The following is a 72,089-nucleotide window of genomic DNA, read 5'->3' as shown; positions in this document are numbered from 1 at the left end:
GGAAGACGGTAGAAACATTTTTGTGTTTTTACTTTTTTTGTTTTTTTATTAAATTTTGAGTTATGGTTTTTTTTTTTTTTTTTTCTTAAGAGTTTTTTTTGTGTTGGTATAAATCATTCTTATCCTTCTCATTTTTGTCTCCCTTTGACTTTGTAAAATAACTTGAACCCTATAAATAAGCCTAACCTTTTGTATAAGATTGTGTTTCTTTTACAAGATCATAAAAGTTTATTATTGTACACAAATTGATTTTTAATAAATCAAAAAATAACATAGTTTAAAAGAAATGACAAACTATATAAGGTCTTAGTGGCATATGCTAATGCTAATACTAATACTAATTGACCACCGCACCAAAGGTAAAAAAAAATTGATAGGCGACAGTCAATAAGGAACGAGCACAAGGACGCTTTAGAAAGAGCCGTGAGCCTCAGCATATCACATGCTGCCAACCCCATACATAGAACATGAAGAGGAAAACATACATCCACATCAACTTCTGATAATGAAGACCAATAGCCAGTCGGACCATAGACCCGAGGGCGAAAGTGGAAACACCTCAAATACAAATTCGAAACGGGGGTCACCAAATTGGAATGATTTGGTCAAGAGAGTGTTTTGAGAAGACTGTTGCAGGTAACGCTTAGAGTGAGGACAAAGTCTCATGATGCCAATGTTCTTGTTGACTTGGAGCTTGTGCTTGAGCTTGTATATGATCCAGTTTGTTTGCGGGTAATATATCGTTATTTCTGTTTGCCCTGTCGAAAGCGAGTGCTTGTATAACCTGCCTTTAATCCTTTCAAAATCTAATATTTTCCAGTTTTCTTTGTTTAGTGAAATTTTTGTGACTGTTTAACTTTATGTTAAGTGCAGATTTATGCATAAGTTTCAAGTTTGTGTCAGGTTCAACTCAAAACCTCTTCTAGCAAGCAGCCAACAGAAAACTAACAACCAAGATTCAACAATAAAAATAACACGAAACGGCGACAATTTGCAAGCACAAAATACAAATACCATTGCAAGATAACAAAAACTTCACTCTTGCAAACTCAGCAACCAAACTTGAAACAAATCAAACTTAAAAACCACAGAAAGCTTTTTCTACAACTCATACTACTGAAAACCACAGAGCTTTTTCTCTACGTAAAAATATTTAACTCTGCATAGCATGATAGTTCTCCAGCTCCTTGTCAAGTTCGTCAATGGATTTATCAACCGCTGGCTTCCTCCCTCGACCCCTCCCACGACCACCACCTTGGCCTTGCCCACGACCACGGCCCCACCCAACACTGCCACCACGCCCGCTTAATTTGGTGCCACCACGGCTGTTAGTTATGCCACCCCGAGTCCTCCGACTACAAAACATAATGCAACAAGAAATTGTTTCAAACAAGATTTATGATTAAAATAAAGGAGAATGAGAATAACAAAAAATATATGAAAGCAATAAGCTTCCACGATTTAAAATGCGTACCTAGATGTACGATTAAATGCACCGGCTCCTCTTCCACGAACCGCTCCAGGCCTAAAAGAACATAGAAGCCGTTATTAGAATAGAAAACCGACCACACATGTGACAAGAAACACATGACCATGTGTGCGGGTATGTAAACTAAGACATTTGTTGCCAACTTAATGTAGTTACTATTGTAGCAGGTACACATGTCAATGCGTATCTGTGGTATGTAACATTGACTGTGTTGATGCATGTGATAACACTTAATAAATAACATGTATGCAGTATATGAAATGTGCAACTGTGGTATGCAACATGTGCCCTTGTATGTTGTATATGTAATATGTGTATGTGTGGTACGTAAAATTTACACATGTACAGGTATGTGGTATATGTAACATGAATGTATGAGTGATATATAACAAATGTCCATGAAAGTTGTATTATATGTTCACACGGTTTAGAACACATGTCCATGTGTGTGTGTGGTATGTAAAACAAACGCATTCGGTATGCATAATATGTGTGAGTCATGTAACGATTGTCCGTGCATGTTGTATATGTATTTATGTGTACGTGTGTATGTTCATGCAGTTTAACTTTAACACATCTCCATGTGGTATGTAACACGTATGTGGGTACGTGCATGTGTATGTGTAAAGAGAGACGAGAAAGATGGTTGATAAAGCTAAAGTTCACGTATGATAATTAGTAGTATAGCGAGGATAGTGCTTGCTGTAGCGTGCATCATAACGAAGCGGTACTTTCCCGCTATATGATGTATAGCACCTCAATAGCTGATACATCGATAATTACGGTTTTTTTGTAAATACATCAAAAACTGAATTTTTAGGCATTATAATCAATTAAACAGCACCAACTCAACCAGTTCCACTGAAAAAACTCAATTTTGTGAATGAAACCCCTATTGAAAAAAAAATCCAATACCTTATCACTAAACATCAAATAGTCTCCGCTATTTCATCACTATCACCTCGTAGCTATAGGTAGGTTGTCATTATTGACTGCTATTCGCTAGTGACAACTATGTGATAAAGTAAATCTTTTGAAAAGCCATTTAAAAATTAAAAAGCTAAATGTTCAAAAATATCGAAAAGTTAATAAAGCGGACACTTACATCATGCCAACTGTCCTCTGCCAATTTACACCACCAACCACATTCACCCGAGGCGAAAGATGGACATCCGACTTGGAGCCCACCATCTCAATCTTCATAGGTTTCCCATCCAATTGTACATTATGATACCGTTTAAACGCTTGAAATGCATCGCTCCTTCGAGCAAACATTACTTCAGCTGTTCCCTGAAACACAAGAATGGTAACATCGAAAAATCACACTACAATATCCATAATTCAAACCTCTATTCATATGCTATTACAGTACAACTATTTAAATTCCAAAATGCAACAAGTACGAAATTATTCTTTTTATACCACACACAACTCCTCTTAATTCTAAACAAAAAATGTTGGGTAATGCTTACACTCGGTCGACCACTTTTATCATAATGAATTGCATATCTTTTCAGCTCCCCGATCTCAGAAAACAACTCCTGAATTCAAACAATCAATACCAAAATAACTTCATTAAAAAAAAGCTCAACATGACGTTACACATTAAGTCCAACTAAAAGCGCATTGCAAATCTTACCCTTATATCTTCATTAGTCACACCAATATCCAGGTTAGAAACATACAACTTAGCACCATTATCGAATCCATTTACACCGACAGCTTTTAGGCTCTCTACCAACAAGTCACGCTGCCATGGCAAATTCACCGGTCTGCGAAAAGACTGGTGCCAGCACACAAAAAATATTGTACCCAAATGCATGTCAGCACAATAGCATAAAGACATAAAATACAAAAAATTCACCATTTTTTTAATAATTAATACACTATAATGGTATCAAGAATATATCCGAAGTGTTTTCAAGTTAAGGAGCGAATCTTAAGGTTAAAATACTAAAAAGATTGCGTATCTTAAACCGACAGGAATACACCCACTGATAAAATGTGTGCATATTGTACCAGAAGAGAGCTCCACTTGTTAAATTCAGTGAAAGAATCTCCTTTTTATAAACTCCATGAAAGATTCCAAATTATAGCAATAAGATGCATCACGAACTCCAAAACTAACTACTTTCAACAGCTTTATAACAGGAAGTAGTGAAGCCCTTCGAATAATATGCTAAAACTTAGTGAAGCCACTATAGAGCCTCTGAATTCATTAAACAAATAGTCGCGAAATCCTCGACAATCATGAAAGTTAAAAGATGAACTTCTTGATGAACATCATCATGCTGTCAAGTACCCCTCGTGTTTAATATTGAAAACAAGATACGTGATCTTGGAAGTTTGTTTTTTAAATCAGATTCTCAAATCAAATGCAAAAGATGTCCATAATTGTGAGCTTGCCTTGGCAATGGTATAGACTGATGGCCGAGCATTGACCCTGAGTGGACCTTTGCGGGCCGGACGGCGGGCCCTGCCTCGACCTCTCTCTGCCGTGCGCCGGCTTTTAATCATATCATCAAGTGACATATCCAACGATGCCATTGTCAAGCAAACTCTGCAATCTTACTTTCAGATATATAAATAAATTCCTGTAATAGATAATAAAAAACTGGTCAGCCACCGAGGTCTGTTCTGTTAATCTAACATAATAAAATATATTATCATTTTGGTGCATCTGTTCTGTAACAGATGCTGAGATGAGCCAGAGCGTGCTGGAGCTTGCTCGAGCTCGGCTCATTTTAATTTTATTTATTATACGAATTTGATATATAGAAAGACAAAATTATAACTTTAGCATACATTTTATATAATAAAATTTATAAAGTAGAGAACTTATATCGTTATATGCTTAATTTTCTTTCTTTGTTTTATAATAGTGATATTATTATTATTGATATTATAGATATTAAATTATTGGGTTAAATCTGTACCAGCCAAGGCAGGTCGTCTAGAATCGAAAACAAAACAAAACAAGCCTACCCAAACCCGAAAAACGAGATCCCTAACTTGTGGATTATTAGGAGATACCGTAATTGGCTCACAAAATAATAATAATAATAAAAAAAAAACGAACCTGAATGAGGAAACAATAGGTTTGAAATTAGGGTATGGATTGAGGATTGCAGAGAGGGATTAGAATAATAAGGATAATTGAGATAGACTTGAGAGATCTGATTGAGGTAGTAGTAGTAGTAGAATCAATCAATCAATCAATTAGGGTTTGATATGATAGATAGACGATTTCGATTTGGGGAAAGAATGTAAGAAAGAAAGAAAAATTAAAAGTGGTGGGTAACGTAACGGCATTGCATAGGAACGCTTTTGGGCCTTGATAACAAACGAGGCTTCCTTCACATATCGTTTTCTACAGCCACCCCCTAATGAAAGCACTAAGCAAACGTGTTAATATCAACATCAACACCCAACTTAAATCCATGTCAGCAAACCTGTTAACCGGTTCAGGTAAGTCTGAACTAATATCTCAATCTGGTACTCATTATGTTGGAGCAATGACCGAATTTCCATTTCACTGTTCAAATTATGAACTCCGTTATTGCTACCGTTAGCGGATACCACGGATCCGAGAGATTCAAACTCATCAAACTAATATCTCAATCTGGTGCTGGTTATGTTGGAGCAATGAATTCTTATACAGCACATCTACTACACAAGAATATTAAAGCACCATTGTTAGTATAAGAGTTATATGAGTTATATATATATATATATATAGGAGACAGATCTTTTGAAAACCATGTTAAGTTGTAAGAACTTAAGAACTCCATTCTAGGCCACACATTTAATTAGGTGGATGGGAATATGTGGTTGAGATGAAATCTGACAAAAAAGTCAAAGTAGGAGAGAGAATAAAGATGTAAGTGGTTACACTAACTTTTACGTCCGTTACACATGTGTAAAAAGTCGGCTCGGTGCGTAAAAAAATCTATAATTTTTTTACGTGTATGTAACTTACATATATTACGCATGTGCAAAAAAATTCGAAAAAAAAATCGTTACACTGAGTTCTTTCGAGTTCTTAAAACTCAAAGGGGTTATCATTTGAAATCTCCCATATATATATATATACTAGTGAGAAACCCGCACAATGCCGCGGGTGTGACAAAGCAATGCATTCTATAAGTTGATTGAAAACCTGCTTCATTAATATGGAAATAAATTGTAGATGTGGCAAGACGGGTGGGTCAATTGAATTGCGTAACATCCAGTTTAACCACAAACTTGACTCAATGCCAAAGATTAATTTTGGTCATCAAAAAGTCAAACATTTCTATAAAAATTCAAAGTTGACCGGAGTAATTTCTTTCTGTGTATCATCAATGATGCCCAAAAAACCCTTATTCAAGTAAAAAGTCCAATAGCCATTTCAAAGCTACCATAATTCAACTTTGACTATGTGAAAGCCAATGATGTCCTCAACAATATTCGGGATACATTTATTTATTTATTTATTTTTTTTTTTTTTGAAAATTGACTTTCATTAAAAACAAACACAACCAACGACTCTCCCCAAGACGGAGAAAAACGCCGAAATCCAAAAACCAAAAACAACAATCACGTTACATCAAATAAACACCATCTTTTCCAATCCACTACCCCTATCTTAGATCTATTTTTGTACCAAAGAAAACCCAAAGATTTTATATCCGCAACCATTTCTACCACCTTAGTGTTCTTGCCCGAAAAAATCTTTTCATTCCTAGCTCGCCAAATCCTCCAACAAGTAATGATGACAATGCCATGAATAATCAATCTCTTGTTCCCCGTCGCACCACAAACCTTATGCACTTCCACCAAATCATTGACATGGAAAACAAAAGATCTAGGGATGTTGCACCATGAACAATCGCATTCCAAACGGCCATAGAAATGAAACACCCGGTTAACAAGTGCTCGAGCGATTCCTCATTACTCTCACATAAAGAGCAACTATGATCATCACAATGCAAATAACGTCTAGCTAAAGCCTCCTTGGTTGGAAGACTATCCAGAACGGCCCTCCACATAAAAATATTACATTTTTTCGGAACCCAATCGCTCCATTGAAAACCGAAACTCCCAGCATCCACAACGGACCGCACCATCCATCTTTTAATCGACGAAACCTCGAACTCTTTGCAGCTACCAACCGCCCAAGACTATGAATCTTCACAGTCAACCATCACCACCCCTTGAAGGAGATCTTCCAACTCTTGCTTCTCGATCACCTCCTGTTGGGAGCAAGGAGCTCTAAGCCAATCCCACACAATGCGACGAGAGGATCCAGTGACCACCAACCGATCTGCTAACAAGACATTTTTATGTTTTTCTACCGCATATAAGGACGGATACTTGTCCATAATCGGCGCCGAACCCAACCACAAATCCATCCAAAACCGAACTTGGCGACCATTCCCAACTGTGGCCCGGATCACTCTATTAAAACCCACACCATCAACCTTAAATTTGTTCCAAAACATAACACAATTCTTCCAAACCCTAGAAACCCCATTATTAACCGGAGCAAGCCCCCAACAGCGCGAGGACCCGTGAATAGACAACACTACTCTTCTCCACATCGCGTGATGATCATTAAGAAATCTCCCAAGCCATTTAGTAATCAGCGCTTGATTATTAACCTCTAAACGAGCGATACCTAAACCCCCTTCTTTTATAGGTTTGGTGACTACCTCCCAAGCCACCCATGACATCTTCCTCACTTCATCCGAACCACCCCATAAAAACCTTCTCATCAAAGCTTCTAAATCATTGGTAACCTTCTTGGGTGCCTTAAAAAGCGAAAAATAATAAGTGGGAAGACTATCCAGCACCGATTTAATAAGGTTTAACCGACCGGCAATAGATAACGAATTAACTTTCCATTTAGAAAGCCTCTTCTTGAACTTGGACACAACCGGTTCCCAATTAACCACCCTATTCATGTTAGCGCCAACCATAATCCCTAGATAAGAAAACGGGATTCTACCCGGCTTACAACCCATGAAACCAGCTTGGATATCGATCTCACCATCTTCTACACCTACTCCAAATAACACTGATTTATGGAGATTAATCTTTAGCCCCGAACACAAGTAAAATATGCGAAGAATACGTTTCAAGTTATCAAAATTAAAAGAAGACCACTCTCCCATAATCATAGCATCATCCGCATAAAAAAGATGGGATAAAGTAGAACCTTCATTAGGAAGAGTAATACCATGAAACGCACCTATATCACAGGCTTGTTTCAACATACCTGAAAAAGCCTCCATCAGAATAATAAAAAGAAAAGGCGATAGCGGGTCACCTTGACGAATGCCTTTATGACACCCAAATTCGAATGTAGGAGATCCATTAACAAGAACAGATGATCTGGTCGCCAACAAAATACCACTAATCCAATCGCACCAGACCGAAGGAAAACCCATCTGAGAAAGAACCGACAACAAGAACTCCCAATTCACATTATCATAGGCTTTCTCGAAGTCAATCTTGAACATAAAAATTCTTCTCTCCCTCTTCTTAGCCCAAGCAATAACCTCATTAGCCACCAAAGGGCCATCAAGAATATATCTCCCGGATAAGAAAGCCGACTGATGCTCTGAGACAATCTTATTCATAACCGTTTTGAGTCGATTCACTAACACCTTCGACACAGTCTTTAAAATACAACCAATGAGACTTATCGGTCTAAAATCCCCCAAAGATGACGGATTGTTTACCTTAGGAATTAAGGTGATAAAAGACGAACCAACCCCCGAGCAAAAACTTTTAACACTATAAAAATGATCAAGAATATCCGCAAAATCCTTCTCGAACAACTCCCTAAAAAACCCACCAAAACTTAATTATGATCCATTTATTTAGTAGCAAAGTTTAAACCCCACCAAAACTCAATTATGATCCAGAAGTCAAATTTAACTAAAAGGATTCCAAAAGAAAGATTTTTAATGATTTCTAGAATTCCCTTATGCTCACTAAAAATCCTTTTAACTTATGTAGTCTGCAACATCAGTGAATTGCCCTTTGGTCAAATGACAACAATGTCAACCCGCTAACACAACATTCACTCGTTTAACACTCTGGATAAGATGTACAAAAACTAAACTAAAATAGAAGTAATTCTCAAAGATCATAAACATGATTATACCATATATCCTTTTTTATTTCTTGACAACAAGATGAGCCATGATCAAAGCTTCAATTATACTGCGAAGATTCCTGCAAGTGTCACAAATAACACAAATTTTGGTTGCTTCATAATGCCATATGGCAAAAAAACAAAAAAGGAGCTGAGCAACTCGTGAGCTACTCGATATCGGCTCGCTAAAAGCTTGAGATCGAGCCGGGCTTAAACGAGCTAGAGCCTAAAAAACATGCTTGTTTAATTAGCGAGTCGGAGCTTTATATTTTATAAATTGACTAACATACCCTTTAGTTTTTTATCTCCTTAGTAAAATTAGGGTTGCTCAAAAGGATCCAGGCTCACGGCTCACTCGAATTTCAACCCGTTTAATATCAAATGAGTTGAATATTCAAAACAGTTAGTTTTAAGCTTTTTGGTATAGACTATAGAGGAACCTATTTTCTGGACCGGACACCAAACGAAAAAACTGAAGTTGAACTATATTTTCAGTTTGAGCCAACCACCATCAATTGATCAGGTCCGGTCCAGATTTAGACCATCGTTCTTTCAGTGTAGTCTGAAGTCTCTAATCTTAGATAGAACACACCTAACAAAACAACAATGAACTTTATAATAAACATACCATGTACCGTAACATAATTTATAGTATTTCTGTACGCCAAAAGTTACATGCGTGTTTCCTTAATAGCCATGTTCAAGTGCACCACCTAAAAAATAGAAATGGTCACAAAATTACATGTTTTGGTATTAATCGAACGCTAATGCTGTCAAACTAAATTTCCTTTTAATCAAACATGAACACGAACAGTTAACCAAAAGAATATTTGTGTTAATGTCCGTTATTTAAAAGAAGTGAACATATCCGTGTCATTTCAATTAACTTAAAGTGAACACGAACAGTTTAAAAAAGTGAACATATCCGTGTCCTTTCCATTTAAGTTCACTTGTTTTGTTTTCTACGTATGGCCCATTAAAGAAACAACATAACCGGAATCAGTTGATCCACTAATAAAATCAAGTGAATGAATATAAAAGTAGTGAAAAGACATACTTGCCTTCAGAACTTCACTAACTGCATCTTCTGGTGTTTTTGTATAACTTTGAACTTCATATATGATAGCTACTGCATCACAATCTGAGGCGATGCACCTCATTCCCTGAAATATTTAAAGAGAACCCAATTACCGGTTAACACAATATCACATCATCCATTTCCTGTAAGCATATTTAATAGCTAAATTTCCTCCATTTTCCATTTAAACAAGCCGGTCCAAGCCTGAGCTCGTCTAGCTAGAGCTCGGCCCGTTTAACTTATGAGAGCTTGAGCTCATCGGTCTTGATGTTTGCATCATACATCAATAATAAAAGACTAAACAAAACAAAAACATAAGTTACCAATGAGCTATCCCAAGCCAGCCTCTAGTAACCAATATCACCATTAGGTCCCAAAACAACCTGCTCAATAAAATCCTTACCATCAATAACAATAACAAGAGTTTTAAACATGATAAATATGTATATACTACTTAGAGGCAGGTTGAACAATCACCACAATGTTCTTATTTGACATCTCCTATTCTTTAGTTCTCGATGACATATTTTCATAAATTGCCATTTTGCCCTTCACGCTCTTGGATTTCTGCAGCCATATGCGGCATCAAATGTAAACGGGTTAAATGGCACCTAAAGTGTATTTTTGAAATATAAATCTTCTAAAAAATTATATCATGTAGGATTGATTTATTTACTATAAAAATATAAAAATCCAGTTCTGCTTCTTTTTTTTTGTTTCGTTTAATCGACTTAAACAAATAAAAATTAGGTTCTGGGTAGCCAAGTGACCCTACAAAAGTCATTTTTTGTAAAACATGCTTGAAAAACAATATCTCAAATAGCTCGTTCACAAACCAGCCAGTTTTGAAAAAACTTGCTCAAAACTGGCTCATTCACAAACCGACCCAACTCATTCGACTCATTTACAAACCAGTTTTAGAACGTAATCCACTTCACGACAAATAAAAGTTAAATAAAAGAAAACTTCTCTTTAGAAATGGTTTTATTAATTTAACGAAAAAGGTTAATTTTGACCATTTGGTCAAAATTATACAAAATGTATAACGGACTCTCTAAAAGATAGCATTGAATTCTTCATCATTATGAACCTAAAGTTTTGAAAAAATACAGGTTTTGACTTTTGGCCTGACATACCTCTTTGAAAGTACTTACTGCTTTAAGTTACCACAACTAAACGTTCATCAATTTGACACCCAGATTCAACGCAAAGTTCATTTGTTTAGGAAATAATAGGTGATGTGCAACAGTGATTGAAATAATGATAAAATTACCTCAAAAATCCTCACGGAGTTGGGACTCGAAGTTTTCGATGGGCCTGCGATCTCTGACGCTTCTTCAGCAACTATTTCTCAGTATTTCTTAGACATCCTTTTCGTCATCGGATTCAATCTCTTCGTTTGAGAGACTAGTATGTATATACATCAAAGCTGGAAGAAGCTGATACAAGCAAAACACAATTTATAACACTTGGAAAAATCATTGAATTTGATAAAAAATACTTATTCAAAAAAAGTAATATACCATTAGGAAGCTCTGTATCTGAAAAAACGCCCGTTTCAACAGTCCAACACCCCTTTGGTACATCCCCACCTCTGGTTACATGCACAAAAGAACCCTTGAATATTAGTTTCTAATTGACACAATTAATAATACAACCAAACTCGATGCAAAAATAATAATAAAGACCTACAAGTAGGGGCAAGGGGTGTTACACTTTTGTAAGTAAATTACAAATACCCTTGGCATGAAACCTCGGCATGCAGCCTTGAGCCGGTCTAAAGAGCAATTCAGGTAGCAATTGAATGAAAAATAATTGAACTGAGTATCAATCTCGATAAGTAAATCTCCGGCTCGTTTATTAACCAAGCTTATTTTTAGGCTCGAGTTGAGCCCAAACTCATTTAACTTACAAAAGCTAGAATTCGGACATTCTGCTCATTATCATTATTCTAATAAATAATTATTATTACGCAAACACTAACTTAAAATCATATAAACATGCAGCTCACAGACTTATTCAAAAAAAGGGAAACTGAACCGCAACCATTTTCAAACTGGGCTTAAAAACGATAAAGCCAAAGTTAAGATCAATACAATTCTGATTATACTATCGTAAGAGAAAAAAAAATAGATAAAAAGCAGTTCTAAAACAAGAACACGAGGATACACAAAGTTACTTACAAGGCTGTATATCTGTCTCAGTTCATAAATCATCCAACTGCAATTATTTATGAAGGAAAGATTTGTAAAAAAAAATGAGGCATACACAAATAGGTAAAACAGATGGAAAGAAATAGTTAATAACCATTCTATAACCTTGATCTCATCACAAAATTAATTTTGCTTCTATTTTCATTAATAATACCAATTACCTACAAAGCGTTTAATCCACCAAAGCCAATATTACAGTTTCACCGCATCGGTCACTGACTCCATGTTCATAACCGTCGGAGACATCGACGTGCATCATAGTCACTCAACGTACTACAGATCTGGACGGAAATGACACATTTAACTGAAGAATGAAGCTAAGCAGGGTCACACTTACCTCAATTGCCAGAAAAGTTTGAGCTCGACCATATGAACTCGTTGACCATCTGCAAATTGCTCATCTAGAGGCGTAGTCGCCACCGCTCTCACAGCCTGAGCTTACAAACCACCGCCGCCGTGCAGCCCTTATTCTTAAATCCGTTGCCAGATGCTTCGATCTCTCTAGAATCTGATTTCTTTTTCATCGATCTAGAGAGAGAGAGAGAGATGTGCTCTATGTTTTGAATTTTGAATTCTTAGATACTGGTGACCGATGGAGTTACTTAGGCAGGTGATTTTTAGGTTGAGATTTGGTGTTTTTAAGATTTTATGCATAAAATGCATGTACAACATGCTTAACTATATGTAACTCTTAAATTTTCAACATTTCTATTTTCTCTCTCCAATATGGATTATATATAGTAAAATATATATATATATACATAAGTAAGGATCCTAAAAAACCATTGGCAAATTGAGAACTATTTTGTATCACTAAAAAAACCCTCTAAAAAATATTTAAAAAATTATAAAACAAACAAAACCGAAAATTTTAAAAAAGTAAAAAAACCAAAATTCTTATATTTCATTCCGGTTTCATTAAAAAAAACCGAAATTTTTTTTTCTTTTTAATTCGTATTATACCTATACACATATGTATACTTTCATTTAATCTCTAGTTACGTAATATACACATATGTACATTATCATTTACCTTAAATTATACATATGTATAGGAAAAAACATGTGTGTACATATTACACATATATGTATAATAAAAAAACCGATTTTTTTTTCTTTTTAATTCGTATTATACCTATGTATGTATACTTTCATTTAATCTCTAGTTATATAATGTACACATATGTACATTATCATTTACCTTCAATTATACATAGGTGTATAGGAAAAAAACATGTGTATACATATATGTATATATACATATATATATATATGTATAATTTGTACATATATGTACACACATTGTATGTATAATTTAGCTAAACCGAGAATTTTTTTTATGTTTTTTTACTTTTTTTTATTTTTGTGTTTTTTTTGTTTTAAGATTTTTTTTATTTTTGGGTTTTTTGTGGTCCAAAATGGTTCTCATAATTCTCAATTCCCAAAACGTTCTCACATGATCCTGATCCAGCCGGTAATTCTTAATATACATAAATGATCAACTTACAATACCCCCACCTAAAACATAAAAACAATAATAAGCTTAGGCTTAAGCTTAGTAACAACGGATATGTGTTGAAGTGAAGACAACTACGGTTGGTGGTGGTGGCCGATGGTCAAGACAGTTGGAGTTTGAAGAAATCGAAGAGCCAGATTCGGAATGTCGATAATGAAAGCAGCTAAGAAAATGAAAGTTCGTTTGGCAATGTCAGTTTTCCCAAGTAAGCCCTGTAACTGATTCAAGATACCCGTAACGAAAGCAGTCAATAAATTGGAAGTTCGTTTCGCAATGTCAATTTTCCAGAATAAGCCATGCAACCGAACGCCCTATGCCAAATTTCGAATAATAATATATTATTGATAAATAAATAGTATTAATAATAATAATCATCATCATAAATAACAATAATAATAACAAAAGAAAAGAAAAGAAAGAAAAAAAAGAAAAAAAAAACATAATAAGACAAAACTGATAGGTTTTTTTTAGAAAAACCCACCACTATAACTAGCACCCGTTTGATTTGATATGATATAATGTAATATAATATAATATAACATAATATGATATAATATAATATAATAATAACATAATATGTTATTATTATATTATATTATACAATACACTTTAAAAACGTACCTCCGAACGTGTTGTGTCGGCGCCTGACACCCTTATCTGAATCTCTGGCGTACACCAGGTACCTAATAATAATAATATTTTAATACTAATAATAATATAAGAATTAATATTTTAATAATAATCATAATATTAAATAATAATAACATAATTATATATTTAGTATAATATTATTTTAATAATAATATTTTAATAAATGCAATAATAATATTTTAATAAAAACAATAATAATATTTTAATAATAATATTAATATTTTAATGGTAATACTGTATTAAAAAATTTAACAATAGCGGTAATAGTACGGGAAACCTGGTTCGAATTTGGGAGACCCAGCGAGCTAGGGTTACCGTAAAACTGTTCAGGCTGACTATATTAACCGATTTAATTCTAACAAAACGTAATGTAGTGGCGTGTTGAGTGAACAATATTTGGGCTCATATAGGTGGTGTTCTATATAGTAGGCATGGTGTAGTATAACGGCCGGTGCCTAGACAAATTTCAAATCGTTATCATAGCGGAACCCAAATTACAATTAAATATAGTTTAGTTTTTCAAAAGTCTTTACAAAGTATAAACCGCCTCTCTTGATCTCACATAACAAAACTAAGCCAGTCACCAAATCTCTGTCCTAACATGCACAACTACCGACTTCATACCAAATAAAGATAAAACAAAACCTGGTTCAAGTCGGGTAACCACGACGTGCCAGGTTGATCGTTAGTGGCGTAACCCGGCTCCTCTTCGTCCGACTCCGGAAATAAATGGTTGAACCACGACATTTACATATACCAAAAATTGTGTTATATGTGTTGTTGGTTGAATGAAAATGGTGAGGATGAGGGTGAGGGTGAGGGTGAGGGTGAGGATGAGGGGTAAAAAAAAAAGAAAAGATAAAGGATGGAGAGGGAGGGGATCCGGGCTACAATAATATAAAAAACCTAATACGCCGCGTATGGGACTATATGCAACGTATTAGGGTACGATATGACAACCGAGCCCAGCTTTTGCAGGCAAGGACGTCAAATCATACCTGAAGAAACGTGGATCGACTCACTGGTAGACGATCTACTTTCCTCGGGTGTGATTATGCTATTTCACCGATGATTCTCTTGGATCTGGGTTCTTCCACCTACAAAATGAACAGCACCGTAAACTTACCCCTCAGAAAGGGACAGAGGGGTCCTCTTTGGGGTAACCCTCCGGTGTGAGAATAAGTGTTTGTAGGAGAAGATAATAATATGAGAGTAAGGAATTTGGAGTGTATTGCTTAAATAGCTGAATACTCTGTAATTGGATGTGTTTGGATCTGGTCTCTCCTTGTGGAGTTGATGTGGTATTTATAGTGCTAGGGTTTCCACTGATTGGGCTTAGACCCAGTTAGGGCCTTGTTGGCCTCCTCCAATTGCTTTGCGCCACGTGTCCTTGGGACACCTGGTGCTTTTTCATTGGTTATAATCACGTGGTAGCACATAGGTTTGCTGAGTTGTCCACCTTTCATTGGCAGCTGTCAACATCAGCATATTCTTATTCCTTAAAAAGATACCTTCTGGAAGGTTGTCTGACGTGCACAATCAAGGTTGCCCTAATCCTGATTTGGATAAGGACGAGGTTGATTATGTGCATGTGTGATATGCGCCTATCCTGAGGATGCGCGAGGTCTTCTCTTTATTCTCACGCGCAGATGTTTCATGCGCAGATGTGATATGCACAAGCATGTGATATGCGCCACGCGCAGATGTGATATGCGTGAGCATATGTGATGCGTGAGCATATGTGATGCTTGAGCATCTGTGATGCCTGAGCATCTGTGATGCCTGAGCATCTGATGCATGAGCATGTGATGCCTGAGCATGTGATGCATGAGCATATGTGATATGCGTGAGCATATGTGATATGCGCCATGCGCATAGGTTTTGGCTTTGTGCCTTCATAATGTCTTGATTTCAAGCCTCTTGTCTATATCTTGTGGGTTGACCCGCCTCGCTCGGTGTTGAGGCGGGTACATACCTCTTCAAGCCCCCCCAGTCTAATGTGTGTCTTGTCTCGCGCGAGCGAGGTAAGATAGATATTAGACTTAATAGTTTGCTCTTTTAGTAGGGGTTTGTCTTTTTCTTCTTATTATTCATCGTTGCGCGAAATTCTATCCTTTTGGTTGAAAACGAATCGTCCCTGTACGTGGTTGGTTGTTGCTGACATGCGTCAGTGATGGAGACGTGTCAGACCTTTCGTGTGCTCGAGGTGCTACAGTTGCCTTTCGTGTCCCCTCACATAGTGTCAGGGACACGTGTCGCGCTCGCGTTGGTCCGTTCCTGCGAGTGGTGGCGCGTGAACTCTGGCAGCAGCTGTATCGTTTCTTTTCGTGTCCCCTCACACAGTGTCAGGGACACGTGTCGCGCTCGCGTTGGCTTACACCTGCGAGTGGGGGCGCGTGAAGTCCGATCAGCACCAATTTTTCTCTCTCCTGGGCCTATAAAAGCCAGCCCCTTTGAGTTTTTATTCTTCATCTTCTTTGCTGTTTTATTCAGAGTTTTCCTTTCTTTCATTCTATTCCGATTAGCTGTCTTCTGCTTCCAGATCTCTGTTCTTCAGATCATCCTTTGTCCGTTTTTACAGTTGTATGTCTGATAGCTCAGACAACACAATCTCCCCCATCCATTGCCGTGTGAAATCGTTAGTGATGTCTACGTTGAAGAAGACCGGCAAGGGGAAGAGGGCTGCTGAGGCCTCATCAGAGGAGGTAGGGAGGACCAAGGCAGTGAAGAAGTGGGATGAGATCCCCTGCAAACTGAGGCAGGCCGATTTTGACAGCCTTATCGCCTCTCAGGGTTTTCTCCCTGAGTATGGCTGCATGCTGCCGGCGGCCGGGCAAACGGCGGCGGACCCGCCTACCGGCTATATATCTCTTTACTGCCATTTTTTCACCCACTGCAACCTTCGTCTCCCGATGACAAGGTTTGTGGGTGCGGTGCTTAGGTTTCATGGGATTCATATATCCCAAGTCCATCCGTTTGGACTCGTGCGCATGACTCATTTTGAGTTCATGTGCAAATCTCAGCGCGAGGAGCCCACCCCTCGGCGCTTTCAGTTTTTTTATAAGCCCAAGATCCAAAATTCTTGGTTCTCATTTATTCCTCGCAGTCAGAAGGTCAAGTGCTGCACTATTTCATTCAAGAGCCTTCATGACTGGTCTGAGAGGTTTTTCTATATCAGGGCTGGTATGATCCCCATCCGCATGACCATGCGCGCGATCTCTTCTGCGCCTGCGGATGTGGGTGTCTTCAAGAACCCAACTGGCGCCTGGGTGAAAAAGTTGACTGCCGAACCATCCCCCGCCAAGAAAATTTGCGAGGAGGCGCTGGTGGGGGTTGGTATGAGCAGGAGGTGGGCTGACAGCGCGACTGAGCCCGTTATCCAAGTTGACGGCTTGTGTAAGTTAATCTCATTGCATTACTTCTGCGCGAATATAATTCTTTTTGCTGATATCATTTGACTTGTTTTGTGCAGTCAGCAAGGAGTATGTCCACGCCGCCTATGATGAGCATATGGAGGGTGGCTCCGTCGCGCTGGGCGCTGGGGAGGTTGGCTTCCCCGATCGCTTCGATGACTTGTTCATCCCTGTTGATCTGGGATTTCTCTTCGACAGCGATGCGCCTGGTAAGCCTTTGTACTTATGCATTTTCCTTTATAATACCAAATTTGGCTAACACTTATGTTGCACGTATTGTAGACGCGCTTGAGAACTTCGAGCTGGAGCTCGCGGAAGAGGAGGAGGAAGAGGAGGCGCCCCAACTAAAGCGTAAAGCTAAAGGGAAAACTGGCGCAGGGGCCAGTAAGAAACAGAAGAAAGATGATGCCCCTGTTGTTCAGGATCCTCCTACTCAGGCGAAGGGACTTGAGAAAACCCAGGTGTTTACCACCAAGTTTTCCTTGTCTTCCCTGCCTCAAAAAGTGGGCAGACCTCCTGTCCACACGAGGTATGGTGCCACTACTTCCTCCCTTCGCGCGGCGGAAAAGGGAAGCGGCGTTGCGCCTTCGACAGGTATACTTTGCTTATCCTTTGCTTATCTTTTATGGTTCTATGAGCGCGATTCTGATAGAATTACTAATGAATCTTTGCTCACTCAAATGTTTGTAGAGCCGGCGACGTTGGTGGATCAACCTCAAGCGCATTAAGATGCCGAGGCTGCGCCGGAGGTCGCTTCGAAGTCCCCTGTTTTACCCTCGAAAAAGGGTAGAATGGACTTCATGGCGATGTTTGCCTCGCGAACGGAGTTGCGCCAAGGTACGTATTGTGCTTTTATTTTCTGACTTTTTTCTTTTGGATCAAGTCATGAACCATTTATTTTTGTTGATTTTTTCATAGGAGTCATAGCTGGCGTACAAGCTGCTGGCGGCACTCCTGGCGCCGGTGCCAGCGCCGTTGGTTCTGCTCCTGCTCCTGCAAGCGCTGAATCTCCCATCATCGGGATTACTAAGGAGCAGGAGGCCGTTTTACGCGCCGACCTGGCGGCGTCGAGACCTCCCTCACCTCCTCCTGCGCACAGCCCTCCTCGCGAGACTGATTTTGGTTCTAGGTCGCAGGAGAAAAGGCCTGTTTCAGAGGAGGATGAGGAGTTTGAAGTTGAAGACTCCGACGGCGGCCGCGCCAGCCCTGCAGCGCCACGAGATTTTCTGGCGCAGCCTTCTCGTGGGGCTGGCGCTGACTTTTCTGCTTCATCCCCGCAGGTATAGGTTCGTTTTTGCTCCGCTGCGCGGACTTCCATATTAGTGTTTTGATGACTTAGATCATTACTTTGTGTTTGCAGGAAGCCGATCACATTTACCGCCCGAGATGGAACATTACTGAGGACAGCTCATTTCAGTCCATGGGTGTGTGTGAGGACTTCTGGGCTCATTCTGTGCCTCCAGCTGAAAGGAGGTTTCAGGAGGGCCGCGCTCGCGATGACTTGCTCAAGGATCATCTGTTTGCTGGGTCGGCTTTCTTTGCTGCCTCCCAAGAGCTTCGCTATGATTACGTAAAGGTACGTGATGCTCTTGCGGAAGCCAAGCAAGAGGCTAAAGTATCTGCTTGGCATCTTTCTGATGCTCGAGAGAGAGCTGAGAAGCTCCAAGCAGAGCTCAGTGAGAACAGGGCAAGTGCCAACACCGCCTTCGTGAAGCACGGGCATGAGCTACAGGCTGCGCGGGAGAAGCTGCAGGCGGCCGAGGCGGACGCGGCCAAGTACGCGCGTAGAGTGCGCGACGTGGAGCTTGATGCGGAGGCGCGTGACCAAGCTCTCGTCCAGTCTATAACTGACAAATCATCACTGGAGAGTGAGGTTGCACGCCTGAAGAAGGAGCTGGCGGCCGCGCAGGCCGAGAAAGATGAAGCCTTGGCGACGGCAGCGTCTAGCCAGGAAGCACTCGAGCTTGCGCGAGCGGAAAAAGAAGAAGTCCTGGCGGCAGCAGCGTCCGACAAAGAGGAGCTGAAACAGACTAAGGAAACTGTTGAGTTGTTAAACTCTCAGATTCCTGCTCTTGAGACGTCTGTTGCTTCCCTCGCGCAGGATCGCCAATGGCTAATCTCACAGGGTATGACTCGTTGCGCTTACGCGATGAAATACTCAGACGAGTTTCAGGCCCTTGTGATGGATTGCAACGCTGCCGCGCGCTTGGTGGGTCGAGCTGAAGGGTTTACGGATGGCTATGAATATGGCATGTTGAAGAAGAACCCATCCGAGTACCCTTATCAGAGCGACGTTGCCTGCGCGGACATGGCCGCGATGGGGGAGAAGTATTTGAATACTCCCATTCCCATCCTTGCGCAGGTATTTTAACCTTAATGAGATAACCTTAACTTATTTTCCAAGTCTTTTTGTACTCATATTTTTCCTTATGATTTGCAGATATCCGCGCTTGCTGACCAGCCCGATCTCGGCGCGCTAAAGAAATTACTTGACGAGTGCGAAGGGGCTGGTGGCGGCGATGATGGCGCGGGGAATGCTGCTCCTGCTAGCGGCTCTGGCGTGGCCAAAGGATCCGCTCCTGACACTATTGTGATAGAAGACTCCATTCAGGATGAACAACTTGACTATGGTCAGTTTGTAGATGACGAGGAGCGGGCTGCGCCAGATGCTGAGGGCGGTGATGAGGACTATGAAGAGGCTGACGTCGACGTGGAGACTTGAGAAGCCCTTCATGTTTTTTATTTTTATTTGTAGTTTGTATCTTATCATCTTGTAAACTTGTAAATTTCAATGCTTTGGAATGAAATTCTGTTTTTCCCTTCTTCGCATCTTGCGCATTCCCCATTCATCTCTTTATATTGCATGTTTGCTTGTTGAATATAAGATATGCTTGCACGTTGAAATAAGAACAAGGTTGTAAGGAAATTATTATACTTAATCCTTGTCATATTGTTAGTGATTTTGCCATATCTTGATTATGTTGACTCGTGCCTAGGCGTTTTCATTATTCCTCTTTTGCGCGACGTTATCGCGCATTTATTATATGGAATTATGAGTTTTTTAGCCTTTACGTATCAATATGTGTTGCTCAGATATCCATTACAATTGCATGCGCGACCTCGACCTGAGACCTTAACAACTATGTTTTGGCATTTGTTTTGCCTTAGTTGTGTTTAGGTATTTTTATGGTCAGGCTGCGCAGTATGTAGGATGGATGTTGTGAGTGATTTGAGCTAAGGCTCACATTATTGGGCTAAGGCCCTGAGCTAAGGCTCACATTATTGGGCTAAGGCCCTGACGTTTTAGAGTTAAGACTCGTTAACGCGTTTGAGCTTGAAGCTCGCGCATGTATGTTTTACTTCGTTTTATTTCGTTTTGATGTCAATACAATGTTGTCATATTGCTCAAAATTAATAAAGGGAAGTGTGAAACATGTATGCAAAAGATAATAGAATCCACATTAAGAGAAGATAGCGCGTATCATTATTCATAATGGCTTAAAAAGCCTTGATTACAAACTTGACATTTTTTACATGAAACATTTTCTAAGCTGTGCCGCGTTCCATGCGCGCGGGATCTTCTTTTCATTCAAATCTTTTAAAGCGTATGCGCCTTTTCCCAATTCTTCCGATACTTGATAAGGTCCCTCCCAATTAGGGGACATTTTTCCCGGGGGTATCGCTCGGCTAGCTTCATTGTTTCGAAGGACAAAATCATTTTTCTTGAAGTGGCATTCTTTCACACGCTGGTTGTAATATTTTTCCAGTTTTTTCTTGTATTTGGCTTCACTGATGATAGCCGCCTCTCTACGCCCTTCAAGTAAGTTGAGATCCAACCTTCTTTCGCGCTCGTTATCAATCTTGCTCATCATGAGCACTCTATGGGATGGGCATCCAATTTCTGCTGGAATCATAGCCTCCGTTCCATAGGTTAGGCTGAACGGGGATTCGCCATTGCTGGTTTTGCTTAATGTCCTGTGTGCCCACAGGACATTAGGTAGCTCTTCGACCCAAGAATGGGATTCTCCCTCCAACCTTTTCTTCAGCCCATTTAACAAGCTTTGATTCGCGCGCTCCACTTGGCCATTCCCCTGAGGGTGGTATACCGAAGTGAAGATTTGGTTGATGCGCAATTCCTTGAGCCAGTTGGATATCTTCTTGTCAGTGAATTGTTTGCCATTATCGCTCACAATTTCCATGGGCAAGCCAAAACGGCATATGATGTGGCTCCAGATAAACTGCTTCATCGCTTCGGCTGTGATTTTTGCTAGTGGCTTGGCTTCAACCCATTTTGTAAAATAGTCTACTGCCACTACCAAAAATTTTACTCGCCCTTGCGCTTGCGGTAGGGGACCCACAATATCGATTGCCCATTTGTGGAAAGGCCATGCGGAGGTCACCGGAATCAAGTTGTTCTTTGGCCGCATGGTGTTTGGCGCATAGCTCTGACATGCTTTGCATTTTTGGATCTCTTTTAAAGCGTCAAAGTACATGCCTGGCCAATAGTAACCTGCGCTCATTGCCTTGGCAACCACCATGCGCGGGCCAGCATGTATTCCACAGAATCCTTCGTGTATCTCTCTGATCACATAGCTTGCTTCCTCAGCATCTAGGCATTTCATGAGCGGTCCAAGATAAGAGCGTCGATATAATGTACCATCAAGCAGTTCATAGTTCTGCGACTTGTGTCTTATCTTCCTCGCCTGTGCGCGATCGTCCGGTACTTTTCCCTCCTTCAAGAATTCCATTACTGGAGTTATCCATGATGAAGGGGTTGTATGAGTTACAAGGACAGACTTCGCTCCCACCGACGGGTTGCTCATTATTTCTACCCTGACATCTTTGCCAAAGTGATCGAAGCTGGTTGATGCCATCTTGCTCAGCACGTCAGCAGATTTGTTTTCACTGCGCGGAATATGAATGATTCTGAAGCAGTCAAATTGCTCGATGAGCTTTTTCGCCTGCTCTAGATACAGAGGCATGGTGTTCTCCTTGGCATCATAAAGGCCATTGACCTGTGCTGCTACCAAGTATGAATCAACATGGGCCTCTAGCTTTTTAACTCCGAATTTGTGCGCGATGCGCAGGCCAGCCAGCAGGGCTTCATACTCAGCTTCATTGTTGGTGCTCTTGAAGTCCAACCTGATGGCGTAAGTATATTCCTGATTCTCTGGATCCACCAGCTTGAGGCCTGCGCCGGATCCTTCGTTGTTTGAAGCTCCGTCGGTGAATAATCTCCACACATTTTCTTCATCATTGGCTCGCGGAGGGTCTACCTCGCGCTGAGCTTCTTCAATTTTTCCTTCGGGGACTTCTGCAATGAAATCAGCCAAGACTTGTCCCTTTATTGCTGGACGGGGCTTATAGGCGATCGTGTGCTCTCCTAATTCCAGCGCCCATTTTGTTAGCCTTCCCGAGAGCGCGGGGCGCCGCAAGACTTGCTGGATGTTGTAACCAGTCAGAACTTCAATGGGATGACCATTGAAATATCTATGAAGTTTGCGCGACGCGTGTGTTAGTGACAAAACTAACTTTTCCATGATGGAGTAGCGCGTCTCAGGATCTGTCAGCACCCGACTCACATAGTATATTGGCGTTTGGATTCCCTTGCGATCCACCAACAATACTGCGCCGATGGCGCGCTCTCCTGCTGATAGGTACAATGTCAAAATTTCACCAGGAAGTGGAGCTGTGAGCGCGGGCAGATTTATCAAACATTCTTTTATCTCATTGAAAGCTTGCTCGGCCTCAGGAGTCCATTTGAATTGGCTTTTCTTTAAGCAATTTCTCAATGTGTTGACAAAGGGGGTAGATTTGCTTGCATGGTTCGCTAGGAACCTGTTGATTGAAACCAATCTACCATTCAGCTTCTGGACTTCTTTCATGGTGGATGGCAAGGGCATGTCAAGGATGGCCTCCACCTTCTCAGGGTTCACCTTGAAACCATCCTTGGTGACCATTACACCTAGAAATTTTCCCTCTTGTACGCCGAAAGTGCATTTGCTCGGATTGAGCTTCATGTTAACTTCCTTTAGGCGCCCAAGGGTTTCTTCGATGTCTTTGAGCATTTGTTTTTCCTCCCTGCTTTTGATCACCAAATCATCCACATAGACTTCTAGGTTTCTTCCAATTTGCTCGCTGAAAACGGCATCCATAAGTCTTTGGTAGGTGGCTCCCGCATTCTTCAAACCAAAGGGCATTTTTGTGTAACAAAAAACACCCTTGTCGGTTCTGAAGGCGGTCTTGTCCTCGTCTTGTGGCGCCATTTGAATCTGGTGATAGCCCTTGTAGGCATCCAGGAAACATTTGAGCTTGAATGGCGCCACGGAGTCCACCTTTGCGTCGATGTTTGGGAGGGGGTAACAATCTTTTGGGCACGCTTTGTTGAGGTCCTTGAAGTCAATGCACATCCTCCACGACCCGTTACTTTTCTTTACCATCACAGGATTGGCTACCCATGTCTGGTATCGTATCGGGCGGATGATGTTTGCGCGCAATAGATCCTCAACCTGCTCATTCATGGCCCTCGCCTTCTCATCCCCCATGACTCTCTTCTTTTGAGCAATTGGCTCTACAGACTTGAACGTGTTGAGAGAATGTTACGCCAGGTCTAGCGGAACCCCAGTCATATCAGAGTGTTGCCACGCGAAGACCGACATATATGCTGTGAGCAATCTTTTCATTCTCAACCTCGTGTCTTCTGATATCGTAGCGCCAATTGTGATTGTCTGCTCCGGGAATTTTGGGTTGAGAATCCATTCCTCTGGCGCGTTGTCTGCCATTGGAAGTTTCATTCTCCCTTCCCGCGGAGTACTTGTCACTGCACACAAATGATCTCGGGTATACAAAAGTTACACCTGTTGGTGTTGGGAACCCCAATGCGCCGTGCGCTGGCGACGGTATGGCGTTGAATTAGGCAATCGTTCCCCTACCCAAGATCATATTGTGGCATGAAGTGGTAGGCAAGACCAAGAAGTTGACAACTTCGGCTCGCTTGTGTTTCTCATCCCCCATAGTTAGCTCAAATTGTATTTGACCTAGGGGATGAATGATTTCATTTGAAACACCAGAGATTGGTGCATTCACAATTTCAAGCCTTGCTTGGTCTGCCGGATCCAGTTTCCTGAAACATTGCTCATACATGATGTCTGGTTCGCTGCCAGTGTCCACCAGGACTTTTGACACTTCATAATGAGCAATGTGTGTAGTGATGACAAGAGGACTGCTGATGGAAGGGCCTCCCCTGATTCTTGGGAAGATGACTTGTTGCTCGCGCCAATCTCCTTGGATTTGCGCGCTTCTCTTTCTTGATATTTGCCCTTGCCTTCCTCCCTCGGCTACACAGATTCTTTTATACTTTTTACTGGCTGAGGCTCCTGATTGTTCATTTTCTGGTCTTGAGTTTTTCACCAGGTGAGCTAGCTTGCCTGATTTCACATCTTTTTCAATTGCATCCTTCAAGTGGTGGCATGCATCAGTGTTGTGTCCTGTGGACTTGTGAAACTCACAGTACTTGCCACTGTCTGATGGTCCCTTGTAGTGTAGTGGCTTGGGGCTTTTGAACTGGACATTCTCAGTGCTTAACACTTGTGAAGGCGTTTTAGTGAGGGGAGTCCATATTCTTGGCAGAGGTCTGTTAGGATCTCTGCCGCCTTCCCTCTTGTCACCCTCCCCGCGATTACGAACGTCTTTTTGGGGCTGGGGTGAGCTTGGTTGCGCCTGCTTTTCTGCGGGAGAAAAACTGGTTGGTTGCAACCTGGACCATACAGAGTTCTGTTTGCCCCTTCTTTCGTTGCTGCGCGGTGTCTCAGCTTGATGCGCTCTTTCTCTTGCCTTATCTTGGGCAATTTGTTTTTCATTTCTCGCGAAGACTCGCGATGCTTCCATTAGTTTGGCCCAAGTGGTTGGCATGCCATCTCTGCTTACGAGAGCTCGGCATAGTTGATCACTGCGCGCGCCTTGTATAAAGGCCACGCGCAAGAGTTGCTCAGTGATACCTCCGATTGCCAGAGACTCCTGATTGAAACGAGTTATGTAGTCTTCAATCGTTTCATCATTCCTGCGCACGCAGTGCATGATGTCGTCAGGGTCGCGCGTGTGTCTGCGCTGCTGTACGAAGTGGGCTTGGAACTTTTCCAACAGTTCCTCGAACCCATCGATTTGCCCAGTCGGCAAGCTCTCGAACCTGACACGCGCCGCGCCCGTGAGGCAGCGAGCAAACATGTGACACCATGTTGGCATCGTCCAGCTTTCTAGGTTTCCAGTGTTGTGAAAACCTTGTAAGAAATCGTCTGGATCTGTTGTGCCGTCATATTTGCCCAAACCACTTGGCATCTTGGTTTTGTGCTGAATGGGGGCCTTCGCGATGCGCTCAGTGAACTTTGAATGTTTCACCAAGATGGCTGGTCTGTACGATGTGGTTACGTCCACTTGCCCTCTAACTGGTGGGCTGTACGGTATGTGCAGATCCAGATCGGCTTTGGCTCCAGGCGCCATGTTCACGTGCGCGCGGAACTGTGAGCCTCCTGCATGAGTATCTCGCGTCTTCCTCATGCTGTGCACTTCTTCATCACTAAACTCAGTGTGTGCAGTGTGAACAGAATGACCCTCTTCCGGCGCGGGCGCCCTTTTTGTTCCATGAACGTTTTGCTTGTCAAACGCTAGCCTTTGTGTTAAGTCGGCTGACTTTTTGTGTTTGACCAGCTCATTGTACTTGTCCATTAGACGTCGTTGCTCGTTTATGAGCCATTCTTTGGGGTCATTGGTTTTATCTTCTGGACCCATTGGTCCTTTTTGTTTCGCGCCGGTAAGATTTTGTAACGTGAGATCGTCTGGAGGAGTTTCAGTCTGGCCATGAGGAGTTGTGATGAAGGGACGGTTACTGGTGGTGCGCGTAGAATCACGCGGCGCCCTCAGAAACTGCTGTCCCTCATTAACATCCTCACGTTCAATATCCTCCAGAACTTGATCAACGTTACGAACGCCAGAAACCATGGTGAAAATTTGTTTTTTTTTTAGAGATCTGATGAGATCTTGTTGCCGTTGTAACAGGTGATGGCGCCAATGAAGAAACGTGGATCGACTCACTGGTAGACGATCTACTTTCCTCGGGTGTGATTATGCTATTTCACCGATGATTCTCTTGGATCTGGGTTCTTCCACCTACAAAATGAATAGCACCGTAAACTTACCCCTCAGAAAGGGACAGAGGGGTCCTCTTTGGGGTAACCCTCCGGTGTGAGAATAAGTGTTTGTAGGAGAAGATAATAATATGAGAGTAAGGAATTTGGAGTGTATTGCTTAAATAGCTGAATACTCTGTAATTGGATGTGTTTGGATCTGGTCTCTCCTTGTGGAGTTGATGTGGTATTTATAGTGCTAGGGTTTCCACTGATTGGGCTTAGACCCAGTTAGGGCCTTGTTGGCCTCCTCCAATTGCTTTGCGCCACGTGTCCTTGGGACACCTGGTGCTTTTTCATTGGTTATAATCACGTGGTAGCACATAGGTTTTGCTGCGTTGTCCACCTTTCATTGGCAGCTGTCAACATCAGCATATTCTTATTCCTTAAAAAGATACCTTCTGGAAGGTTGTCTGACGTGCACAATCAAGGTTGCCCTAATCCTGATTTGGATAAGGACGAGGTTGATTATGTGCATGTGTGATATGCGCCTATCCTGAGGATGCGCGAGGTCTTCTCTTTATTCTCACGCGCAGATGTTTCATGCGCAGATGTGATATGCACAAGCATGTGATATGCGCCACGTGCAGATGTGATGCGTGAGCATATGTGATGCGTGAGCATATGTGATGCCTGAGCATGTGATGCCTGAGCATGTGATGCATGAGCATGTGATGCATGAGCATATGTGATATGCGTGAGCATATGTGATATGCGCCATGCGCATAGGTTTTGGCTTTGTGCCTTCATAATGTCTTGATTTCAAGCCTCTTGTCTATATCTTGTGGGTTGACCCGCCTCGCTCGGTGTTGAGGCGGGTACATACCTCTTCAATACCCTAATACGCCGCGTATAACCCTATACGCAGCGTAGTAGGGCGTGTGATAGGCGTCTCTTGTATGACCCATCATAATTCACAACTCATCTATGTCATCTGATTGTGCACTATGATTCCCTTTAAAAAACAGAAAAAAGAAAAGTATAATTATAATTTATAATACTTGCTTTCAAGTCACAATCGACAACCTTGCCTGATGTAGAGCTGCCAGCCTGCTCACCTAAGCACGGTCGTGCTTCACCCACAAGTCAACAAAAGTTTTTCCTTAACGCGTGTCTTCAAGTCAATGCAAAACCGACAACACTAGCACGCCGTTATACCATTTAACTATACTACCACCAAGGTAAGATAAACGGTTACACCGAGAGCAACGACAATTAAGGATTGTTTAATATTTTACGAATATCAAATAAGAGTTTATATTGTACTACTACTAGCCCTTACAAAAGGTTGGTTAGTCGTATTGATACAGTGGCTGTAATACAACAAAATCACGGATCTTATGATACTTATTTAGAAGATGAGGCTCGCCAAGTCATACATGAAAATATAACATTATTACTTCACACAAGGAATTGTGCGCTTCAAGATCGAGTAACGAATTGTTAACTACAAAAGTCTTAGATAAACTTTCACAAAAGATCAAAACCCCTCACTTAAAGGGTGTATAAATAAGGGGTAGTATTATACACATTGTATTGTTTTTTTCCTCTAATATGAATTTGTCCCGGTCGGTTTTCAAAACAATATTTTCATCTCTAAACATATTAAATTGATAATATTTAGTGTGATTATCAAAACCTCCATTTGTAATTATTGTATTGATCCCTAACACCTATATATATATATATATATATATATATATATATATATATATATATATATATACGAGTCTCGTATAAATAATATATATACATCAATAAGAATGAACTCATCCATTTTTTTTTCTCTCTATAATTCATGTTTTTATATTTATATACTTTAGGTTTTTGTTTCACAATATATTAATCTTTTTCTCCTATTTAGTTTTTTTTAATTTCCAGTTAATGTATCATTATGAACTCAATGTTAGCAAAAGTATTGATTAGTCGTTTCTCCTATTAACTTTTCTATGAATTTTTAGTTACTATATTATTACGCAGGGCCGGCTCTTGAGTGGTGCAACCCGGACAACCGGCCGTGGCACCTACGTTTTCGGGGCACAATTTTTTTTATATATTTTTTTGTATATATATATTTTTTAAATTTTTTTATAGACTAGATATAAATATTAATCCCCTTATTATATATCGGGCCTAATTTTTGTTTTGTGTTACCATAATCCATTGGTGGTATTACGCCCAAATTAATTAAAAATATATATATATATAATAACTATGAACGGCGGCGATTGAATTCCAAAACAGTAGTTGACAGATAAAGGTACTTGGTTGTGAAGAAGGGAAGACACGAACTCACGGGGACGGACGGCGGGTGACCCTCAGACACGGAGTCACGGAATGACCGGAGACCGGTGAGCGGCGATGGACGGGCGGAGTGACAGAAGAGGTCTTGAAGAGCAGAGGAGTCAAAGTTAGGTAGGTAATCACTAATCACTATGCTATGTTGTGTCTTGAACTCTTGATTTATATAACAATTATAAGTCTATTATAGTATTATTATTTATTCATTAGTTATTTATTTAGTTATATAATATATATATAATATATTGATTTCTTTAATATTTTAATATAGATTTGTCATATTCATATGTATATAAGTACAAATGTACAATTGTGTATTATACTATTATGTATTATTGATAATTTTGCTTTGAAATATCAATTAATAGGAATATACCTTCTAAACAATTATCCGGTGCTCAAAAGCGTAAAAAAAGAAAACGAGATGATGCAATAAAAAAGTCTCAAGCAGGCTCTATGCATAAATTTATACAAAAACCGGCAGTTGAAAAGCCTATTGAAGAGCAAGAACATGCTATTGAACAAGATCATGTAGAAGTAGTACTTGAAGAGCCGGAAGAGGAAGAGCATGTTGAGGCTAATATAAATGAAGAGCATATCAAGCATAACCATGTTGATATATTTGATCCAAGAAGATGGAAAGGACTTAATTATGATGAAATTAAACTTTTGGTTGAGAAAGGTCCTAAAAGAGATAATAATATAGTAAGTGGTCCGTATGATAAGCATAAAAGAAGATTTTCATCAGCTTTATATACCAGAACTTTATCAAATTTGGAGAAATGCGATCGCCCATGGCTAGTATATTCGATAAAGGTAGACAAGATATTTTGTTTTTGTTGTAAAGTGTTTAGAAAAGGGCTCCCGAACGGTAATTTGGATGGGGAAGGTAATAATAATTGGCACCATACTTCCACTAGTGTCAAAAACCACAAAGTTTCCTTGGATCATCTCACAAATATGAATAGTTGGTTTGAAATGCGCAAAAGATTAAAGTTGAACGAAACAATTGATAAAACTCAGTACGAGCAATTTAAGAAAGAAAGAGACTATTGGATACAAGTCCTTTTAAGAATCGTTGCATTAGTCAAGTTTCTTGCTAAAAATAATTTAGCATTTCGTGGTACAAAAGAAAAGCTGTATCAAACAGGTATTGGTAAATTTTTATTTATTTATTTATTTTTTACTTCAGTCAAATTGTAACTAATTGTACTTCTTATTTGCTTTTAATAGGTAATGGAAATTTCTTGGGTCTTGTTGAAATGTTGGAAGAGTTTGACCCAGTTATCAAAGAGCACGTCCGACGGATCATAAATGATGAGGTTCATGTTCATTATCTTGGACACAACATTCAAAACAAGTTAATTTTTATGATAGCTCAAGAAATAAAAAAAGAAATCATAAAGCAGATAAAGGAAGCAAAGTGTTATTCAATCATATTGGATTGCACTCCAGATTCAAGTCAATAGGAACAGATGACTATAATTGTGAGGTATTTAAAATTCTCTTCTAATTCGGTTATTGTCGATGAGTCCTTTTTAGGGTTTTTGGGTGTTAATGATACCACGGGGAAAGGATTATTTGATATTATAGTTGAGGAGTTAAAGTCTCTTGGTTTAGAAATGGATGATATGCGTGGTCAAGGTTATGACAATGGAGCAAACATGAAAGGAAAACACCAAGGAGTACAAACTAGATTTTTAAATGAGAATCCTAGAGCATTTTACACTCCTTGTGGTTGCCATTTTCTTAATCTTACATTATATGATATGCCTACCATTTCTACTAAAGGAACGAGTTTTTTTGGAAAGATCCAACGTATGTATACTATCTTTGCAAATTCTAATAATCGATGGCAAATTTTGAAAGATAATGTTAAATCTTGGAGTCTGAAGTCTTTGTCTCAAACGTATTGGGAAAGTCGTGTTGAAAGTGTTAAAGCTATTAAATTGCAACTTGCTGATGTACGAGAGGCTTTAGTTGAAGTTGGAGAAAAAGATGGTGATCTTGCAATTGCAGATGAAGCAACTACAATAGCAGAAAATATTGTTTTGACCTTTTGGTATCAATTATCATCTGGTATGAAGTGTTAGACAAGGTAAATATAGTGAGCAAAAGGTTACAATCGAAAGATATGCACATAGAGATTGCTATTAAAGAAATAAAGAGATTGATTGACTTCTTCAAGGAATTTAGAGAAAATGGTTTTTCAAAAGCAATAAATGAAGCTGAGAAGATTGCTTTTGAAATGGGCATCGACCCGATATTTGCACAAAAACGTGAAATTAAAAGGAAAAAACAAAGTGATGAGTGTTCAAGTAGCCAAGAAGCTTCATTTACTCCTCAAGAGAATTTTAGAGTAAATTATTTTTTATATATTATTGATCAAGCTATTACTTCTCTTGAGACAAGATTTGATCAATTCAAAAATTATGAGAAATTATTTGGATTTTTGTTTCCACAAAACTTGAAAGGAATTGAAGATGAAAATCTTAAGTTATCCTGTAATTTTCTTGAAAATGCATTAAAGTTTGAAGGAAGATCGGATATTGATGGTGAGGAGCTTTATATGGAGTTAAGCTCATTAGACACATTATATATCATGGAATTTAGTAGCCTTATTGAAGTTTTGAAGCATTTGAATGAGACCCAAGAAAATTTCCCAAATGCAAGGATTGCATATAGAATATTGTTAACTGTTCCGGTCTCAATGGCATCCGTAGAAAGAAGTTTTTCAAAGTTGAAGTTATTAAAATCTTATTTACGATCCACAATGTCCCAAGAAAGACTTAATGGATTGGCGATGATAGCCATAGAGAGCGAAATCTTAGATAGTATAAACTGCGAAGAGGTGATCAAACAGTTTGTTGTCAAGAATGCTAGGAAAACTTCATGAATCATCGGTTAGACGTTAGCTATTATTGTATTTGAGTTTATTACTATAATTTTGCTATTTTTATTGTTATAACATTAATGTCATTTAAAGAAACATCTTATATATTTCGTTACTCGTTAGGGCTAACGGCCTTTTTTTTATGCTCGTCCTAGGTATTTAAATTATCGGAGACGGCCCTGTTATTACGGACCCATAGTTTAAATTGTTATTTTTTTATTTTTGGCAGCCCAAAAGGAGCAGTGTTCTAGACTTCTAGTAGACTAGTAGTACCCTGTTGACTTTCTCTGCATGAGATCACCGGCTTGAGTCTTGTTTGTGATGAAATGTCATGTGCGGCAGGGGTTTTAGGACGATGGGTTTTCTCTAGAATTCGTGGCAAGCCATGTCAACAGCGCTTATCTGCAATTGACGACGTGAGTAGCTTTACAATGGATGTACCTGAGTGATCTTTGCTTTGTTGGTCATTCAAAGTTAAACTGAATTTGGAGTTTGGACTTCTTTGATTATCTCTAAAGTTATTTTAGTAAATTTTCATGTTTTCCTATGATTTTAAGAATTATAGCTTATGCTTATTTAATAATTAAATATTTTCTTGTCTTTACGTTTGTTTCAACGTCACTTTCAAAAATAATAATATTATTATTATTATTATTATTATTATTATTATTATTATTATTATTTCTGTTGTTTAAATTTTGAGATTTTGGATTATTAAATCTTAGAATTTGTATATTAATTAGGTCACTCTGCTTTACAATCAAGTCAACTAATAAACGGACAACAAAAAAAACTAACAGAACAATTTTTTTAAAAGAGACGGTGTTAACCTTTTAGTTGTAGTTCATTCTTTCTTTTACTAATTTAATTGTTTGTCAGAATATGTGTTTGATAGTAAATGACTATATTACAATATTTGGGAATAATAATATCCACCAAACAAGAAATAATTTTTTTATAAAAACTAAATAACAGTTTTAAATGATAATGTTATCAATATATATCACCATAACCATGCCATCTAACGAGCTAAGAAAAAATGAATTCTCCTACATCTTTTGAGCTGTGTGCTTTATGTGTTTCTCTCTTCATGTACATGACCATAGGGTGTGAACCCCCCATCGACACCACCCTAGGGTTTGTATCACTCCCACTTAATCACTCCAATTTTGAAATCCAAAGGCCTTATGATATCCCACTCGAGCAAAGATATAGTTTTTCCAAAGGAGTTCACAAGCTTTGGGTGATCAAGACCGACAAACCTCACTCAATAACCAGCAATACGCGTGCACGCTCCGAGATTCGCATTCGAGTAAATCTTTTCTCTTTATTTTGATACGCATGTTAACTAGCTATATATACATGTTACTCCAGATAGACTGATAAATTGTTTCATTTTTTTGTCTTGTTTAAAGGGTTATGACTACTCTTCGGGTGTCTGGCAGTTCGAAGCATATGGGTATGTGCCTTGTGGGACGAGAGGGGTGTGCATCATGCAAGTGTTTGGGTCGAAACCCCCACATGCTACAACCGCAATGCTTAGAGTGTATAATACCAGTCTTTTTTATTACAGGGATCCTATGATTATTTCTAAATTATATAATAGATGGTTTCGTCTAAATGTTATCCATGATGTCGAACATAATGACATTAAAGTTTACATAGATGGGGTTCTCAAGCACAAGGGACGCGGACGCGCTGGAACATCCCATTACTTCAAGTGCGGAGTCTACACACAGGACCATCCTTCGTTCTATATGGAGTCTCGTTGGAAAGATATTAAGATATTTAAAAGATATAATTAGTGTTCGAATTCTGTTAGGTTATACTTCCTAAGTTTTTGTTCCTATCTGTTCCAATGAAATGAGAAGTGGCATGCATGATTTCGGACTTTCGGTACACCATCAAATGCTAAAAAATAAAAATCAAATAAAAAAAATTTATTCTATATACATAGCTTTTGATAATGGTTTGGTTATACAAGCCAAACTCCATTTTTGTTTTCTATTCTTTTTTTCCTAATTGTATTTCTTAGTCTAACTTTATTTACTGTTTTCTTATTTATGCTACTTATATGTGATTTCATTTTCATGTTAAGGGTTTGTGTTTTAGAAAATTCTCCATAATGATGTTAAAACTTGTTAGGAAATATACTTTTTAGTACCTACCTAATTAATATCATTTTTATTTCCTCTCAATTATGCAAAAAATTTGGATTCTGGTATGGAATTGATAATCAGAAAAACAGCAGAAGAACACAAAACGAATTGCCAACTTGCAAATATTATTAATTAGAAAATCTGTCTCAAAAAACTGATTACATAATTGAGTATTTATAATAACTAGCTAACTCCTAGTTTTACTCGACTTCAAATACACTATCTTCATCTAATATAAACATTAGTAGATAAACCAAACTCGTTTAAACTATTATCTTATTATTAGACCCAGTGTAATTGACTTCAAACTCTCCAAATACTGAACTGGTTGGGCCTGACTCGTCTGAACCAGATTCGGAATTCTCCAACATTCACGCCTTGAATTTCTGAATCGTATTCGGGAGCTCCTTGATTCCAAGAAGATCTCTCATCTCCTTAAACTTGTTCTTTGCTAAGGCTTTCTTTAAGATGCCAGCTCGCTGTTCGGTTCCACTTACATGAACAACATCAACTTCTTCCGCCTCATAACATTCACGAATAAAGTGATATCTTGACTTTATGTGTTTGGTTCTCTTATGGAATACTGGATTTTTTTACCAATGCAATGGCTGAGGTATTGTCAATGTAAAGATTTACTCTTTGAGGCGGTTCACCCAATAACTCACTTAGTAACTTGCGAAACCATACCGCCTGACATGCTGCTTCTGTGGCAGCCATATACTCGGTCTCACAAGACGAGAGGGCCATGGTTCCTTGCTTCTTCGAACACCATGAAACCGGCTTGTTTCCAAAAAATAATATATATGTCCCGACATGCTTCTACCGTCATCTGGGTCAATATTTTGACTGCTATCACAAAAACCAACAAACCTCTTTGTTCTTCCTCGTTCATAATTAATCCCGAACCCAACAGTTCCTTTTACATACCTTAGAATATGTTTTCTAGCTTACCCGTGAGACTCTCATGGACTTTGCATGTACCGACTTATCACCCCGACTGAGTATGCGAGATCGGGTTGGGTGTGAAGTAAATATCTGAGGCAGCCGACAACTTTCCGGTATTTGGTTGGGTCGATCTTGGCTTCATCTTCAGCTTTTGAAAATTGCAACCCGGACTCCATAGGAACGAGAGTCGGGTTACTCGGTTCCATCCCGGTTTGAGCCAAAATCTTCCTCGCAAAAGCCTTCTGCTTAATTTTAATTCCACCTTGCTCTTGTGAAACCTCGATTCCGAGGTAATACGTTAATTTTCTGAGGTCTGACATCTCGAACTTAGATGCCATTCCTTTCTTGAACTCGTTAATAATGCTCAAGCTCATGCTTGTCACAAATAAATCATCAACATAAACAGCAACGGTAAGTAAATGTTTTCCGCCTGTCTTGCGGTACACCGACTGTTCTTTTGAGCAACGAACGAACTTCATATCCTTTAATATCTTATCCAACTTGGTATTCCAAGCTCTCGGTGCTTGTCTCAACCCGTACAAGGCTTTAAACAACTTATAAACCTTGTATTCCTCGCCCCGTTTTTCAAAGCCTTCTGGTTGAGACACGTACACGTCTTCTTTTAACTCGCTGTGTAAAAACGTGGTTTTCATGTCTAGGTGGTAAATTTCCCATTTGTTGGCAGCCGATAAAACAATTAATAAGCGAATAGTCTTGATACGGGCCATGGGTGCAAATACCTCATCGAAATAAATCTCGTGCTGCTGAACATACCCTTTCGCCACCAAACGGGCCTTGTGCTTATTTATTGTACCATCTAAGTTCCTTTTAACCTTGAATACCTATTTTACCCCTATAACTTTAACACCATTCGGTGGCTCTACAAGCCTCCAAGTAACGTTCTTCACGATAGAGTCAATTTCAACTCGCATAGCCTTCATCCACTCACTCTTTTTTCTCGCTTCATCATAACAATTTGGCTCTTCATCGGTCGTAAGCCAAAGATCATCATAGTCGAGATCAACGTGTAGTACATAATCATCTAATTTTCGGGGGTAAAATGTGAACTCGCTCAGATCTGCGAATTTTGATTTGAGCTTGGACCTGGTTTGAGGCTGTTATTGGGTCCGTTGACTGCCCGGTTGACTGCTCAGTTTGGACTGTAGGCTGCCCAAAATGGGTTGTTTCAGTTGTTGCACTTTGTGGGCTCGAATCACAGCTTATTGTCTAACTTGTTCTGCCATTTTCAGCAGATTCTGAGCCCCTTGATGAACCTGACAGGCTGCTGTCAATACTAGGCTCATTCCTAGTAGGATTTATCAATCCAAGTCCAGAATGCACCAAAATTTCCCACACATATGTGAACATACCAGGTTTACTGTCGTTTCTTTCAGCCGGTTCATTCCAGTTCCAGCCAGCTCCTTCGCGAAAAATCACATCCCGACTGACATGATTTTCCTGGTTCTCGGGTGGTACAAACGATACGCCTTTGAGCCCGGTTCGATTCCGAGATGAACTAGTGATATTGGTTGATCGTCTAACTTCTTTAAATGCGTAACTTCAACTTTAGCATATTCCATACACCTAAATACTTTTATATGCTTCACACTCGGTTTTCTTCCGTTTAACTTCTCATACGGTGTTTGATTGATTAAAGCTCGGGTTGGTACCCGGTTTATAAGGTACGTTGCGTGACGGGCAACTTCCCCCCACAAATAATTAGGAACCTCTAATGATTTCATTATGCTCCGAGTCATCTCCATAAGAGTCCGATTTCGACGCTCCACCACGCCATTCTGTTGAGGCGTGTATGGCGCGGTGAGATGTTAGCATTAAATCATTGTCGAAATGAAATTTTAAAGTCACAGGTAATTGCAAATTAAAGAAAATAAAGGTGCATCATTGTAAAAGAATTTGGATTTGTTTGGTAATAAACTAAAAATAGTTTTTAAACTGAGATTCAAGCAGCAATGCATAATTTTTTTTGTATAAGACTGGTTTCCAATTTAGATATAAAAATTTTTCATGTGCATTTAAACTCAGGAAAATGTGTATTATCTTGATTTTCTCCAAACATTTTGTTTAAATATTGCAAACATGGATGGTACCTATTATATATATCTTGATGTTAGCATTAAATAATTGAAGTTGAATATTATAATTATAATCCATGTGTATAACGATTTACTAAATAAACTATCTGCCACTTATTTATAAGACACTTTTTATTGTATAAATGGTTTTAGCAATAAGAAGATCAATATTTAGTTTTCAATATTTTTTTTTCATAACTCAGTCCAAAATGGTTTAGAAACATATATTTTATTACTTAATTTATGCGTTTTTGTACATTTAAATATATTTAATTTAATATACCTTATAAGACAAATTACTTAATTAAAATCATTTAAAATTTTAAACCAACAAATCTGTTTCAATTTCATCCCACTATTTTGGCTTTCCAATAATCATTTAGTATATTGAAACTTAGAATATCGTCTTCATCAATAATTTACATAATTTCAATATTATATTAACTTATTAATTTTATTTTTATATAAATACAACGAATTGGGGTTATGCTAATGTTACCTGTTCGTTAGTACATAATTAAAATGTTTATTATGGTTTATATTCAAAATAATAAAGCTATACACAAATTTTTTTTTAAGAACAATTATAACATTTATTATTAAAATATGTTATAAAAATTTATTAAGATTCACACCTTAATTATAATGTAACTTAATAGAAATATATAATATTTTTATTTTTATTTTTTTATTATTTATAACTTAATTATGCTCCTCATTACATTTCAAGAATATTCCATTTTCACCTTAATTTAAAAATAATAATAATCCGGCAAAAAATCATTTACCATGCTTCTGTAAAATCTAAAATCTTTGCTTTCTTTTTTTTTTCTCTATAAGTTTTTGAAATATATATATGTATATATATATATATATATATATATATATATATATATATCGATTAATTAAATATTCTAACAACTTTCCATAATAACAACTAATAACACATGATTAATACTCAAAATTTAAGCATTCTTTATTCAATACTTTCAACTATTATAAATAAGAATAACTACGTTCACTTTATGCAACTTAAATCTTCTAATATTCTACTAAATCACTGCTATTTTGAACAATGACTTTAAGGTTAGTATATCTTTTTCATTCTCCTAGCAATTACATTCATAGGAAATAAAACAAATCATTTTGTTATAATTTAATTTTCGATTTTATATGTTGCTTGATTATACAATTGTTAATTATAAAACATAAATTCAATTAAAAAATTTTCACACACAGAATATTAATGACAACATCATAATCAACCAATTTCAAATTCTAAAGATTTTAAGGATGATTATATCATAAAAGTTCAAGTAATGAGGTTTTTAGAATAATCATGTTTTTTGGATAAACATGAACGGATTATCTTAAATGATATCATATTAATTTATTAAAATGTATGATATTTTATGTGTATGAATATTTTTATTTTGTTAGTTTCAGGGATCTATTATCATTTATCAAGGGTTGGTATGTACTTGAAGAACCTTATTTGTCACACGGGCAACTATACGTGACTATATCAAGAGTTACAAGCATACTTGTATGCTACCTTATCAAGAGTTACAAGCAGCCATGGACTAAAGGTTTTGATTTTTTGATTAACAATGTATATGGACCAATACAATCACAAATGTAGTGTACAAGAAAGTTTTTACTTATTTTTAACTCATTTCTGTAATCTTAGTTATGTAATTTATGTAATTTTAATGTAAATTATAATTGTATTAACAATATATGATTATTTTGTTGACCGTGTAATACACGGGCCTCAAACTAGTTTATTTATAAATACAACATTTGCATTTAATTAAATTTATATGATGTTACATAAATATTACATTTTAAATATGTTCCACCCGTGTGTAACACGGGTACTATCCTAGTTGAGTAATATAACACAATATCAAGGAAAAAAGACACAATCAATGACGAAAATAAACATAAAACACAATAATAAGTAAAAAAACACAATAATATTTTGACACAATTACGAAGTTAGTCCCTGATGTTTCCCTAAAGTAACAAGATTGGGTACTTAGGTTTAAAAGTTGCAAGTTTGGGTACTAAGGTTTTAATTTTATAACAATGTTAGGTACTAACTTTAACTTCCGTTAAAAGGTAACAGAATTTGCGTCAACTCACGGTCATAACACTCGGGTTTACCAATGCCTAGCTTCAACGCTCGGCTTTTACCAATGCCCTATATTTACTGATCGAATAAACATCGTTTTAAGTATTTTATTTTTAATATGCTAATTCAAAAAAAAATTGTATTTTGGGTTTTATTGAGATACTTTTACTAACGTAACCAATACCCACCGAATATGTGTCAACTCGTTGATGTAACACAATGCCCGATTTTACCGGCCGAATAAATATTGTTTTAAATATTGTATAAAATAATACGCTATACGAGCGCCGTTATTTTTTTAAAGTATGTTAATATGATGAACTTATTTTCTAGATTTAATTCCGATACCTTAACGAACGTGGTAAATACAAACAGAATTCACGTTGACTCGCAACTACAAGGCCTGAGTTTTACCTACCGAATTCGTCGCGTAACGCACGGGTAAACCACTAGTTGTCATACTAATTAGAACGTGAAATTCTAATATATTCCTAAACACAAATATGCCAAATAATTTAGTGAGAATGCGTAATGACAATAATATCATATTTAAAACAATATTTCTTCAGCCGATAAAACCGGACATGGTGTTACAACAATGAGTTGACGCGTATTCGGTGGGGATTGATTACGCTTATTCGGTAGGTACCTTAATAAAACCAACAAATATAAATTTGTTGAATTAACATATAAAAAAATTAACATATAAAAATTAAAATATTTAAAACGATGTTTATTCGGTTGGAAAAAAAAACAAAGCGTTGTTAAAATCTGAGCGTTGAGGCATGTGCATTGATAAACCCGAGCGTTACGGTGACAAGTTGATGTAAATTCCATTAAAATGTTAACGAAAGTTAAAATTAGTACCTAACATTGTTACAAATTAAAACTTTAGTACCCAAACTTGCAACTTTTAAACATTAGTACCCAATCTTGTTATTTTGGAGAAGCGTCATGGAGTAAGTTTGTAATTGTGTCTAATATTTTTTCCTTAAAGTTGTATCTTTTTTATTTTTTAATCGAGAAAGACGGGGGAAATATTTTTAGTTTTTGTATATTTTTCATTTATTTTATATTTTAAGTTATGATTTTTTTTAATTATTTTTTCACCACAAATCTTTCATCACCTTGATTTGGACTAGGATGAATTAGGAATGCTTTTTTATTTTTCGCGTCTGGTACATGTACCTGACTACCCGTACCGATTTACCATATTCAGCGTTGAGGCATGTGCATTGATAAACCCGAGCGTTACGGTGACAAGTTGATGTAAATTCCATTAAAATGTTAACGAAAGTTAAAATTAGTACCTAACATTGTTACAAATTAAAACTTTAGTACCCAAACTTGCAACTTTTAAACATTAGTACCCAATCTTGTTATTTTGGAGAAGCGTCATGGAGTAAGTTTGTAATTGTGTCTAATATTTTTTCCTCAAAGTTGTATCTTTTTTATATTTTAATCGAGGAAGACGGGGGGAAATATTTTTAATTTTTGTATATTTTTCATTTATTTTATATTTTAAGTTATGATTTTTTTTAATTATTTTTTTACCACAAATCTTTCATCACCTTGATTTGGACTAGGATGAATTAGGAATGCTTTTTTTATTTTTCACGTCTGATACATGTACTTGACTACCCGTACTGATTTACCATATTCAGTTAGTGTTCATATGAATACCAAGATTTATTGATTTCGGTATTAAGTAAGATGGGTATTCATATTTTCAGTTTTTTGTATTAAATACCGACTAGAAATTGAGTATGCAATATACAAACAAAACGAGAAAATAAAACATAAAAGAGGATTAAAAGAATATTAACTTTCTTTGGTTTGGTTTTTTTTTTTGAATTAATCACTTTTATACGGATTTTAGATCATTTTGTATGTTATGGCTTTGGTATTAAGTTTTTAAGACATTGTGTATGTTTTTATTGTCCATTTGTTATGTTGATGTAATGTCTGGGTCTTTGTTGTTCCAAATAAAAAAGAAAAGAAAAACTTCAAACATTGTTAAAGATCAACCAACTTTTTGTTGTGCCACATTCTTTGTCGACCGTAATGAAAGTTTTTTTTTAAATATATTCATCCAAATATAATCTTAGCATAAGTTAACGTTTTAAAGGCACATTATAAGGCCAAGTGAAGGATGGTCACGAGATCAACGAAAAGACTTACATGAAGAACTTCCGTTTATGTGAGAAAGTTAATATTTTTAATGAAAGATATTTTAAAATAAACGTAAGGTTAAGCATGAAATTTTGTCACAGCTTAACAACCTTATAAGAATTTTTTTTTCTAGTATACAATGCCAAGAACCCCCATTACACTTTCATTTACCCACATATTAAGATGTATCGACTTCTCTATGTTAAAAACCTCAGTTTTATGCATCCTTCTTCACATAAAGACAACTAATAGAGATGCTGATTTGACATAGCCTTTAATCTCTCTAAAGAACCCTCATTTTTTATTGACACAAACTGAACCTGCATTCTAACCTCGGTAACAATCTTTTATTATCAGTCACTTTCACTTGATCAACGATTGAATTGACCGGTTTTCAAAACTCAAAACCTTAGTTTTATAGTTATGTTTATAAAAATCAATAGTTTTATAAACAAGTTTACAAACAATAGACACATAATTTTCCATAACAAATTATCTATTATCTATTATTTATTTAATAAGTATAAATAAGAGATTTGTTGTTGTGAATCTTATTATGCTTATTAGCTTATACAAGCTAATTTGAATAAGCTAATTTGAATATGTTTTTTTAGCTTATTTGTGTGATCGATGTCGAAAGATCAATAAAAAATATTTATAAATTACTTTTACTAGCTAGGGCAAGTAAGATGTCGAATCCACAAGGAATTAGTGGAAAGTGCTAATCAAGTTCAATCCTTACAACTAATTATACTAAGAGGACAAACGATGTCAACCGCTTTAAGAGATTTGTTAAACGAAAATATGATTAATTTATTTGTAAACAATTATGAAAATGGTAACCAATCTCCAGGTTTCAGGTTTTGAAGTAAATTGGATAGATAAACATATTGGATTATAATATTTGTTTGAATCAGTTAAACCAATAGACTAGATGTGTGGCTATGTTGATCGTTAGAACTTAATCCAATTGATTGACACGGCTAACCAATAATCTACTTGATTATTAATCTTAGGCAATGATGAATCACTCAGTATTATGGTTAAGGACACTAGGTCAATGACACTAAGAACTCAATCCTAATTGTTGATGACTAAAATCAATAACTAATAAACTGCAAATATCATTGATTACCCAAGAGTATGTTCAAGCACACAAACAAAATCTAAAAATAAGGTTTAGAGTACCAACAATCCAATGAACAACTCAACCCTACACCCGGAGATGGTCACGAGTGGTTTAGCCTAGCATAGTCGTCTTGAATAGCTTCTTTGATTCTTGAGTGGATGATGCCATGGATGATTCGGGTGATTAAAATGTGTTAGAATGGTGGAATAAGCCTCCAAAAAAGTCCAAGTATGATGTGATATCGAAGATAGGCGGCCTAGGTATGAACCGGCCTTAAATAGTTCCAAAAACCTAAAAAAAGACTTTTTCCATCAAGCCGACCGTAGGCTACGGTCTACCCACCGTAGGCTACGGTGGGGACCATAGCTTACGGTGAACACCCTCTGCCTTACGGTAGCAGCCCTCACCGTAAGCTACGGTGGGGCACCGTTGGCTACGGTGTCCTGTCACCCACCAAACTGTTTCGCCTGTAACTTCTTCGTTTGAACTCCGATTTATGCCCCGTTTTCGGCCACGTCTTCATCTTCACTTGCTCTATCACTCCATAAAATAAAATCCTCCTTTACTTTCCATCTCATATGCTCCCATTTAGCTCCTTTAAGCTCCGCACACCTGTAATCGTAAACGCACACAAAGTAATCGTGTTTCCGGCATATAAATTCATAAAACATGTGATATGACTCATTTAGTACACGATATTTCACCCATGAATCACATTCCCACACTTGTCCTTTTTCGACCCGAAAAAGATGTACAATGAAATTAGAACCGGAAACTATTTTTTTTCTAAATAATTAAATTACATTAAATATCAACAAATAACACAAAAACTGCGATTGCCGATATTGCTATCCACTTAAACCCATGCCTTAATACTTACCGGGACAAATAAGGCGTGACAATTTCATTAGTTTATATGATTATGTGGAACCCACAAATCAAGCCCTGAAGCCGCCTTACCATGCTTCATAATGGTTTTACCGAGCCAGACCACCTCAACTTGACTTAAACCTTAGGGTCAGATGATCAAAATTATGCACAACCATGTGTATCATTTTAAGCCCATATGCAATAGCTAAAACAATCCTGGATATTTTATCGAACCAAAACCTAAACTTAAGCGTCAAAGTCTACCAGAATGGCCATTAGATACGATTAAGGTACAATTAGGTTACTAACTAGCAAATAGCCCCCACTACATGGTATACCCCCGTTATCAAGCAACACCCCAAAGTCCATCTCCATGGGTGAGTATGCACGAATTCATCTGTAGGGCTTACATGTGACGTGTCCCGTGTGGTTCGTTTCTTAACGGTAATGAGATGCGAGCACGGGGACCCCACATGACTAACAGCGTGGATGATCAAGTCAGTAGTGTAATTGTACTTTAAAAGCACGTAATGATCATGTTTAATGACTTATAAGTGGCAGATAAACTGCGGGTTTGCTCTTTGAGCTCTTTTAATATTCATAAGTCCACTTAGGAAATATGAATACCAAGATGATATACCGCATAAAGAACCATGGTATCCGAACCCTAGAGCATCCCATCAATACAGGATTTAAGGTTATAAAACCATACACCTATGAAGCGTTAACCACTTAAACTAGAAGTATTTTCGTTATGTTTATATCACAAGCCATCTAGGATACTCTAACGTTAAACCTATCCAAGCATCATTCAGTAGTCTATTCATATTTTAAAAATTTCTTTTGGTGATCAAATCTAACAAAAGGCTTGAGTATGGCCCGACCTTTCATCCCAATTCTTACACAGGCTTAGCTAAACAAACAAAACTGTAACACCCGTTAATTTTCAGTTCCATGGTTTAAAGCTTGTAGAGTATGTACATTTCTCGGGATTTATCCGACATTCCTCAGAAACCTTCTCGTCATCCCGGTATGTTAAATCATTTAACTTTTCTTTCAAGTTGCCATATCCTTCGATTTGGAGGGGCTAGGGTGTAACATTTTATATTATAACATAAAGCTAAAGCCCTAACCCCCCCTTTCTTTTCCTTGTCCGATCGCGGAAGAGCAACAGCCCCCACCCCCTCTTTTTCTTTTTTTGCAGCAAATCCCAAGTGCCAAACTTCAATTGAAGGTTAATTCCATGTTCCCTCAAGTCTTTTACACCTTAATTGGTCGTTATATCTCGCGTATTGATCGATAAACGGCTTGTTTTAAGCTAACCGGGTGGCTGTCCAATTGAGCAATTCCGGGACTGTTTTGGTTGAGGTTTTTGCACCAAAATCTTCTTAGGTATGTCTAGTATAACATACTTTAAAATCATGTCCATTGGTGTTCGTTTGATTGGTCAACTAGTTGTAGATTGAAAACTAGTTTTCGGTTGGCTAAAATAGTGATTTGTTGCGTTTAACGCGAGGGATGAAGTAAGTGATGACCAATTCAGTTTGGATAGCTTCGGTTTAATATACGATCTGTTGGAAAATGGTTTTTATAAGTATTGGGGCTGAATTGGTTGTTGGTTACTCAAATGGGTCGGTACAACGCGCATTTGCGTTTATTGAATAGTTGGTGCGTTGTACTTGCGAGTTACCGACCCATTTGACTCGTGTAGTGTCGTGTGGATTTGTTGGCTGTGAATTTATCATACTGGGTCCACACGGGGCTGAGTTGGATGTTAATTGCCTAAACAACTCTTAAACGGGCGTGCTGGTGTCACTTAGTGCTTCCGGGGGTAATTTGGGAATTCTTTATTCCCGGGAGTATCTAAGGGTCGTATTGGTGAATGTAAGGCCTCGGGGGCTGTTATGATTAAATTTGATGAGGTCGAGACTTTAGGTAACTCGAACCATGTTAGAACGTCTCGTAGGATAAACGAGTCCTTTCGATGTCATTAGTAATGATTGTATGACAGGCGTTTGAGTTTTGAGGATACTTAGGGGTTCTCTAGCTCATGGTCAAGTCGTGCCTTGTGTCAGGTGAGTTCATGATTCCCCTTTTTACTCTTTTTAAGTTTGGGCTAGCATGCACACCTAAGTGATTTTGCTTGATGAATCGTTTAAATTATTTTGTATGGGCTTACTTGTATAGGGTAGGCCTTGGGAGGATATTATTGTATGTTTGTATGTATGTTTATACATGTATTATTGTATGGCCAATAATTGGCGATGTTTATTAGTCGTTATCGACTAAGGATGTTTACGTATGCCTACTTTGTGTTTGCATACGTTGGATGAGATGTTACGTGTTTGGGTTGTACGTGTGCTCGACCTTGATGTTATTACTTGGATGATACTTATAGGGATATAATTATATAGATGTACATATATACGAGTATGACTACTTGTTATTGATGATGGCCTAACTGTTCGTATCACGTTTCTTTTTAAAACTCTTGGAATGATTATTATTATAGATGTTAATTATTAAAACTTGAACTCACTCAGCTCAAGCTGACTTTGTGTACATGTTACTGTGAGTTTCAGGTTAGGAGGAGGATGCTTTACCGTTTGGACGTGTACGAGGCTACTTGGACGGTGAAGGGCATATTTAGTCGAAAATTTTTATCAATGAACATTGTTTTTCTTTTTATTATTACTAAATACATTGTAATTTGGTTTTGGGCATAACTCTCGGGTTTTAGGAACCTCTTTTGATAATTACGATTTTTCCGCTGATTCATACTCTGAACTGATTTTTGAAATGGAATGACCTGTTTTGAGTTTAAGAATTTTGTAAGTTTATGGAATGATCACCAACTATAGGATTCCCAGGATTCGGGGTCTTACAAAAACCCGAAAATGTTTCCCACTAAAATCAAGCAATTAGAGGTGCAATTGAGTCAACAACCAAACCGTCCTTTCATTCTTAAAGGCTGAGTCTACCGACACATCACAAGTTAAGTGTGTTACTGTTCTTTTATTATTATTACTACTATTAATATTTATTTACTATTACTATTATATATATATATATATTTGTATTTATTACTTATTTATTTATTTATTTTTATTATTTTTTAACAGTTCCAGTTTTTATATCATTTTTCATTGTGTATAAAATTTTTAACACGGGACATTCTTAGCGTTTTTCATTTTCAAACCAAACCCGCATCCCCACACTTAAACATTACATCGTCCCCAATGTAAGTTACCATCAAAACATATGTGAGGCATTCGGAAAATCCTACCCGATTACACATAAAAACGACACTAAACACAAGAAACCATACACAAAAGATAAAAAGTTCAACACCACCGCTGACCACACATAATTCACAAAACAAACAAAAAAACATACCAACAAGTCTCACGCCACCTCCCGACCGCCCGAACAAATAAAACTAAAGAAAAATTGTTCAACATAAACATAGAGATAAGGGAGACACATGGACCTGATTAGCTGATCAGCGAGTGCTCAATAGTACTGGGTATGCGGGTCGCCAAAGATCGACCTCATCGTCTCCATCACTCCATAAAAGTTAAACGCGTCCGACGAGCTACTTGCTTCCGAATCTCGCGCTGCATCTGTATGTAGATCAACCCAGCGTGAGTGGTGAAGCTGCGGTGGTGGATACTGGACACTACCATCATAAGGACCCAAAGTAGTGTAATCGATCATAGGCGGGTTTGCTACCACCATCTCCCCGCGATGCCATGCCTAATGCATCCTGTTGTGGATATCGTCCATGTGCCTTTCATTAATCTCCTGCTGAAAATTATATGCATAGGTTTGGTTCCACAGCTCCATCCTGTTATACAATCGCTGAGTTTCCCACGCTGTAATTTCGCATTCTGATTCTGTTGGTCGTACATGTACTGAAACTCATTACTCCAACCCCCATAAACATTAGGCATCGAATTTTGAAGCCATTCGGTCATTCGTGCGTCATCCTGAAACATCACATGCGGTTCCTGAACTGGAATAAAAGGTGGCTGCTCAAACGAACCACCCGCTTGACTACTCTCAACACCACCTCGTGGTGCTGCCCCACGACTGACTCCGCTAACCTCGGCTCATAAACTTCTTCCACAACATCATCACCATCACTATTCTTCAATGCTTTCAACAACGTCTTGGTGTCCCAATGCTTCAAAATCAAATACTCTGCTGTTATCTCAGTCTCCCATCCCTTCTTCTCCATTTGGTCTATCGAAAAAGGAGTATGGGTTTTTTCAAACCTCGGTGCATCCTCCCCGATGGCACCTTTCATTTTCAGCAAAGCCATTATCAGCCGGCAATGTGGGATAATCACTTTCTTCTTCGATTGACGAGCCTCCCAAATATTCATCATAATCAAGTACCGGAATGAAATTTTCGGCGTCCCTTTCATTAACGCATACAAAATAGTGATCTCCCACTGCCGCACACTTGTTCGATCCCCTCTTCGTGGCATAACATTAATAATCTCCAAACTCAACAGTAATCTCACTTGTCCCCTCAGATTATTCCTTAACAACTGGTGAGCCATCCCCGGATTAAATAATTCCGCCTTCATCATTTCATACGTGGGGTATTTGTCGGGGTGTCGGTAGAGATCCGCTTCCGACGGGTAGATGTATTCCCCTGATTAGGGCTGGCAATTTATACACGAGACACGAATACACGACACGTACCTACACGAATTTAACAGGTAATTGTAAGGCCTTAACAGGTTTCGTGTACTAAACAGGTAGACACGAATTTACCTGTTAATTTTCGTGTCTAAACAGGTAAAATACCTGTTTACCTGTAAGTACCTAGTTAGATTTTTATAATTATATATATATAATATTATAATTATAAACTATTATATCCATTTATCCCCAAACCCTAACTCCCGTCACTTTCACATTTCCAAACCCTAACTCACTTCTCCATCGCGGCCACCACTTCTCCAGCCAAACCTCTCTACGCCCACCGCCCTTCTCCGGTGATTCCTCTGCCACCACTTCTCAGCCGGCACCACTTCCTCACCGGACTTTCTCAATTTCTCCTCTCCGTTGTCAGAGCCGCCGCCGACCGCCGGTGCTTCCTTCTACTTAGTAATGTTGCTTGATAAAACTATATGAATATACCGAATTGTCCATATGATTAATATGACTAATTGACTATACTTATGTAACATCCTAAAATTTTAATTATAAATAAAGAAAGTTATGTTTAGTGATTTCACGTTGTTAATTATTAATATCGAGTAGGAGCGGGTCATGGACTTGGATTAATTGAGATAGGATAAATGAGAATGGGATTTCAGGGATATAAATACCCCCAAAATCCCAAAATATCTCATTTCTCACCAAACTACACACACACACTCCACACACTCCTCAAAACACACACATACTAACCGATCAAGATTCGAAGCCGAAACCCGAGATTTTGTTGATAGATCTGAGTTGGTAAGGTAAGAACAATCCAACAAAGCTATTATTACTGTAAATGGTTAGGATTGGTTGGGTTAACCGGACCCGAAACCCAAACTGCCCAAATCGGACCCCTAAAACGTCGATTTTAGGCCGATTTGATGGTTGGGATTTGTAGTTGCCGATCATACGATTCCGTGGGTACCAAAATCGAGTTATTTGGCTAAGAAACGAAGGAGTTATGGGCAAACAGATCTGCAGCGCGATAACTTCGCCTGCAAGATTAAGTTCGCCTGATGAACTTCGCCTTCAAGCGTAACTTCGCCTTCAAGCGTAACTTCGCCTAAGGATAACTTCGCCTACGGCCAAGTTCGCCTAAGGTATAACTTCGCCTGAAGCCAAGTTCGCCTAAGGCTTAACTTCGCCTGAAGCCAAGTTCGCCTAAGGTTTAACTTCGCCTGAAGCCAAGTTCGCCTAAGGTTTAACTTCGCCTGAAGCCAAGTTCGCCTAAGGTTTAACTTCGCCTGAAGTGAAGTTCGTTTATAAAATAAATTAAAAACCTAATGGAAAATGTGTTAAGGCAGTTATCGAAAATAAAATTTTTCCAAGCTGACCTGGCAGCTTAACCCCAGCCAGGGGCTCTGCCCCTTGGACCCCGCTAGGGGCTGCCGCCCCTAGAACCCCGCTGCCAGGGGCGCTGCCCCCGGACCCCCGTTCGTTGTGGGTCATATATAGATGGAAATACAAAACGAGTAGTAGTAGTTAATTGATATGTGTAAATATTATACAGTTAGCCGAGCCCAGTTAAAGAAAGGAATTACGATCAACGGCGAGCGTAACAGGATTCAGGTGAGTTTCTAGCCCCATTCCTTGTTATGTTTTCGGGGCTGTGTGCATACTTGATGTGTTGTTAATACATTTATCCTAAGTGATAAGTGTATGCCATAGGTGATATATGTGATATGTATGAATGATTGCTTGATGGTTCGTGAACGATCTTCGGATATTGCACGTACTGTCAGGTTGTAACGTTATAAAGCCATATGTGATATATGTGATATGTATGAATGATTGCTTGATGGTTCGTGAACGATCTTCGGATATTGCACGTACTGTCAGGTTGTAACGTTATAAATATGGCAAGTATGATATGTATGTTTATGTGTATGAACGTAATAAAGTTAATAAAAGAAGGAAATGACGGTTGTATGGTTGTATGGTTACAAAAAGGGTACCGAGCCCTAATAATACTCGAGGTATGATGTATGATTGTATGGTAACGAAGAGGGAATCGAACCCTACTAATATTCGAAAACAAGGGACCAGACCCTTATAATATCTGTGATGTTAGGGACCAGACCCTTATAATATCTGTGATGTTAGGGACCAGACCCTTACAATATCTGTGAGGATAGGGACCAGACCCTCATAATATCTGTGATGTTAGGGACCAGACCCTTATAATATCTGTGATGTTAGGGACCAGACCCTTATAATATCTGTGAGGTTATAGGGCGAAAGGCTCTTAAAAACGTATGATTATGAATGTAAAGAAAGTATGTAAGTAAGAAGGAAAGTATGTAAGTAAGAATGAAGGTATGAGTACTTATGTGTGTATGAAAGAAAGTTATGAGGTTAAGTACGTATGTATGTAATAAGGTATTGTATGGTATTGTATGATTAACTAGAACTCACTCAGCGTAGCTGACTTTTAGTATGCACGCAGGTGAGTAGGATGAGACAGCTGGCTTGAGTGGAGGACACATGGCAGAAGACTAAAGCCTGGCATCTGAAGATCTGATATGTTTTATAAGTTATGTTTTGATTTTGAAAGACAAGAGGAATGTTTTAAGACATGATTATGAATTGATATGTAATGTTTTATGAAAGTTTTATATTCCGCGAAAAGTTTTTAATTAACTCTGATATTTAGAACTATGTTTATGAGTAAATCCAACGTGAAAGTAGGGTTACCGGTAACGGGGCCTTACAACTTATTTTGTATGTAGGTTTGATTGTTTGTTTGCTTGGAATTGAAGATTTGAGAAGAAAGACCAATTGGAGCTTGGAAGTTTGGAACTTGATGTTGTTTGATTAGAATTCGGATGCTTTATTTTAAGACTTTTATGAACTTTCAACGACTTTTGTTTGCTTGTTATTGTTTGCTTCTATGGTTTTTTGTCTTAAAATTGTTAAGGATCATGGATTTATATTTTATTTTAAGACTTTTATGAACTTTTGACGACTTTTATTTCCCTAAACAGGTTGTCAAATTTGTGTTACTAAACAGCTCTTATCGTGTATTTCAGGTATTAACAGGTTCGTGTTCGTGTTTAGGATACAGGTACACGAAAAGTTTTCGTGTCGTGTATAGGTATACCCATTTCGTGTTCGTGTCTTATCGTGTTCGTGTCTTATTGTGTACGGGTATACACGATATGCCAGCCCTACCCCTGATGGCCGCGAATCAAACTGAGCGATACGGCGAAGACTGTCCATTGACATCACAACCTCCTTACTGTTAACCATTCTGATCAACCGCATCGTTTTCGATGGATTATTACCCCAATCCAATCTCAAAGTGGATACCCACTCCTGAATACTCTCCATATACAAGACCTTGATTTCACCATCATAGCATTTCAAAGCAACTTCCCATCCTTGATTCTTAAACATTCTGACAATCCCGAATGGTTTCATGTCACCAACATCGACTTTCTTCTCACAAATAAACCCCAAATTCTTCACCTGCAACTTATTCATCTCATCATTAAATAATTCTGCCTGCCACCAAGGAACAATCGCTGACAAAGGACCTCCTTTCCAGATCGGCTTAAAAGGAGGTGCCATGCCTTCATCTTCATACGGTTCCTCCATCGGATCATGCTCCTCATCGTCATCCCTTAAAATTAATGGAGGATCCGGTGCCGCCGAAGATGAGGTTGCCTTACCCTTGTTCCGTGGTGGATTCCTTCGAGTATCACCTGTCTTACCCATCCTACATACAACGTAACAAACAAAATGCATTAACCGAGGTTCTCCCTATGACTAACACCAACCCAAAATTTCCCCACACTTGTCGTGGAGATGCACTCATGGTTAGTCATTCTCATATACTAAACCCCGTTATCAATTCATTTCTAAAAATCATTAATTATAAACGCCTTCTTTTTATTACACAAAATCTTGGTTTTGGCTATCAAATTTAACACTCTCAAAAATATTAAACCATGATAACAACCATACCGATCAATGACCCAAGACGCAAGTGTACTAGCCCCCCAACAATAACCATGATAAACCAACCTAAAACCATATACCAAACCAACTACATTCACCAAAGAACTAGTAACAACATACCTCAACTAATCATCAATAAAACAATAATTCATATACCTTGAGTGTTGCAACAAGTCTCTAGACACTTCAATTACTAGAATAAACAATGAAACACGAAAAACCCCAACTTGGATTTCTAGGGTTTGTCACCCTCCACCACGAATCCAGCGAAAAACGAAGAGGAATTGAAGGAAACCGACACCACACTTGAATTCCTCTCAAAAAATTAGTAAAACTAGAGCCTGGAATCGAAGATTTGGTGGAGGATTGAAGGAGTTAGGGTTGTGAAGAAGGTAGAGTTATGGTGAAAGAATAAGAGGAAGAATGAAGAATGAAGAAGGAAGAAGGAAGAAGGTTATAATATTAGGTAGGTTAGATTAAATGTGTGGTTGAGTTTATTTGATATTAATTTTCGTTTTTTTTTTTATTTTTAATTGATAAACCGTTGCTGAAGGGATCCCACCGTAAGCTACGGTTAATCACCTTAGCCTACGGTAACTGCATGCAATGGCCGTAGCCTACGGTGCCACCGTAAGCTACGGTATGGCCACCGTAGGTTACAGTGGCTTCAGGTCAATTTTGTTTTTTTAATACCAAGAAATATACAAACCGAGCTCGGGTTGCCTCCCGGAAAGCGCTGTATTTATCGTCTACAGCCCGACATTACCTGGCCCTTAGCAGTCGGCTGAATATGTCGGTGCAGTCACTATAAAGCTCACCACCGACTCATGTATGCTTTTATTTAAATCTGCATCTTCCAAATACGGTTTTAAGCGATGTCCGTTCACAACTTGCCTTAAGTGATCGTCGAAATCTTCAATTTCAACCTCACTGAAATTACCGACACGCTTAACCTGGTATGGCCCCAACCACTTGCTCTTCAACTTACCTGGAAACAACTTTGCTCTCAAATTGTATAACCAGACCCTTTGACCTTCTTCAAACTCCTTCCGCTTAATCTTCGCATCGTGTACTCGCTTCATCCTATCTTTGTATGCCGAAGCACACTCATACGCTTCATCTCTCAGCTCCTCCAACTCGCAGATATTCAACTTCCGCTCCTTTCTTGTACACTCATAATCCATATTAACATTCTTCACAACCCATAATGCTCGATGAGCAAGTTCTACGGGCAAATGGAAACCCTTTCCATAAACCAACCGATAGGGGGTGGTGCAGATAGGCGTTTTGTAAACTGTTCGGTAGGCCCATAAAGCATCATTTAACTTTGTAGACCAATCTTTTCGATCGGGCCTCACCGTCTTTTGGAAAATTTCTTTAATATGCCTATTGGACACCTCCACCTGACCACTCGTTTGAGGATGGTATGGTGTGGCTATTCGGTGGTTTACGCCGTACCGTTTAAGTAGTTTTCCAAAGTTAAAGTTTTTGAAATGTGATCCCCCATCACTGATTATAATGCGGGGAACACCAAATCTAGAAAATATGTTCATTTGGACAAATTTACAAACAACGGCATGGTCGTTTGTTTTGGTGGCAATTGCTTCGACCCATTTTGAAACATAATCAACCGCCACCAAAATGTAATAATTCTCGAAGGAATTTGGAAGCGAGCCCATAAAATCAATCCCCCAAACATAAAAGATGTCTACTACGAGGATTGGTTGCATGGGCATCTCGTTTCTCTTGGAAATGCTACCCAACTGTTGACATCTCACATAGTTTTTAGCATATTCCGCCGATTCTTTGAAAATAGTGGGCCAGTATAAACCACATGCTAAAATCTTATGACTAGTTTTCTGCCCACTGAAATGGCCACCACATGCAAGTGAATGTGCGTGTGGCAAAACACTCCGAATCTCCTCATCTGGAATACATCTTCGAAACACTTGATCCGCCCCAATTTTAAACAAGTCTGGGTCCTCCCATACATAGTGTTTCACTTTAGCCATGAATTGGTGCTTCTTTTTCTTTGGCCAAAATTCTGGAATGGTACCTGCAACAAGAAAATTAAGGATGTCAGCATACCATGGCAAGGTTGACATAGAGAACAGTTGTTCATCCGGAAATGACTCATTTATCTCTCGGGCATCCTCCTCCTCTTGTCTTTCTACCAATCTGGAAAGATGGTCCGCAACAACATTCTCACTCCCCTTCTTATCGCGAATCTCCACATCAAATTCTTGAAGGAGCAAAATCCACCTTATCAAGCGCGGCTTTGCATCTTTCTTCTCCATCAAGTATTTCACTACGCTATGATCTGAAAACACAACAACTTTGCTTCCCCACATATAAGATCTAAATTTATCCAACGCATACACTACCGCAAGCAACTCCTTTTCCATAGTGGTATAATTAATTTGAGCGTCGGAAATGGTTTTGCTTGCGTAGTATATTGCAATAGGCTTCTTGTCCACCCGTTGACCAAGAACAGCCCCGACTGCATAATCGCTCGTGTCACACATAATCTCAAAAAGAAGTGACCGGTCAGGTGACAGCAGGATTGGGGCCTCGACCAATTTGTTTTTAAGCACGTTAAAAGAATTTAAACAATCTTCATAAAAACAAATGGTACATATTTCAATAACAAATTACATTATGGCTTAGTTATGACACTGAAATTCTTAATAAACAATCTGTAAAATCCGGCATGCCCCAAGAATGACCGAATTCACTTCACATTTTTAGGAGGTGGTAAATTAGCTATGACATTGACTTTCGCCCGGTCAACCTCAACCCCCCTACTTGAGATGACATGACCCAAAACCGTTCCCTCTTGAACCATAAAATGTCTCTTTTCCCAACTTAAGACCAGATTCGTTTCCACACATCTTTTCAAAACTTTCGTTAGTTCATTTAAGCATAATTAAAAAGATGAGCCGAAAATTGAAAAATCGTCCACAAAAATTTCTAGTGAATCCCTGACCATATCTGAGAAGATACTCATCATGCACATTTGAAAGGTGGCCGGGGCATTACACAAGCCAAAAGGCATTCACCTAAATGCGAATGTGCCGTATGGGCACGTAAATGTGGTCTTATGTTGGTCATCGGGGTGAATGGCAATTTGATTATACCCCGAATAACCATCTAAAAACAGTAAATCTTCTGACCTGATAATTTCTCGATGATTTGGTCAATGAATGGTAAAGGGAAATGATCCTTGGAGGTCGGCCGCGTTCAACTTCCGATAATCAACACAAATCCGCCACCCGGTTACCGGTCGAGTAGCAATTTCCTCACCTCTCGCATCACGGGTTATCTGAATACCCGCCTTCTTCGAAACCGTTTGTGTCGGGCTCACCCAAGTACTATCCGAGATCGGGAAAATGATTCCCGCATCCAACCACTTCAACACCTCTTTCTTCACAACCTCCTACATATTCGGATTCAACCGTCTTTGTGCATCGTGTGCAGGCTATACCTCGGGGTCTGTGATAATCTTGTGCATCACAACAGACAGACTAATACCCCTTAAGTCCGCTATCGTCCATCCAATCGCCGCTTTATACTGCTTCAAAACTTCCATCAATGCCCTTTCTTGCTCGTCTGTTAAATTCAAGGCAATGATAGCCGGTAACGTCTCTCCCTCTCCCAAAAACACATACTTGAGATGTGTTTTGGGAGTTCCTTCAACTCCATTACCGGTGGACTCTCAAGTGGGGGTTTCAACTTGGAGTCAATAGTGTCCGGTAGTCTCTCCACCTACTGAGACCAAGGTAGCTTCCCAATACTCGCAGCGAACACCTCAACTGCCCTTTCCTCCTCTTTCAATTGCAACACATGCTCAAAAGATTCCCTGCAACAAATAACCCACTCCTCTGCGGCATCTTCCTCACTTTCGTGAGGATTCAACCCGTCAATGGCGTCAGCCGCGAAGCATTCATCACTCACCAGAGCGTTAGATACATTTGAAAACACATTGAGCCGAAGATTTTTATTACTAAAGGCCATGTCGACCACCCCGGTTCTACTGTTTATTAAAGCATTTGCAGCTACCAAAAAGGGCCGAGCGAGAATCACATTCGGTTGCCATTTCGGGTCAACTGTTACGTAGTCTAGAACCATAAAGTCAACCAGATAATAAAAATCTTCAATCATGACAATTACATCAGTCACTATTTCCCTAGGAAGCTTAAGTGTTAAGTCGGCCAACACCACTGTGGTGTCGGCTTTTCTAAGGGGACCAAAATCATATTGGTCGTTCAAGCTTCCCGGGAGAATGCTCACTCCGGCTCCAAGATCTAGTAACGACCTTGTCATTTTGAAATCGCCCACTTGAATGGGTATTATTGGCGTTCCCGGATCTTGAAGTTTGGGTGGGAGGATGCCCGTCAAAACCGAACTCACATTAGCAGTTAAGTCAACTTGTTTAGGCATTTTATGAGTTCATTTTTGAGTACACAAGTCCTTCAAATACTTAACATACGCGGGGACTTGTTTTATAGCATCAATGAGGGGTAGATTAATTTTTACCTGTTTGAAAATTTCCCATATTTCCTCCTGTTGTGGGCCCCTCTTTCTAAGTGACAATGATGTTTCAGAATTCACCAAAGCGTGAGGAAACGGAACGGTTTTACTCGTTGAATCCGCCTCCTTGGTAATTGGTGCTCCCTTTTTAATTACCGATTCATTTACATTTTTATTAATTGATTTTCTCGGTTGATTTCTAGGTTCGATTTCCACGTCATCATCATTTTTACCATCTTCCCCTAAGTCTTCCATCACACCCTCAATGAAGGGTGGTGGATTTACCCCGTTATCATAAGTTTTACCACTCCTAAGGGTACTTACCTGGTTGATGTGAGTGTTCATTCCATTCGATGTACCGCTACTCTGATGGCTCAGATTCTTTAAGGTATCACTTGGTAATTTGGATGGATTTCTCTTCAAACTAGCCACTTCTTCTGCAAGCTGGCTCACCTGTTTATCCCTCGAAGCATTAGCTTTCTCTTGGAGCTCTAACCTTTGATTCATGCTTTTATTCCGAGCTTCTTGATCTGTCTTCATCTGCTTCAAAAAGTCCATCACATCCTTAATCGACTTTTCCTTATTACCTGAAGAACTTCCTTGCCCCTGTTGTTCACTCTTTTGATATCCCTTATTATATCCACCAAACTCCCTCTGATTGTATCCACACTGCTGGTTACATGAACCGTTCCATACTGTCTTTGATTTAAATGATAACCGGTTCCCTGGGAATTGCCTTGGAAATTTGGGTTTTGCTGAGTCTTCGGGTTTCCATAGCTGAAATTAGGGTGATTTCGGAGGCCCGGGTGATAGGTATTTGAGTTTAAATTGCCACTGTTGTTGTACCTTTTCTCCTCTTGAACAAAATAACCTTCTCTTCGTCCTCTTCTTCGTCATCCCTTACGACTCCACAAGTTGCCACAGTATGGCCTAGTTCACCACAACCTTCACAAACTGGATATGTCTTTCCTGATTTCCCTTTATCTTTCGTACCAGCAACCATTAACTGATCCAACTTCTTTTCCAACCTTTCCATTCGATCCTCTGAACCCCCACTGTCAACTGCTTTCACCACTGACCTCTTTATCATTCTGTTCAACTGTGATTGTCTTTTAGAGTTCATAGCATGTCTTTCGAGATGCCCCCAATCCACATTTTCATTATTCGTTAGAAAAGATCCATTTGTGGTGGATTGAAGGTCTCGCACATCGTCAGTTGACAACCCATCATGGAACGCTTTAATTAATTCCCACAAGGCTATTCCATGATGCGGACATGTTCTTAACAACAACTTAAATCTTGTGAAAGTCTCGTGAAACGATTCGCCCATTCATTGTTGATAGTTTCTGATAGCAGTGCGGGCCTCTGAAGTTCTTTGTGGCGTATAATATTCATCTAGAAACTGCTGAGCCAAATCTTGCCACATGTAAATGCTAGCTGAAGGCAAAGATAAAAACCATTATTTTGCTGCATCCTTCAAACTATACTGGAACACCACCAATTTTACATCATCTGCACTAAACCCTTGGCTTGAGATGGTAGCACAGATCGAGTTAAACTCACTCAAATGCAGATATGGTTCCTCTGTAGCTTTTCCGTAAAACACAGGCATCCCAGTCAAACTGCTCTGCCTCACTGAAAAAGTTATCCCCTTTCTAACCAGAATATAATGGGCAATGGGTTCGTGGCCACTTGTGGGATGAAATGGCTTTGAACCCCCCCGGAACTGGTGGTGGAACAAATGCTCGCGGGACCCCATCATCAAACTCATACTCAGGAACCTGTGGTTCTTGAACAATTGGTCTTCTTTGTGGCATGCGGTTTCTTGGTTGTCGTCCTGGTTCAGGAGTTTGGTTACGTGGTGGTTGTTCTCTCTGATAATACTGACCCCTAGGTATGTCCTCCCATTCCTCCTCATCCTCAAATTTCTCAAAATCATCAAACTCCCTTCTTCTAATGTTCTCTCTCTCAAAATCAACCGCACCCTGAAAATATGGTGGTTCAGATCTGATTGACCGATCATCCCTCATGTGATACTGTCTTTGGGCTCTACGGTTTTGGTTAAGGTGTTGGTTTAGTGGCGGCAAGTCATTGAGTGGAGGATTTTGTGGGATGTGTTGTGGTTCATGATTAGGAAGTGGGTCTTGATTTTAGGATTGAAACACGGGTGGGATTAGGTAATCCCCTGATGGTTCATATCTTCTTCTTTAGGTTTTAAAGTTTCACCTTGTTTTTTAGCTGCTCGGTTTCTTTTTACTGTTTTCTCTATTTCTGGATCAAACTGTAGCGACTCTAGCTCTTGAGAATACCGTGTATACATTAACCTGGAAGATTACCGCGCACAAGAAAACACGCAACCCCACGTAAAATCAACGAAAGGTCAATCAAAATCCCCAGGGAATCAGTGGAAAGTGCTAATCAAGTTCAATCAAAATCCCCACGTAAAATCCCGGCAACGGCGCCATTTTGATCGATGTCGAAAGGTCAATCAAAAACATTTATAAATTACCTTTACTAGCTAGGGCAAGTAAGGTGTCGAATCCACGGGGAATCAGTGGAAAGTGCTAATCAAGTTCAATCCTTACAACTAATTGTACTAAGAGGACAAACGATGTCAAGCTCTTTAAGAGATTTGTTAAACAAAAAGATGATTAATTTATTTGTAAACAATTATGAAAAGGGTAACCAATCTCCAGATTTCAGGTTTTGAAGTAAATCGGATAGATAAACCTGTTGGATTATAATATTTGTTTGAATCAGTTAAACCAATAGACTAGATGTGTGGCTATGTTGATCGTTAGAACTTAATCCAATTGATTGACACGGCTAACCAATAATCTACTTGATTATTAATCTTAGTCAATGATGAATCACTCAGTATTATGGTTAAGGACACTAGGTCAATGACACTAAGAACTCAATCCTAATTGTTGATGACCAAAATCAATAACTAATAAACTGCAAATATCATTGATTACCCAAGAGTATGTTCAAGCACACAAACAAAATCTAAAAATAAGGTTTAGAGTACCAACAATCCAATGAACAACTCAACCCTACACCCGGAGATGGTCACGAGTGGTTTAGCCTAGAATAGTCATCTAGAATAGCTTCTTTGATTCTTGAGTGGATGATTCCATGGATAATTCGGGTGATTAAGATGTGTTAGAATGGTGGAAGAAGCCTCCAAAAACGTCCAAGTATGATGTGATATCGAATATAGGCAGCCTAGGTTTGAACCGGCCTTAAATAGTTCCAAAAACCTAAAAAAAACGACTTTTTCCGTCCAGCCGACCGTAGGCTACGGTCTACCCATTGTAGGCTACGGTGGGGACCGTAGCTTACGGTGGCAGCCCCCACCGTAAGTTACGGTGGGGCACCGTAGGCTACGGTGTCCTGTCACCCACCAAACTGTTTCGTCTGCAACTTTTTCGTTTGAACTCCGATTTATGCCCCGTTTTCGGCCACGTCTTCGTCTTCACTTGTTCTATCACTCCATGCAATAAATCCTCCTTTCCTTTCCATCTCATATGCTCTCATTTAGCTCCTTTAAGCTCCGCACACTTGTAATCATAAACGCACACAAAGTAATCGTGTTTCTGGCATATAAACTCATAAAACATGTGATATGACTCATTTAATACACGATATTTCACCCACGCATCATTGTGTAAGGGTGTAAGTTACTTATTTGCCCTCAAATGGTGGTGGATTAATAATTATCGAAGCAACTTATTACAGTAACAAATTAAAGATCGTGGATTTAACAACTTGTTAAGACGCATAATTAATAAGAAGCAAATGGTGGATAATTAATAAGAGGCAACTTATTACTGTAACAATTTAACAACTTATTGACGCATAATTTATAAGAGGCAAATGGTGGATATCCAAATACCAGAGATTATCTTGCTCCATATAAAGGAACTAATATTTGTTGTCATATACTAGATTTTCGTCATGGAAAAACGGTTGCTAGTCGTGCTCCTAGAGTACCTAAAGAGATATTTAACTACCATAATTCATCATAGAGAAATGTCATTGAACGAACTTTTGGAGTATTGAAGGCTAGATGGGAGATATTACAACATAAGCATGCCAATTACACATACGAGACACAAGTGAAGATCGTGCTAGCATCTATGGCAATTCATAATTATATTAGAAGAAAAGATACACGTGATGAAGAATTAACAAGGTGCAACAAGAATCTTACACTCCAAATAATGGTATTGATAGTTGAGGATCTAGCGACATTAATGAAATAGATAAAGACACAAGTACACAACGGTAGAATATATGATTTATATATGAGTCCAGTTAGAAATATGATTGCAGGAGATCTAACCAAACCAAGATGAACGTTTATTGAATAGTAATGTATTTTTGTAGAAGTTTTATGTCATCATCGATATAAATTTATTAAAAAATGATGGTATAACTCATAAAAACCAAGTAGATACATACAAAATATAAGTTATAGGATAATATGTAGCCATGCCCCTTTTGGTCATTTTACTAACATAAGCTAAATAAAAAAAGATAACACAAACAGTTAAAAAGAGCTTATCAACATGCAGAATATAAGCTAATCTAAACACTTAAAAAACTTATAAAATAATAGAAAATAAGCCATAAGCTACTTTAAAATATAAGCGTAAGTCAAAAAATAAAGCTATGCCAAACACCCCCTGACCAAATTGGCTTACACTCACCGCTTCAACGTCCGGAATCGACAACGCTCAGGTTTTATCGACAGAGGCACCCCATTCGTCCACTTGATATTTTATATTTTTTTCTATTCAATTTTTTATTTTTGTGTCGATACCATAACGCACTCGACAGAAATCGAGTATTACGCTTTAGTTTTGTAACCGCCTAGGTTTTATTTACCGGCGAAGACTAACCGGTTATAATTATTATTAAGGGAGCGTTTGGGATTGCTTATTTTCACCAACTTATAACTTATTAACTTTTAAAATTTTAAAATATAATAAGATGTTTGGCATCGTTTATATTGAGAGAGAGGAAAATTTGATAAAGTTACGCTTTTATAACTTATTAACTTAATAAATTTAATTTATTAACTTAACAGAAAATTATAATTATAATTATAATTTGAAAAACCCTTACCCTCCCTCAAATCACTGCTTACCACTCTCTCCTCCAATTGCCGTGAACCGCTTTCACCATCTCGAACCCTAAAGTTGAAACCATAACCCTTACAGTTGGCGCAATGAAGGTAGAAGAAACCCCGTGGTCGGCGGAGCACGAATGTGTTCCGTTGAAGCAGCGGTTGAAGATGCTACGCGCTAAGGCTCTTGCATCCCAACCCAATGCGTAAGTGTTTAGCTTTTATTTTACTTATTATTGGACTTGCATTCGGATTGATTTTCACTGTTTTGAGTGTAGATCGTCTTTAGCGGATGCTGTATGCGAACCGCTGGTAAGTTATCATTTCGATTAATAGTCGGATTTAGGGTTTATACATTAACTGGTTTTCTATTGAAAATGTAGGATTCTGTAGCTTCTAGGCCTGGTGATATTAAAATTACTGAGGATTTTGATCATGTTCCGCTGAAACAACGACAGCGGATGCTGCTGCTATCAAGGTTATTATTTATAGCTTATAGTTTTCTGTTGCTAGTGAATATGTCAGCCACTTTTTTCTGATTATCTTCCACACTTTTAATCTTCATTTGTAGGGAAGCGGTTAGATCCACCAGACCAGCTATGAGGGTAATTGTTTTTTTTAAGACAGTTTTCTAGCATGCATGTTTGTTTTACTTCATTATCAAGAGATGGGAGTTTTTTGGTTGACTTTGTCATCGGATTCCTATTTTGATATAACTGTATAGAGCAATATCTGAAACGTAATTGACGATATCTCAAATTCAACTGAAACTTTGAAGGCACGCGTAATGATTGAAAAATGCATGCCTGAGGCGGAATCGCAAGAGACGCTACCAGGAAAGCACCTAAGGGCCTTGAGGTGTCGCCTCATGCACATTTTGGTTAAAATTGGGGTCTATAGGAGGATGATATCAGATATGTTAAAACAACCAAAGGGATTAAGATATTATGAATGGTTTACTTGATAAAAAGGCTAATAGGTAACACAGACGAGTCAAATACTGTGGTTGTACATAGTTAGAATGTACATGCACTAAGTTAAAAAAACTCTCGTGACTTATCATTAATGTTGAATTCCATGTTTTAACATTGCTAGGCTTATTTACACACTATTTAGTTTTTAACTTTTCTGTGCTTACTTATTGCTTTAAGCTCATTGGTTTATCTCATATGATAAGAGGTTGCTAAACTTTCATGTTACAGTTTAACTCACCAGATCTATCTACAAATTCAGTCGGTATGACTTTGAAATGCAGTTCATCAAATGGTATTACTGCTGTTGCTCCTACACGGACACATCAACATGAAGACACCACTAAACCAAAATCACATAACCTCAAAAATGTTCATAAAGAATCTAAACCATGTTCCTCCACTAGAAGTGATACTAATCTAAACCGCGTTTTACCTTCAACACCCTTTTCAAATGTTAAGGTTGAACCTTTAGAAGGAGACTTTGAAATTCCAAACCGAAGCATAGGTAACCAAGTATCTGTAAAGGCTGAAGATGTAAACAGTTCTGAAAATTTGGAAGATATAATAGATCACATGATGCTTGGAGATAGGATGAGATTGCTGGCATCAAAAAAACATTATAAGACTAATGTTTTTGAGAATTTTGAGACGGGTAATGCGCTTAAGTCAAAGTTATCCAAGTCTTCAAAGCCATTCGTGCTTAAACGACCGCGCAAACGGAGGATAACCGCAACGTAAGTTTTTTTTGTAATTATGTATTTGGTTGTGTGATTAGTGGGTTGATGGTAATTTTGGATATTAAATACAGGGACTCAGTTGAAACAGCATTAGAGGAAGATGCACCTGGCCTTTTAAAGGTACTAATTGAGAAAGGAGTTTTAGTTGATGAAATTAAACTCTATGGAGCAAATGAGGGCGATGAACCGTTGGATGATTCACTGATTGATGAGAGCTTTTCAGATCTGGAGGATGTAATTACAAAGGTTGGTTAATTATTTCGACTTCCTATTGGGAAAACGTGCCCGCATTGTCTAAAAAAGGAAGCAAAAGTGAAAAAGAAAATTGGAAAGAGGAAATGAGCAGGCTTGTAAACGAATTAACGAGCACAGACGGAGCGTGTCTGTGTTTGTTTGTTTAACTTTAACCGTACAAACGATCGAACATGAACAATTAAACTAACAAGTTTACTTGTTCGTGTTTGTTTGTTAAGAAAATGAGCGTGTTTTTGTTTGTTCCTTAATTATATAAACGAACGAACATAACCGAACATAGATGAACGAACATAACCAACTGAACACCGATCAGTAGTAAAGGTGAGCACTAATCAGTTGGGCATAAAAGTTCATAAAACTAGATTTATTGTATTGGGTGATACTCTAATTTCATAAAATTGTACTGAATTGTAATGGGTTTAAAGAGTTAAATGAACATATAAACGAACGAATTTAAACAAATGTAAAATAACCAACATAAATGAATGTAAATGGACAAGCTTGAACTAATGTAACTGAACAGACACAATCGAACGCTCAAGAAAATAAATGAACGAACGAGACATGTGTTCATGCGTGTTCACCTAACTAAATGAACAAAATGTTTTGTTCTTGTTCGTTCATTTGGTTAATTAACGAACTTCTTGCTGAACGGTTAACTGAAGGTTTGGCTCGTTTATAAGTCTAGAAAGTAGAAACAAAGCACACTCAATGGTGATGAATAAATGCTTTTTAATATCTACAGTAAAGCGTGCAAATGTGTTAATTTGGCAGGTAGGGTAACCATTTAAAACAGGTTAAGGTTGCAATGGTTAACTTTTTTTAAAGTTAAAAACAGGTGGTGTTAGCATGATCTAAGATGCTTCTTGTTTAATCTGATTTTGTATTTAATAAATGGTTAATGTATCAAATATAATGTAGTTGAAAAGTATTATGGATTAAAGTTGCACTTTTGGATTTTACTTGTTTGACCTGCTTCTTTGTGTAAACAGGTTTTCTCTCAGCAGCAGTCATTATTTAAGTTTGCTCCAATAAGGTGCGGCAGAGGAGAAAAAACTAGTTACTGCTTAGCTTGTCTTATTTCACTTGTGGAGCAGGTGCGTATTTTCAAGCCCGTAAATGCGAATTTTTTATACATGTGTTTTTTAAAGTCGGGATAATTTCATATATACTCTTCAAACTTTGTTATAAATAATAGATTAATATCATATATACCCTAGAAAAAGTCATAATATGAATGTAGTAATGTACCCATTATCAAATTTATGAAATTCATATCCTTTCTCTTAAAACCTGCACTATGATATGAGAGTTTGGAGTTCAAGGAGAAAGAGAAGGGTTTAATGGTTATATTGTAATTTGTATTTAATGAAATGTAATATGAGTTGTTCAGTATTTAGAATGGGTATATTTGATATCAATTTATTTGTTGGGTAAATATGTTACTGTGCAAGTTTTCAGGGGTTTATAATATGAAAGTGCCCCTTCAAAGTTATGTAAATTTGTTTTTTATAGTTGGGATAATTTCATCGTGGTCCCTTCAAAGTTTTATACATTTGTTTTTGTAGTTGGGATAATTTTATATATTCCCTTCATAACTTGTTAAAATATCATATTTACTGAACAAAAAGCCATTATATCGAACGTACCCATTTCCAAATTTATGACATTTATATATTCTCCTAAAACTTGCACTATGATATGGGAGTTTGGAGTGCAAGGAGAAACAGAAGGGTATAATGGTCATTTTTAAATTTGTGTCTAATGAAATGTGTAAATATGATATGTTTTTTTTTGTTGGATAAATATTATATTTTGCAAGTTTTTAAGGTTTATAACATATGGTGTTTTTGCCATCTTTTGCAGGCACGTTACTTGCGTGTTAGAAAGTGGCCAGTTGAATGGGGTTGGTGCCGAGACCTCCAGTCGTTCATTTTTGTGTTTAATAAACATAACAGGTTTACCATTAACAATTTACATTAATATGCTTGACATACCCTTTAAAAAAAATAGTACTTTTAATGATATTTTTTTTACTTGTATACAGGATAGTTCTGGAGCGTCCCGAATATGGATATGCAACATACTTCTTTGAATTGGTGGATGCATTACCCGTAAATTGGCAGATCAAGCGATTGGTCAAAGCAATGAAACTTACTAGTTGTACGAGGCTTACTCTCATCGAGAATAGAACACTGACGGTAAACGTTTACAATTTCTTAAGAAAATTTTATTATAAAATGGGCTGAGGGTTGACCATTTTTAAAGTCTTTATAATAGTTAGTTCTATAATTATGATTACAAAACGATAGTATTACAGTGTTGGTTTTAAATTACTGAGGCATGAAGTGCTATGTACAAACAAAGAAGCTTTATGTACAAGCAAAAGCTGTACCTTCTAACTCTTTTACATCAGTCTTTTGATGTAGTAAACCGATCATATTTATTTATCTTATGGGTTGTTTTTACATATAAACCTTCTAGATATCTTAATTTTGACCAATTTTGACCCACATGCTCATGAGGCGCCGTCTCAAGGCCTTGGGACTAGGGGTATAAACGAGCAAAGTCACTCACACGAGCTACTTGAAGCATGTTTAATAAACGAGCTTGACAAGCTAAGTTGCTTGCGAGTTACTTGAGACTGGCTCACTAAAAGCTCGAGTCGAGTCGGGTTTAAACAAGGTCGAGCCTAAAAATAATCTTGTTTAATAAACGAGCCCGAGCTTCACTTGTTGAGTTTGAGCTGGCTTGCGAACTTAGACGATCCTATTCTATATAATTTTTATATTTAATATATTAATTTTACATTTATATAATAACTATTGTTATACATAAAACTATGATAAAAGTAATTTAAAGTGCGTATTGTTTATTTTAAAACTATATAAAATAATTAAAAATGTGTATAAATTAATTATAAATAATAAACAGCTTGTTTACACCCAAACTTAGATTACAACCTGTTGAGCTTGTGATCATTCGTCTCTTTTGTAACTAAGACAACGGTTCTATGTTGGTGTAGGTTGGGGATGATCTGACAGAAGGTGAAGCGCGTGTGTTAATGGAGTACGGGTGGATACCCGACACTGGTTTAGGAACAATGCTGAACTATTGTGATAGAGTGGTTCATGATAGGAAGAACGAGAGTGAGAGTGACGGATCAGAGTGGAGGTCGAAAATTGGCAAGATACTTACTGATGGTTACAATGGTGGAATCATAGTCCCAAATGATATTCCAAAGAAGGTTATGGAATATGGCCTCAATCACACCCCTGAGATCAAGTTGGAGTACTAGGTAGTTTTAGTTTGTTACTTTTGTTTATGTAAAAAGTCTGGTAAGATTTTTTACTTTTTTGGTCGTGAATAGTGTTTGGTTTTTAACAAAGTTAATTACATGGAAGAAAACACCTGGTTTGCCAAACCGGTTTTTGTTTGGGACAACCATAATTTGGGGTTATTGGTTTGACCAAGGTTTTAAAAAGGTCTGAACCGGCGAAACTGTGCTCAAGCTCAAGCTTTGCTTGTTTTGAGTTTATGTGTAAAGCTTGAGGTGATGAGTTCGTATTGTAAGTAGTTTACGATGTTTAAATCGACTCATGTATATTTTGTTGAGTATATATATTAACTTAATGTCTTTTGTAGAGGTGAGCAATCGGTCAACCCTGGCTTGGCCCAGCCCGAACTGACTTGGGACCGAGAGTTTTGAGACCATTTTGTAAAAAAAGAAAATAAAAAAAGAAAATGAGGGCTGAAGATCGGACCATGTGGGGGTGAGGCGGTTCAGATTTTTCAGTAGGTCAGGTTGGACCGTCGGTAGTGGTCGGGTAAAAATGTATGGTTTTTTAGCTTATTTGAAGAAGTTTATTTGTGTAAGGGTGTAAGTTATTAATTTGTCTTTAAATGGTGATGGATTAATATTATTGAAGCAACTTATTATTGTAACAAATTAAAGAATGGTGGATTTAACAACTTATTATAAACTTGCAGAATATAAGCTAATCCAAACACTTAAAAAGAGTTTATCAAATAATAAAAAATAAGCTATAAGCTACTTTAAAATATAAGCATAAGCCAAAAAACAAAAGCCAGGTCAAACACCCCCTAAACTAAGTTATGGATATAATGTACGGGTAAGAATTAAGTTAAAACAAATATGTGGGTAAATAAAGGCCGGAGTTCACGTTTAAACTTGAGTGATTTAGAGGCTGTGAATAATTGTGGATCTAAAGTGGCTCAGTTTCATATTTAAAGATAGATCGCTACATAAAAAATAATGTTATATAAAACGAAAAGCTAAAGTGTTTGCAGGTTGGGCAAACGCTAGAGGACCTGACCTCCCTTGGCCGGTTCTTTAAGGTTCAACTATTTTTGAGGGGGAAAGGATCTGCTTTGACCGGGTAGAAAGCAGGTTGCTAACGGGTTAAGGTCTGATCGGGTCAACTAAATTCAAACAACGGTGACACCGGTTTGGGTTTAAACCCGGTTTTTCATGGGTAATAGAAGATGGTTTTTGTATTTGTGAGTGTATGCATAAGAAAATGCACATCTAAACATTGTATTTATATTTAGAAAATGCATTACTTTCTTTTGATTGAAGTTTTAGTTCATGGTGTCTAATTTCTTTGCATGCTGGTTTGATTAAGATTAATTTTTGACGAAAAGCTTATATATATATATATATATATATAGGCAAAGTATAGAATGAAAACCCACTTAAGTTGTGAAAACCCGCGAAAACCCTATGTAACATCGTTTTTTTTGTTACATGTAATATATGTTGTAACATTTAATACAAAACATCGAAACATTAAAAAAAATTGTTTTGTTATTTTTTAACATTTTTTTACTAATTTTTTTATATGACATATAGTACACATTTTCTCACTCTACATGCAAGTCATATTATAATTCCCCCATCATTTTAAAACGTCTATAACCTTTTCATATGATATTTTTTTTATAAAAAAAAATCACCATAATAACAAGCGTTTTTTTATCTTTAATATGGATATCATTTTGTAATATAAAAATTAAAACAAAATTACGTCATTATATCTTTTTGCTTACCATTGTGTCTTTTTTCATCATTGTGTCTTTCTTTCTGTTTGTCATTGTCTTTTTTTTATGTCATTGTGTCTTTCAATTCATCATTGTGTTTTTTTTACATACTAATAACACCATTGTGTAATAATAATAATAATAATAATAATAATATGTAAATATAATGATAAAATAACAACTAATTATCTAATACCTAAAACACAATTACACAATAACCTGAAACGTAAAACACATGATGAATACATATAACACCATGACCTGAAACGTATGACACAATGGTGAATACATATAACACAATGAGTTGAAACGTAAAACACAATGAAAACTACATATTACACAATGACTTGAACGTAATACCCAATGAATGTAATACTATTTTACACAAATTAAGTGAATGACACATGTCAATCCCGAACAAAAGACTATGAACGCATTTCACAATGACTACAACACAATGATAAGTAGAAAGGCAAATGTTGAACACAAAGACACAATAACGAACAAAAAGACACAATAACATAATCTTTATTTTAATTTTTATTTTTAATATGAGTACCAATTGAAAAACACAATAATCAAAATCTATAACATAATACATAGAAAACCCAATTAACAATCAAATAATACAATAAAAAAACCCACTATTTTTTTTATTTTTATATAACAATATGATATTCATGTTAAAGATAAAAAAACGCTTGTTATTATGGTGAATTTTTTTTAACAAAAATGTCGTATGAAAAAGTTATGCACGTTTTAAAATGATGGAGGAATTGACATGTGTCATGCATGTGGAAAGAGAAAGTCATCATAAGTGAGTTATTACCTTAATCCCCCTTTCATCAATTTTTATTTTTAAATTAATTTCCACCATCCAAATTGAAGATAAATGAATCAGATTCATTCTCACCATTCTCATTTTTGTTGTACTTTGTATTTTAACTTTATCCTATATATATATAAAAGAAAATAATTCTGGACACATGGCATTATGAGGTTAATTCTCACTATCAAATTCCCTTCCAAATCACTTATCTTCTATTGATGGAAAAGAAAAAAGAAATATTTTGGTTCAGCATATAGTATTGATTATAAATTCAACATACCATATTAATTAGTTAATCTCTATTGATTAAATTATTAATGCCATAAATTATATTGTAAACATACTTAATATAAAAAAAATATTAATATAATAATTACGTGTCATAAAGATATATTCTTTAAAATTAAAATATATATAAAAGAGTTTATGTTTAAAGAGTACACTAGCATTCAATATTTTAGACATTTTCATACTGAAGAAAACTATAATAATTTTTTTTTAAAATTTTTCTACAAATATTCAATGTTTAATAAGTCTTAAAAATCATAAACAAATTTTCTATTTTTTATATTTAGTATAAGACTATTGCGACAATTGAACAACAGCGTGTTTATAGGGACATCATGAAAGCTGTTCAAAAAGAAAAATTTGGTGTCTTTTTTGTCTATGGCCGGGTATGGAGTGTAAAACATTTTTGTAAAAGACTTTAGCAAAATTTTTCAGATCCAAAAGTCTCGTTGTTAAATGTTGCTTCCAGTGGCATTGCTTCATTATTGTATATCGATGGTAGAATAACTCATTCTTGATTTAAAATTCAAATGCATTTGATGATATAAAGCGACTATATTTGTAATACATTTTTTTTACATAATACAAAGAGACTTGATTATCTTTATTTTTATTTGTATTAAATTATTCATTGTAATTCATTTATTAACTTATCCCGTGTAATACATAGGTTTCTAAAGCTAGTATGTGTGTGTGTGTGTGTGTATAGGGGAAGGTTAAAATAAAAATAAGTAGTTTTCTAGGAATGCTAGGAATAAATCATAGCCATTGGATCATGTTAATCAATGGTTGAGATTTAAAATTACCAAAAACCGACATAGTTTCCTAGAATTACTCTTTCACATTTATAACCGACATAGTTTCCTAGAATTATTCTTTCACCATGGGTTATAATGCCACATGTTAAAAATCTATTGGTTCTTACCATTCCTAGGAAACTCCTTATTCTTATTTGAACCCTTTTCTATATATATATATATAGGGGAGGGATATTTTTGAGAACTATATTGAGTTTTAAGAACTTCATTCTAGGCCACACATTTAATTAAATGGATTGGAATATGTGGTTGAGATTAAATCTGACAAAAAAGTCAAAGTAGGAGAGAATAAATATGTAAGTGGTTACACTAACTTTTACGTCCGTTACACATGTGTTAAAAGTCGACTCGGTGCGTAAAAAATTCTGTAATTTTTTTACGTGTATGTAACTTACATATATTACGCATGTGTAAAAAAAAATCGTTACACTGAGTTCTTTCGAGTTCTTAAAACTCAAAGGGGTTCTTAATTGAAATCTCTCCTATATATATATATATATATATAGAATAATATATACTAATGGTTGCAATATTTATTTATAAATATTTGTGAAATTATAAATACCTTAAAAACATGTGGTTGAGAATAGGTTTATAGAGTTTTTACAACTCATGTGGGTTTTTATTTTAACCTAACCATATATATACATATTTCAAAGTAATTATCCAAAACATGCATGAAACAATGGGATAGGTGCACACTGAGGGGTTTTCTCCAAATGGGCTCGAGCTGAACGCATGTTCTGTTGAGTCAAAGAAAGTCAAATTTGCTTTTTGGTCAAACAAGTTCGGGTTGCATCAGTTTTTAAGGGGAAAGGATATGCTTTGACCAGGTAGATTGTTTAGTCTGGTTGGGTCAACTGAAGCTGTAAACTGCTAGTGTAACTGTCGCATTATTTGGCGCTTGTTAGATTTTAAGGCGTAAACCATAAAACCAAGGGAAAAAGAAATGCCAATTTACATTTATATCACTTTACATAAATTTCTTTACTGATTGTTTGGTTTGTTTGGATATAATCGTTGAGGTGTTTAAAATTTCAAAAATATTATGTTGACATTGTGTTTCCCTGTCGGATTTGTAGTGTTGTTAAAATAGATATTGTGAATGAAGATTAATTATAATAATTACTATTAAACTCTTCATATAGTCATGAAACTCTTGAGTAGAGCCTTTTTATGACATATTGATTAGTTTTTATTAGATTATTAAATTTCTAATTAAGTGAGACTTTACTCACCCTTAACTCTTGTATACATAATAGGTTATGTGCCTCATTTGAAAAGAGTTAGAAAAATTACAAGGTAGAAAATTCAAGGAAAAATACATGCATGCATGAAGAGTATTGGTGAAGAAAAGCTTTGAACACCCATATGTTAGGTCTATAGAGATGAGTTTCTCT

General features: G+C 37.6%; 6 protein-coding genes across 6 annotated transcripts; 4 read left to right on the top strand and 2 right to left on the bottom strand.

Annotated features, from left to right (window-relative positions):
- Positions 1 to 1,152: 1,152 nt before the first annotated feature.
- LOC143570157 (THO complex subunit 4D-like) lies at positions 1,153 to 4,083 on the bottom strand. The gene is made up of 6 exons (XM_077055891.1): positions 3,896 to 4,083; positions 3,129 to 3,272; positions 2,962 to 3,030; positions 2,595 to 2,779; positions 1,475 to 1,525; positions 1,153 to 1,355 (listed from the first exon to the last, which is right to left on the bottom strand). Exons 1-6 carry the CDS (start codon positions 4,034 to 4,036, stop codon positions 1,154 to 1,156), a joined length of 792 nt encoding a protein of 263 aa, XP_076912006.1. The 5' UTR covers positions 4,037 to 4,083; the 3' UTR covers position 1,153.
- Positions 4,084 to 29,020: 24,937 nt separating this feature from the next.
- Positions 29,021 to 30,453, top strand: LOC143570639 (uncharacterized). The gene is made up of 3 exons (XM_077056243.1): positions 29,021 to 29,034; positions 29,353 to 30,134; positions 30,218 to 30,453. The coding sequence occupies exons 1-3, from the start codon at positions 29,021 to 29,023 to the stop codon at positions 30,451 to 30,453; spliced, it is 1,032 nt and encodes a 343-aa protein (XP_076912358.1).
- Positions 30,454 to 31,118: 665 nt separating this feature from the next.
- LOC143570628 (uncharacterized) lies at positions 31,119 to 31,880 on the top strand. Its single transcript, XM_077056234.1, has one exon. The coding sequence runs from the start codon at positions 31,119 to 31,121 to the stop codon at positions 31,878 to 31,880; it is 762 nt and encodes a 253-aa protein (XP_076912349.1).
- A 1,036-nt stretch (positions 31,881 to 32,916) lies between these two features.
- Positions 32,917 to 33,682, top strand: LOC143570148 (citrate-binding protein-like). Its single transcript, XM_077055882.1, has 2 exons — positions 32,917 to 33,189; positions 33,293 to 33,682. The coding sequence occupies exons 1-2, from the start codon at positions 32,917 to 32,919 to the stop codon at positions 33,680 to 33,682; spliced, it is 663 nt and encodes a 220-aa protein (XP_076911997.1).
- Positions 33,683 to 55,828: 22,146 nt separating this feature from the next.
- On the bottom strand, positions 55,829 to 56,503 carry LOC143570608 (uncharacterized). The gene has a single exon (XM_077056221.1). The coding sequence runs from the start codon at positions 56,501 to 56,503 to the stop codon at positions 55,829 to 55,831; it is 675 nt and encodes a 224-aa protein (XP_076912336.1).
- A 5,799-nt stretch (positions 56,504 to 62,302) lies between these two features.
- LOC143570139 (uncharacterized) lies at positions 62,303 to 67,087 on the top strand. Its single transcript, XM_077055878.1, has 7 exons — positions 62,303 to 62,332; positions 62,930 to 63,435; positions 63,510 to 63,684; positions 64,686 to 64,790; positions 65,560 to 65,651; positions 65,741 to 65,894; positions 66,719 to 67,087. The coding sequence occupies exons 1-7, from the start codon at positions 62,327 to 62,329 to the stop codon at positions 66,989 to 66,991; spliced, it is 1,311 nt and encodes a 436-aa protein (XP_076911993.1). The 5' UTR covers positions 62,303 to 62,326; the 3' UTR covers positions 66,992 to 67,087.
- The last annotated feature ends 5,002 nt before the right edge of the window (positions 67,088 to 72,089 follow it).

The sequence above is a fragment of the Bidens hawaiensis genome, unplaced genomic scaffold (genome assembly GCF_021521415.1).
Source record: "Bidens hawaiensis isolate Kalapana, Puna unplaced genomic scaffold, B.hawaiensis_p1.1 tig00001269_1, whole genome shotgun sequence".
Lineage (NCBI taxonomy): Eukaryota > Viridiplantae > Streptophyta > Magnoliopsida > Asterales > Asteraceae > Bidens > Bidens hawaiensis.
Note: the sequence above shows the minus strand (reverse complement) of the source record. Positions and strands in the feature narration are given on the sequence as shown.

Coding starts and splice junctions, on each gene's coding strand:
- LOC143570157 (XM_077055891.1), bottom strand. CDS start 4,036: ATGGCATCGTTGGATATGTCACTTGATGATATGATTAAAAGCCGGCGC. Junction 3,031..3,128: donor TGACTAATGAAGATATAAGG/GTAAGATTTGCA, acceptor GTTTGAATTCAG/GAGTTGTTTTCTGAGATCGG. Junction 2,780..2,961: donor ATAAAAGTGGTCGACCGAGT/GTAAGCATTACC, acceptor CTTGTGTTTCAG/GGAACAGCTGAAGTAATGTT.
- LOC143570628 (XM_077056234.1), top strand. CDS start 31,119: ATGCACATAGAGATTGCTATTAAAGAAATAAAGAGATTGATTGACTTC.
- LOC143570639 (XM_077056243.1), top strand. Junction 30,135..30,217: donor AGAAAAGCTGTATCAAACAG/GTATTGGTAAAT, acceptor TGCTTTTAATAG/GTAATGGAAATTTCTTGGGT.
- LOC143570139 (XM_077055878.1), top strand. Junction 63,685..64,685: donor TGGAGGATGTAATTACAAAG/GTTGGTTAATTA, acceptor TTGTGTAAACAG/GTTTTCTCTCAGCAGCAGTC. Junction 65,652..65,740: donor GTGTTTAATAAACATAACAG/GTTTACCATTAA, acceptor ACTTGTATACAG/GATAGTTCTGGAGCGTCCCG.
- LOC143570608 (XM_077056221.1), bottom strand. CDS start 56,503: ATGCCTAAACAAGTTGACTTAACTGCTAATGTGAGTTCGGTTTTGACG.
- LOC143570148 (XM_077055882.1), top strand. CDS start 32,917: ATGAATTCTCCTACATCTTTTGAGCTGTGTGCTTTATGTGTTTCTCTC. Junction 33,190..33,292: donor GCTCCGAGATTCGCATTCGA/GTAAATCTTTTC, acceptor TCTTGTTTAAAG/GGTTATGACTACTCTTCGGG.